We start from the raw sequence: 72,089 nt of genomic DNA on the forward strand, positions 1-72,089 counted from the left end.
TATTGATCTGTCAAGTCCAGAATCCTCCCTCCAGCAGCAGCTAATACTTAATGTTTATGATGTGAAGCTAAGTGATAAGAGTGGATCACGGCTGACACCCACCCTACTCAGTGTTCCAGACAGTCCACTTAATATATTTACCCTTGTAAGTACAAAAACTCACCATCTTACACAGGTTGTCCTGTGCTGGAGAAGTGACTGGATAACCAGGGTCATCACTGAAAATGTCCTCTTTGGTTTAGGGAGTAACTTGATTTGTTTATAAAGCTCCATGCACAGCTGGCGTGGGGTAGAAAACCATCATCACTGACAATACATGAAGAATCTGAATCACAAGCTTATAACCACTTGAGATGCAACTGTTCATTCTTCTCAAGGAAAAAGGAAAAGGAGCTTGTGCCCTAGGAGAAGCCAAAAGAAATTGGGCTTGCGATAGCAGAGAATGGATTTAATTGCTAGTCACAAAATCACTCTGATCTGGTCCACTCACCCCTATCCAGTGGCACAGGAACCCAAAGAGAACCGGAGGCCCTGAGCTTTTATGCATCCACTTAGCTCTATTCACTTCAGGGGAGCTATGTCCATTTATACCAGCTCAGAGTCTGGTCCCTTCTTTCCTCTTATGGCCAATCTTTCATGACATGGATAGGGAATGTGTTGGGCCTGTTATCTGAGGATGCTGTATGTAGACATCAGATAGAGTGGGAAGAGAAATATGGTCTTAGCTCTCCCTGCACCAATTCATTTAAATCAACTAAAAGAAAAAAATGTGAGGTGAGAAATCCCAGAGAACTCCTCCCTCCTCTTGCTGAATTCAACCCCTTCTCTCTCCCTCCAGAATCCACAGCCCAGGGGTACTCCTTCCATGCCACACGAGTAACAGGGAACAGTACAGGCCTGGCCAAACATCAACAAAGACACAGGTCCTGGAGAAGAAAGCCATGCGATGTGTTCCTCTCCAAACAGCATCTATTCTACCTGGGACACTTTCCCCTCTAGTCTGACTGATGGAGGAAGAGAACATGGCAGCTCATAAACTGTCATATCAGTAGAAGACCATGGGAGGACCCAAAAGCTGAAGGCCCAAAAGAGTTGCTCATTCAGCTCGTGCTTCAAGCTGCCCCAGCAACAGCGTGTTATTCTAGATGATAGCAGCCACACTGTCACCCACTAGCTGGAAGAGAAATTAGCTCCTCTATAAAGGTTGAGAAAGTTTTGAGACTGTGATGTCCTTATACTACAAGGGGTCTGTAGGCCAAACTCCCTGGCTCTGGCATAAGTGAGCACAACTCTTGATATCCTAGAGCTGCACCTGTTGACATTCCTGGAAACATCTTCCTCCTAGTTGCTCCCCATGAACAATGTCACAGCATGTTACTGGGCACACCAGGAAAGCAATCTCAAACACAGGAGATGGCATGGGATGCCAGACTAAAAGAAACAAGTGCGCCCAGAGGTATTTTTAATATGACTTGGAATATGTTGAATCAGTTCATTGTTTGCAAAAGAATCTGAGTGGAATTAGTGATTCGTGCTGGTAGGAAGAGATGCAGTTTAGCAAATGCATTGGCCAGACATTCTCGAAGATCTGTAATCTAATTTAGCTCTGAGAGTTAATGATTTTAATGATTTGTTGTGATCTCAAAACAACTGTTAGGAGATAAATCTACATCATTAAACCTATTATGGTGTTTTGCTTCATTTAGCAAATGGTGGGTTGTTTTTTTGTGGTTGTTTTGGTTTTCTGTTCTGAAGACGCTCATATTTTAAACAAGCAGAGCGATCGGCTGCTGATGGGAAGGAACAATTTGTTCCCAACTCCCTTTGAGACTGAAATGAAAGGTTTCCTTGGGAAAAAAAAATAACTCCTCTCAAATGGTATTGACTCTTTTATAAACAGAAAGCTTTGCTTGTGCTATGATATATAATACCATTTATGTGAATACCAGTTATAAAGCAAACAGGACTTGTGGAATCAGGCACTGAGCGTATGGCTCTGGGTTTCTCCCTTTAAGACCCAGTTAATGTTAAAGAAGTCATGTGGGGCAGACTGGATGGCTCAGGGCATTGGGAACAGGACACAGTGCCTTTCACTTCAAGGTCAAAGCCAGTTTAGATCAGTAGCAAGAGAAAGTTGTTAACACCTAGAAAGCTCCCAGCAGCTTTGCGTTTGGTGGTTCCATTCTAATTCCTAGTGGTGAGTGGTCCATATCACCAACCCCGCCAACACAGTGGGCACTGATTGGCCATCTGAACAGATACGTGAATGGTTGAATGGATCATGCATAATGAACTACTCTTGCCCTCGCTGTGTGTTGCTCTAAATAAGAGGAATCTCACACTACCAGAGCAGTGTGTACATGTGGGTGTGAGAGTGTACCGCTGCTCTCTTTTTGCTGTATTATGAAGGACTTTCTCTTCCATTCTTGTGTACCTGGGACCTTCCCTCCCACACCCTGCCCACTAAGATTCATTAAGGAAAATAAATGATGGACATTAGGTTTAGCAAATGAGATATGCATGTAATTCTCTTCAATTTGACTAATTATGCTTTTTGCCTGCCTAAATGTTATCATTCCCTTATTTACATGGTACTTAATCCTTCTGTGAGCACAATCAGCTCCCGATTTAGATGTACTGCCTCCTCAAACAGTGTGGAGTGTCTGAGTCTGCAGGCATGAAGACATTGTCTCGAGTCATCTGTTACGCCGTTTGTGCAATTTAGGAACAGAATTTCCTGGCAACCCAAGGGCAAAGAATGAAACAGCTGAACAATAATTTCAGCTGCATAAATAAGATGGGGGATAATATGGTCAGAAAGTTTGGAGTGGACTTCCAAACATAGGGATGTCCAAACACATAGGGCCTGAGCAGGGCCGGCTCCAGCTTTTTTGCCACCCCAAGTGGTGAAAAAAAGAAAAAAGAAAGAAAAACCCAATGGAGCTGCCACCGAAGAGGAAGACAGGGAGTGAAAGGCCTGCTGCCAAATTGCCGCTGAAGACTGAAGTGGGCCGACTGAGCTGCCGCTGAAGTGCCGCCGCCGCCGCCAACGATGACCCAGACGTGCCGCCCTAATAACGGACAGGCTGCCGCCCCTTTCTATTGGCCGCCCCAGGCACCTGCTTCCTTCGCTGGTGCCTGGAGCCGGCCCTGAGCCTGAGTCTCCATAATATGATCCCACTTTTACCCTCGTGCACTGAAAGCAATGGAGTCCCACTAATGTAAAGTTGCTAAATAAAGTTGGGATTGAGCCCCAAAGTTTACTTACATGTTGTTTACCACATGGCCTTTTGGAGTCATAAAGACACCAATTGAGAGAATCAAGAAGTAATATCTGAGATCTGTGAGATTAAAGGTGGTTTGTTGCTTTATAAAGGCCACATCGCTTTGTATTCTTGCAATTGTTTGCGATAGCAATGGAACAGGGATGGCACAAAGAGGCCTGGAAAAGTATGCACGTAATGCAACCTGATCCTGAGGAATTTACCAGTAGAGTGGTGTATATTTGTATTTTATCTCAACCACTCCATTTTGTCCATTATCAAAATCTTCCTTTGCTCTTTTTATTTTCCCAGAAAGGGTTTATTCTGGGGCTGAAGAGGATACAAGGGGAAGATAGAGCAATCTGTATGTTCTAACGGGGCAGCTGTCAGCCAAAGGTTATGGCTGGCACACAGACGTTTGAAAGAAGAGACAAAAATTGGACAAAGTTTGTCCTATGGTTTCTTTATTGTCTTAGGAGGCTGCTAGATGAGTGGGTTTGTCTGGATGTGCCTGAGCCAAATAGTTTGTCCATTTAGAATAGAGCATATAACAAAAACCAGCCCAGCAATAACTGCAGGAGCCTTGTGAGATTTCTCTTTTTATTCCCTGGGAAGGGAGGGATATATCAGCTCTTCAGATATCATTCAGAAATTGCTACAGTGATTCCACACCGTCAGTCTGTCCTGTATATCTCCTTGCTACGAATGAAAGACAAGAGAGACACAAAGGGAGAGAAACGTGTTTGTTGTGTTGTGCAAGTTAAGCAAATACTGGGTTTGGACTGCCATCCTGCCTGCATTATAATCCTCTGCAATGCACGGATAACACAGACATGTCGCTTTAATAACGCAAAGCAAATAAAAGACAAAGATGACTATTTTCAGTTGTGTTTGTTTTGGGGAAGTTCCTTCTTCAGCCTATGAATATTGGACACAAGTTTTATTACCACGGTGACATCTGGAAACGCAGCGATTGACCTCACTGCAAAATAAAATCATGTTTCTGCCCTTTCCATCATTTTCATCCCTAGAGATTCTGCTCCTTTATCAACCAGACAAAAGATAGAAATGTCTTCAACTACCTAGACTGTGGTACAGCCCAATATTTTCCCAGGTACTCCCTGTATTTTAAATTCACTTTTTAAACAATAACATGCCAGATAGCTACTAACCTGAGGAGAGCATCTTATTTTTGACCTTTATCTTATAGACCCCTTTCTTTACGTTTGGCTTGAACTTCTTTCATTGTTTGTACTTTTTAGTGAGTTGTATGTTGAGGAAAGGGGCTATAGGGATAATGGAGGGAAATGTGGCTACAGGACAGCCAGCAGCTACGCTAGCTTCCCACATGCTCACCTATAGATGTTTGCTAAGCCTCTCCTAGGAAGGTGTCCTCAAAAGGCAAGGGTGTGTTCAGTCTCCACTCAGTACTTGGCCTCTTTATTGCGAATCACACATGGGCTAATCAGTGCCAGTTTTGGTGATGGTTTGGGTGATGTGGATACACTAGAAATGGGACTGGGACCCACCCACTAACTTCAAACAGGCCATTTGAACCTTTCTCTGAAGGGGAAAGTCTTTAAATTAACAATGACAGAGGATGGGTTTGGAGTGGTGCCCTACAGAGAAAATGTTCCATATGCTATTACCAATCCCCCCAAACACTTTAGTCCCCACTCCAAACGCTATGCTAAACAGGTTTTTGTAACAGCAAAATGTCACATTTGCCTTTGCTGGCAAGCACAAACTGACACATAGGTAGAGCTGAGAGAACATCAGAATATCCAACCTGCGTGAAATTCCAATAGTTCAACATTTGCTCTCCTCCTGAATAAGGACAAAATGCTGAAATAGAAAAACTTTTAATGGAATAGAAGTTCCAAAACAAAACAAAAGATAAATCTGGAAATGTCAAAACAGTTTATTTTGACATTTTCAATTGCAGCAAAACATCTTGACATTCCAGAAACAGAAATGTTTCGGTTCAGGATATTGAACTGACCCAAAAGGCTTTGTTTCAAGTCAGTTCAACATCATTCTACATTTTCCGAAGGTGTCGCATTGCCTCATAGATGTTCTAGTTCTGGTTGCCTGATAACCCCATTCTTCCCTATGGGCCAGGTTCCCTGGCAGCACTACATTTCCCAAGATGCACCAGCAGCCATGTGTTTCCCAGGATACACCAGGCCACTTAGCCAGAAGGATGATTGTATTTCATGAGGAGAGATGTAGTCCAGCCAGGGAGCCCAGCCCAGCCCATAGGAGTGAATGGGGGACTGAAATTACAACTTCCATGAGGCAAGGTGGCAATGTTTGTTTCAGTTTTCCTGAAAGAAAATTTAAAAATATTGGCAAAATCATTTATTTTCCATGGAAAATTTTGATTTTACAGAAATTGCATTTTCTGTCATAAAATCATTCCTGCAGAACATTGCCAACCGTTTCTATAAACATACGGTTAATTTGCTCCTTCCCTACCATACTCTGAGTTTGCTTCCTGGATAAATTAATATTTTGTACCCCCCTTAACCACACACGGGAACTTTTCAGTAGCAAAGCAAACACAAGCCTTGTACTGACTGCCCAGCCTTGCCATTGCAAACTAATATTCCTGATACAGACCCTATTCCTTTTGTAATGCTGGGGTGAAAGATATAAGCAATACACAGTAATGGCAGGAGTTTTGGATCACATAAACATTCATAAATTTAGCTGCCTAGCCAAAGAATCTGAATGTCCTGAGTGTTGAAATGGGCTGGAATTCTTCTAAGAACAGGATTTCTTGTTAGATTTCTGATATGCTATTTTTGCACAGCAAGAACAAGAGGATATCTATCTATCTATCTATCCCCACACACCTGGTATGTTGTCACTTCTGTTCTGGCTACAAGAAGGAAGTGCTGAGACACCAACATAAATGTATAATGCCAACAGCACAAAAATTACTACCACTTTTCAAACCTCAAAAAAAGTTTCCTTTCAAGTTTGGTTTGGATGAAGGTTCAAGATCAATGTTTCTTTTATACAAATCAGTTTGTCCTTATCTCAGTACTGAATCATCAGAATTGCACCTATTCTGGAGCTGGTATTCTACAGTTTGTCAACATATTAAATGATACAAATACAGTCAGAAAATAATCTGACGACTACATTGATAATTATAGCTGCACAAAAGGATTGCAGCTAGAAATTCAATGTTTTATTCTACGAGTTGGTCATATGATTTTACCTGGAGCATTGCTTGGAGGCTTCTGGAGTGAAGTATCCAGTTATTAATTTGTTTTGAGAGCTTGACCCACAGTTCTTATGTAAACTGTTGCAGCCATGCCTGCCTGTTCTGTGATATTTGGAAACTACCCTCCAGGTAGAACAAATGTTGTTTTATTTGCTGCATGGAAATTTGTTAAATAAATCATAGATTCATAGCGGCCTAGGAAATTAACAACTAGCTGTGCCTGGAAGGTTAGACATATTGTACTTCAAATAAGCCAGCGACCGCTTTGCAATTCAAAAGAAATACGCCAGGATGTATGAAGGCACATCTGTTAATTTTTTTCCACTATCCAAAAGGTTGTGGGCCTGAACCCAATGGATCCAGGCACTGACACAGTATTGCCTCCTTTAAATTAGCTTCAATGACTCTGATCAAAGCACCAAGAGAAAAGCATGGGGATTTTTGTCAGAAAACTTTCGTTTTCTCAATTGTAAAGCATCCACTCTCTGCAATCTGGTTGAAGGTACAGTGTGGTGTGTTTGCCTACTGCCGAGAGTTCCACACTATTATTCCCTTATGCCTTCTACTTTGGAGCACTGCAGGGGCATTATTAGTCTATGAAGCTTGACATTTAGTGGGGGCAACAGCCCTAGGTGTTCTTTACTTGACAATTACAAATGAGTTTTCTTAAGAAAATATACAGAAAAAGGCCATTTTCAAAAGCTTCTTTTCAAAATGACATTTGATGAATTTAAATAACGGTTTTTAGTGTTGTTAACAGTTTCAAGCATTTTTACGTTTACTATAACCTTTACAAGATCTTTTTTCTTCTTCCTTATCATTTCATACTCCCTAGCAACCTGGAAATATTTCAGAAGGTAAATTAAGTATTTGAAAAGGGACCTTGAAGCTTGGACATCCTTTGGGTATGTCTTGAATCACTGTTAGTATCAAATGTTCCTTCTGTGTGAGAGATTTCAATATTTGCACTGTGTTTCATGAATAGATTGTTATATTAATATGTATCAATGCAGCTGGTCAGGAAATGTTTTTTTTTTTCCCCACACAAAAATTCAGTGAAAACATTTTTTTTTAATTGTGAAAATTTCCATTTTGTTGAAAAAGGGCAAAATTTTCAAAAGCTTCTAGGTGACTTAAAAATCCATTTTTCAAATAGGCACTGATTAGTATAAGTCTCACTGAAAATCAATATGCATTAGGCACCTCACTGTCATTTGTGTCTTTGAAAATCTCCCCCGTAGGGCTCCTAGATCACTTAGGTGCTTCTGAAAATTGTACCCAATGTGATGTGTCCAAGGAGTCTGTGGCAGATGCAGGGCTGGCGCAACCCATTAGGTGACCTAGGTGGTCACCTGGGGCGCTACAATTTGGGGGGCGGCGACCATGGCGGTATTTCGGTGACGGGACCTTCCGCAGCCTCTGTGGGGGGCGGCATTTCGGGGTGGGACCTTCCGCCGCCTAGGGCAGCAGAAAAACTGGCGGCGTTCCTGGGTAGAGGTGAGAACTGACCCCAGAATGTGTCAGCCTCACTGCAGAACTTTAATCACAAGAACATAATTCCTCACTAAATCCAGTGGGTTTGTTCTTGAGTAAAAGGCACTTAAATGAGAGGAGAATCCTGCAGAAGGTTCGTCTGAAGCTCCTGAAAACTCAGACACGTCCCTAAGTTCTAGTGCCAACTCACTAATTGCAGAGGGATTTTTTTCTGCCTAAACCTATATCAAGAGGAAAAAAGATGAAAAGAATGACAACAATAGTTCAGATTATGCAGAAGTGCTGTTCATTACCAGAGGGCAATTTAGACAAAACCACAAAGTATTACAAATAAACAAGGATTAATTGGCATTCTGTTGGTCTGGGAGGCAACTGATAGTGCATATAATTAAATTAATTTGTAGTTGTTATTATTTATTTATTGGGTGTTTAACCAAACAAGGGGGGGTCAGGATGGATTTTTTTCCTGCCTTGCAAAATGGTTTCATGTTAAGAATGTTGTTGCTTTACTGTATTATCTTGTGTAAACTGCTTTAGTGTGTTTCCTTCTTCCCTTATTTGCCCATTGGGTTGTTTACTTATTGGAATTAAAGTCAGAAGTGACTTGTTCTCACAAGCAATACTGAATTTCTAATAAATATGTAAATAATACATCTCTCAGCTGTTGCCTTTGGCATTCCATTCATGCATTACCCTCTGCAATAGTTAGTCTTCTGTGAACACACACTTGTTTTAGTCAGTAGAAATGTACATGGTCCCAGAAGAGAAGTACAATGAATTTATCATACTTAACTGGAGTCATGGATGCCCTTCACCCACTTTTTTTTTTTTAAATGGAGCTTTTCTGCATCAGACTGATGGCAAATAGATACCATGGAAGATGCTTATCAAAAGTTACTCAGAGATGTCTAATATTTCCCTTATGGAATGAAATTCACCTGTGTGCAGCGGGCCAACCAAAGGCCTGGCCCCTTTTAAGTCCTTAGTGAAATGTTATACTCCATCTGGACAGAAAGAGGTTGGTGGTTTTGAGCTGGGGCAGGGGGATGTTGCTATGGGGCAAGAATGATTTAAATGGCTTTGTGCTGGCCTCTGAACTGGAGTAAATTTCATCCGGTAAGAGCATAATATGCCTCCTGTGGTGTCTTTAGCGATGATTTCTATGCATCACACTTTAAAAGCTCTAAGGACTCTATTATCTACCCAAACAGATCACCATTTTGCATTGAATTCAGTGATTGTACTCTTGATGGAGGCTCATAGGTCCCTCTGACCGTGCAAGACACCAAGGGAGGGTACTATAGTTCAGTATCAAATGAGCCACATGGGTTGGGAGACAGGGAAGCCAATGGATGGAGTGAATTAACATTGGATATCTCAACAGAGACTGCTGAGAGGGTGTGACATTGAGATAAATTAAGCAGTCTCAAGATTAAGACCATTCCATGCAGAAATGCTATTGGGGGGCGGAGGAGAGAGGATGAGTGTCACTAATAATGCAAAAAGCATGTGCTCACAAAATGCTACCAGACATAAGGTCCATTACTTCAGACACATTTAATTCAAATTCTGATGTAAAATTTCCAAAATACAAAATAACCCTCCTGAAAGTTTTATTTTCAGTTCCCAGCTCAACGTGTCCAATCTGTTCCTACCCTCTCCTAAGGGGAAAAAAATCCTCTGGCATGTACTTTTGGGACCTAGCCTCTGCTTGGGGAAGCAATATAAAGGCTCTGGGGATTCTCTCTTCTAGAAAGTGCCCTTCTTAGAGACAGCACCTCAAAGGATCCTCTTCACCGAGCTCCCAAAATGAGGCTTTTCTAATGGCATTAAGAGGCTGAAATGACTTGACATCACTTTAAAGACTGGTGCTTTTCTTGAAGGTGATGATCCTACTAGTGCCTCAAAATATTCTTTAAGTCCCTGCTGTGAAAGTCAAGATGAATGTTCCCCTCTTTCTCCGCAAGAATGGAAGGGACATTTTATTACTCTTTAACAATCAAGATAGAAACATTGATGGTATCCAAAAGAAAATTAAAATCCCAGAGCTGCTGGCTCTCCTGAAGTTACATCTGCATCATGGTTTTTGTGCCTTTGTTCCAGTAAAGAGGATTTTGCAAACTTAATCCATTCAAAGTAAAAAAAATCAGGGAACTGAGGGCAATGTTTTGTGATCTTTACCGCTCTGGCATGGTTGGGTGGGCTGGTCTCCTTGATAAAGAGAACAATTAATTGAAATAATAGCTTATGGAATAATTACCATATTCTATAGAAAGCATCAGGCAACCACATTTTTCTGTTTCTTAAAGGTAAAAACAAAAGAGGGTTGAGGGTATGATCTTGATTTGTTGTGCACTCAAAACTAGAGAAATCAATGTGGGGCCAAAATGCTTAAGGTCCATACTGCAAGACTGTGCTTACTTACTGGGCTTAATCAAAACCCCATTGAAGTCAATTGAGAGATTCTCATTGACTTCAAATAGGCTACGGATTAAACTTTTTTTGACTCTACAGACACTCAAGAATAGATGCTTATTTGGGATCTCTAGAAAGTTTCCTGACACTCACTTAATCTGAGTGAATAGTAACTGATCACATTAATTATCATAATATCCATTAATATCTTATCAAATGAACGTTGTAATATTAATTTAAACAGCACAAATTAGTTAAGAAGTGGGAGGAGGAATAATATTCTGGGAAATACCAAACACTGATCCAGCCAGTATTTGGTCATGACTATGACTGAATCCTGCTTGGATGGTTTATTGTTTAACTGTGCCATTTTAAATCAAAATTCCAATGAAAAGTTCTATCGGAAATGAATAATTTGTAAAGCTGGCCAAAAAAATTGTAAAAAACTTGTTTTTGTTGTTGAAATATGGCTTTTTGAACAAACTGCATTTTTATGGAAAAATTTCAGTTTTGTCAAAATTTTCCAGTTTTTCGAGAGAAAACTGAATATTTTTCTTATATTTTCCACTGGATTTTTTTCTCACTGGAAATTCTGAAAGAACGCCCCCCTCCCCAAATCTATTTCCAATAAAATAACAACTTGCAATTTTCCATCACCTCTGATACTTTGACAGCTTCCACAGATTGGAACTGATCTGATATCAAATGAGAAATGGTGACTTTACATATTTTATGAGCTTCCCCCACAAGGTGTCACCATGTTACAGTGGTATGATAGAAAACACTGAAGATCAAGGACCTGATTCTGATCTCATTTACCCCCATCTTAATGCCAGAAAGACTCCATTGCCTGAAGTGGAGGCACTCCAGACTTCCAGGGCTGCAAGTGAGATCAGAAACAGGCTTTAGGCTGAAGATGGAGAGATCTTACAAAGTAAAGTACCTCAGAACCAGAAAACAAAATAAACTAAATCCAGATGAATCTGTTTTCTTTGTAAATTATGAATTCAATATTCGTATGCTCTCGGTGATGTTCACTTACCTAAAGCAGACTTTGAAGAGGATTACATTAGTGCTAACAAGGAATCGTTTAGTTTGTACCTAGAATATCCAATTTGGTGTGCACCGTTATTCACATCCCCATAGTCCACACTGCAGGGCAGTATAGGCAAGCCCAGAGAGTGGAGATAGGACAGGATTGAAACAACTGACCAGGGTTCCTTCAGGCATGAACCTATGATTTTGTACTACAGTAGACCCTAGAATCCCAACCAAGACCCCATTGTGCTAGTCACTTGTATAATTTACATCATAAGCAACAGACCATGCCAAGAAGAGTTTACCATGTAAGGCTCCAACCATCTTTATTCTGAAAATCACCTAAGCATGTGCGTAAGTATTGACGTCAATGAGGAAAAGCTAAGCATGTGCTCAAGTGCTTCCCTGAATAGAGATGGATTTAGGCATGTGCTAAACTGCTTTCCTGAACTGTGACCTAAATACACAAGACAGAGAAAGGATGAGATAAAGGAAGAGATTTATTTTTTAGGAGGGCAGAAGATTATGAAGCTTCCCTTCATTTAGCCAATGGGATTATGAATCTTTTAACTCACACTGTGCAACAGATCTGCAGATACTTAAAACATAATGTCATTCCACCACATAAGCACTTTTATATCGAATAGTAAGAGAATATGTTTTGCACTTCTGGTGCTTTATCAACAAAATGCCCTGCTGTAACTACTTGGCCTTTGGAGATTATTTTCTCAGGGAAGCTGTCATCAAGCAGCTGATTAATTACTCTAATAATCATAATTTTTTTCTAATAAAAAAACCCTCTTCCCATTCATTAACTACATTGCAGGTAGGTGACAGTGGTAATTATTCTGTGGAAGTACTTCTGAATTATCTTTTCTAATCCAGCCCGTGCTGACATTTTTGAGAGAAAAAAACCATTTTGTCTTTCTTTTATGAGTGGGGTGACATTTGAATATGCAAACAGTGTCAAAGCCTGCCCTCTGGATATTTTCCTGCACTATGATTTATGAGGTTTGGCTATTGTATTTGCTATCATAGAACCAGAAAGGTCATTAGACAAAGAGGCTTTTCCTACAGGGGTCTTTTGCAGTCTTTATCATGTGATATTTTAATTTTTTTTTCTTGAATATCAAGCTTGTTGTGTATTATACTTGCATGCCTGTGTGTATATTCATTATTTATTTATTCAATGTATAAAGGTGCCCGTGTGTTGCTTTAGGCACAGAACATCCACTTAAAACCCAACAGGTCAAAATGACCATTGACCTGATTTTCAGAATTTCTGACCATTGACCTGATTTTCAGAGCAGCAGAATCCATTCAAGTCCAGGGGAGTTGTGGTTGCTCTATAGCTCTGACAATCAGGGGTCAACTATTTAAGTGAGCTCTGGGCTAGATTTCCAAGTGCTCAGCAGAGACAGCTGAGGATGGAGTTTCAAAAGTGCTCAGCTCCCATTTAGGAACTTAATAGGGACAAGGTGGTCAGCACCCAGCAACTCCTATTTGATACTTAGAGCCAGATTTTCGAAAGGTCTCACCACCCAACATGCTGAGCTCTTCTGAAAATATAGCCTATGATACTTCCCTAATGTACCAACGGAACCGGACTGAGTTGGCCGGATTTAACAATGAGGCAACACCATTATCTTTTTACATCGCTTCCTTTGGTATTTCCATCTGTACATTCTGCTCTCTGTCCCCTAAATATAATTACTATGACCGTTCACGCTGACACAGCATGCATGAGGAGTTATGGGAAATGACTTATGGGGAGGGATTTTTGTGCATCCTATCTGCAGGGGGGATTGCAGCTAAAACTGCCGCTCCAAACACCAGGCACTGAGAGTTTATAGTTTGCTTTTATGCTGTGGGGATTTCTTTTTGCTTTCCACTTTTATTTTCCTCTATTCTGTGGGAGTTTGCTGGGAACAGATAAAAATGTCACTCCAAATCAAAACAAATGTGGCAAGTGTTTCAAACTGTAGAAGATTATCTATAATGAATGAGGGCAGTATACATGCACAGATAAGGTAGATCAGAACATCTTTTGTACAGCAGTCCTCCTTTACAGGGCTCTTTCTATACCAGCTTTGGTGCCCCTACCATTATATCACCATCACGGCTGGCCTTTAATTGGCACTTGCTGCACGCAAGCCATGGAAGTGGCCAGGGGATTTTGGGACTGATGTTTAGAACTGTGGAGCACCCAAAACTGTCATTGGAAGCAGTGCAGCAAAGGATGTTCAGAGGTTCTGAACATCAGGGCTTGAATTTTCTTGTGCCAAGGATAGTCCCTGGGATCCAACCTATGGGCAAGATGGAGTCCTGGACGACACCACCTCAAGCAGAGGAACAAGACAGAGCTATGCTGATGTACATCAGCCGGCGCTCTGACTCGACTGACAAACTGGTGGAAATTGTGCATAGGTTAAAGGAGACTCTGACCTCCAGAGATAGGGGCCAGCTGACAGGTTTGGGGATGGTTTTCCTTTTTTCCCCCTCCTTTTCTCAAATTCCCTCTGCTGACCTGCACTAACATTTATGGGCCTTGAGAAATGCGTGTGTGTCTCTCTCCCTCAGCGTCTTTGTAGCCAGCAATAAAGTCTATTATGTCTGCACAGCATCTCCAGAGTATATGTATTTGTCTAGTTGAATTAGTTACTACTCTGCGATGACACAGAATCGGTCTGACACTTCCTTTTGCTGACTCAGGGACTTGCTCATTCTTTCACTCTTTGGTTCAGCCGCCTGCCAGAGATGGGAATGTGGCAGGCTAAAAAATCCTGATGCTCAGTAGCTTTGAGGCTGAAACCATCCACGCAACTTGAAGACCTCTTTCACACCACGAAGAGGCAGGTACTGATGGGCCAACTTGGCTGTCTTCCCAGCTACTATGCCATGAAATCTGACATGCTATGTAGTATTAAATTATAGCAACCAGAAAGTACCCTGGGCCTGCTTCTCCTCTCACTTCCACAGGAGTAAATCAGGAGTAACTCTACTCTGTCAAACTTAGGATTCTGCAGCAAAAAATAACAGCACATAAAAATAAATCGCATTGGTTCATGAGAAGAAATTGCAGGAGAAACTCTAACGTGTGGCCATTGCTAGGCTGTCATGACTCCTTATTGTATATTTATTAGAAAGTAGTGGAGGGTATATCCCAGTTCTGCTTACCATTCTGCAGCCAATACGGAGTGTGGAATTCATAGCCCAAGCTTCTACTCATTTCATGTATTGTGGGTTTTTTCTAAGTTTATCATTCAGTGCTTCACTCACACAAATCAATATATACAATCCATTACAGACACCATCTGGGCAGAAAAGTGTCCCTTCCAGTGACCCAGTGAAAACACTAGACTAGCAAGAAGAAAGGGCTTTGGGATGTTTCCCCTCCTTTTTCCTTTAAATCAGTCGCTCTTTTTGCCTCTCCTCCATTTCCTCATTCTCTGTCCTGACATATGCCTGTTCATTATTTTTCCCTTCTGTGGGAAGGAAAGTCAAATGGCTGTAGTTTGGGTTTTTTTTTTTTATTTCCCCAGGAATGTAAATTCTTCCTGGCCAGTCAACTGAGATCAATTTCCTCCTTGGAGAATGAACATGTTACATCCATGAGGCATACAAGAGCTGTCAATAGGAATAAAATTGCTAATCTGTAACTCTGAAAAGGGCAAATGAGTGTTCAGTGGGAGAAGTGGTTGGAAAGCCAGTCTGCACCGGGTTCTTACAGGCCCCTCAGACCCCGGTCTGCAGTTAGATTTACATGCACTACAGCATCCCAGTAAACAGCGGCACGATAGCAATGGATAATGCATCTAATAAACAAAATAATTGGCTTGGTTTACTCCTCATGGAAAAGGATGATAAAATCACTGAGTGAAATGCTCTGGCCTTTGTTATGCAGGAGGTCAAACTAGATGATCATAATGGTCCTGTCTGACTTTTACATCTATGAATGTAACAGAGAATGACCACTTTTCTGTCGAGTTTTTAAACCAACCAGTAGAATTCTATATCAGGGACATGATATTCGATAGACTACTTTAGATACATGCTAATGGAAGGACTGAGTATTGTATAGAATGGTTACATTTCTTTAATGCCATGAGTTTTAGAGCATTTTCTAGAGCCCCCTGTTGAATTCATCCCTGCTAAACTGTAGAGGTCTTTTCTATAAGGACCCTTTCACTTTCAATTGTTTTAGACTAGTATCACTTCATTGATTCCAGTAGAGTTACTCTTGATTGACACTGTTGTAATTCAGAAAAAGATCATGCACAGTAATTAATATTTTTCATTATATATAAGTTCATTTCTAATTTTGGAGATTCTTGAATGAAGGCACTATCTATTTAAACTGCATATAGAATCTTCATTTATAAATCTCCAACTTGCAAAATTAGACAGGACTCCAAACAGGAAGAGGGCTTCTCTCACAATATGTCCTGAGTTTCATGCCTCTGTTTGGGACAAAAATCCCATAAGAACTGTGTTCCTCATGATATTTTGGTATCTCTAGTTCTAGTCAGAACCTTGGCATGTAAAAGTGTAACATTGCTTGTAAAGTGTGTTGTGTCCCCCTCTACTGGCTTGTTCACATAGCCTGTTTCTGTGGCCAGGTTATGGAGTTATTCATTTAGCTCAAATGCTAGAGGTCTGTGCTGCAGTTATGGAGGGGCTGAATTCAAAGTCTGCTGATGACCGCTAGTAGAGGTTGTTATGCAACACCCTTCCAAAATAAAAAAAAAAAAGAATGGTGAAACGAAAAGTTTACTGCATTTTTTCTAACTTCAAGATAGGTTGGGTTTCAGTTTCAGGCAAAGGTTTAGGGTCTGGATGTAGAGTTCTCATTTTATACAAATTGGATTTGCCAATCCCTATTAATTATTCAGTGAGACATCAAAAGATAGTGAAGTTCACTGATCTAAATGCCCAACACTGATTTCCGATGCCCAGTACTGGATGACCAGGCAGGAGGTGGGGGGAGAAATGTTGGAATTCAATGAGTGTATTGATTCCTACTTGTGTTGGAAAATACAAAGTCTAATCCAAGGAGCCATTTGGCTTTAGATTGTGCATAATGAGTCATTGTAGGCACTCTCAGTAAAAAAGTTAGAATAAATAAATAACTTCTTTAGTGATATGAAGAGAGAAATCATCAACCAGGACGGTAGCAACACAACAAAGCCCTAGCAAGCTCCTTGCCCTTGTCACCAAGGCAGAGATGTCCACCTACTTGCTTGCTTGCGAAGGAGGCATTGAAGAATTCTGGACCTATCTGTGGTACTAGTTAATGAGCATGAACATATTATGTGGCACTATTTAAAAAAAATATAAAGATTCTTGATTCAGTCTGCACCCTGCTGTCCCAAACAAATACTCAGCTTACAGACCAGTGGGGAGGCAAGACAAATACTTTACAACCACTATTGCAACCTGCCTCCATAGCAAACACTTTGCAGAAAGCATTGCAAGGGGGTTGGGAGAAATGCAGTGGGACAGATCCTCCGCTGATGAATAAATTGGCACAGCTCCCCTGAAGTCATTGAAACTCCACTGATTTACACCAGGATCCGACCCTATGTTTGCTTAGGTCATTTCCTAGTCTGTTTCTATTTATCTTAGTTTAGGCAAATAATTTAAGACTTTGGTTTAATCACAGAACACTTTACTCTCTCCAATGTTCACACTCTGCTGTTGTCTCTGCTCAGAGCCCACAGATGCCCATGTTCGAATGAAGCACATGAGGAACACAACAGAGTCATCTGTCCTCATCCATCATTGCTCAGTATGATGTGGATTTTGTTCTCATGCTGGATTGACGGAAGGTGAATTGTGCAAATGTTGTTCCTCATGTAAACATCCATGATCTTTCTCAATGTGCTTTGGATAAATCAATTTTTTAGTTCAGGAGCTAGTCAGGAGGCAGATACCCAGTATGTGGATCAGCTGCCATTACTGTGTAAGGATGTGGGAGTTTTGCTGCAGAGATTAAAGGTCATCCTTCATTTTGGAATGCGGGGCTCTCCACTGCAAGGGGCAGATTAGACAATGACAGGCTGCAGCTTCCAGAAGGTTTCCATTGGTAATGTTTAAATAAAGATAACTTAGTTGTTAAATATGCACAACTCCCAATGGGTGGGCTTGCACGGACTTCAGTAGGTTTTGGATGAAGTCCAAGGGGCCAGATTTTGCTACTTATTGACATTCAGTAAACTCTTACCCTTGGTTTCAATGGAGCTACCTGAGAAGCAAGGAACTATTCTAGGTGAGGAAAGGTGTCAGAATCTGGCCCATAAGTAGTACAGCTGGGGGAATATTGCAAAAACCTTTCTGCAAATAATCTGTCTGTGTAAATGAAGTCACTTTGGCCTTAGCTCATACCCTTTTGCACTTGTTTCCTGAAAAACATTTATTGCGATCAGTTTTTATTTGTGCAGATGCTTCCAGAATTTAAGTCTCATACACAAGTATTCTCAGAAACCAAAGTTGAAATTCACATGCACAATTATTTGTATACTCATCCACATGGGGGATCAGAAACTATCATGTGACTTATTTGTCCAATCGCGACTAGTCAATACAGACTGACTATTGGTGATATAATAAATATAAATACTAGTTTGTGCCTTTAGGGCTTTTGGACTTTGTACTGTGATTTTTTAACACAAAGAATAATCCAGTAAATGGAGTGCATGTTGTAGATGCTCTGATGTAGTCTTGATTGTTGCTCCCTCCCCAGTTTTTGCAACCAGGCATTGATATTCACATACACCACAAATTAGTAAGAGGAAACCATTTAAATTAGTCCCCAGAGTTAAAACATCAGAGTGGACAGTGGATGTTGGGCAACACGAGCCATCTACTACCGCTTCCAACATCTCTATTCTTTCTATCCTGTATGGTACAGTATTCAAGTCACACTTGAGTTGTTTGCACAGAGCTGACTGTGAATAAAAAGAACTGCCCAAAGACACAGCAGCATATCTTCAATGTTTATTAAAACAACAGGGCTTGGGTTAGCCCAAGAAAAATGAGAATGAATTCATATCTTTATGTTAAAGCTGGAAGCCAGCCCAGAATCTACATTTATGGGATGTGTTTTGAACAGTATTTCTAACCTTTGAGTTGCAAACTTTACCTAAGGGTTGATTCTGCACTGTGTACTCTCATAATATAGCACTTTCTCAGACAGGTACTCCTAGGGAAGTATGAGACAAAGCAGAATCGGGTCCATGGTAAGAAATGCCACGAAAGCTTCCCAAAGACCAGCAGTGCACTTTTGTGTCTCTAATAGTAGACAACAAATAAATTTGTACAATGGTTTTAATTGTGGGATCACAAGTAGTTTGAGAAAAACAATTAGTGGGTTTCATTATCACTAAATGAGGAGCAGTCCCCAAAATAGTGTTACCCTAGAAAGAAAGGCTTAATTTGAATGCAAATACTGACTGTGCTATAGCAGAAGTATACGCACCATATCTTGGACAAATTCCAGCATGGGTAATTGCATTCTGCTTACTTTAATTCATCCTGTATTTCAATTGGACATGGCTTTCTTTCTTGCTTCCTGCCTTTTAATAAAGTAGAATTGCTGTGCACTCTTCGATAGCTGCTATGTTCTGCCCTGGATATGGCTGCATTTCAGTGGTGGATGAAATGACTCCTGAATATCCCGTCTACCTTATGGGTGCACTGAGATACAAAATTAGCTAATACACCTCTACCCCGATATAACGCTGTCCTCGAGAGCCAAAAATTCTTACCCCGGTATAGGTGAAACTGCATTATATCGAACTTGCTTTGATCCGCGGGGGGGCACCGCCCCCCCCCCCCCCCCCCGCCCGCCTGGAGCACTGCTTTACCATGTTATATCCGAATTCGTGTTATATCGGGTCGCGTTATATCGGGGTAGTGGTGTATTTGTCAAGCACATATAGATCCACAGGTGAAAGGAGTTCTAAAAAGGGAGTATCCGGTTCACTGAAGGGCAAACTGAGGTACAGAGAGGTGACGTGAACGGTCAAGAAAAGAAATCTGGAATTTGAGTATAATGGAGTGTGTAAATTCTATTGCTTTCACTCACAAGTGACCATGCTCAAGAAAGTGCCCGCACAAGCAGACGCCAGGTTCAGTCCCCTTTCACAGTCTCCCCTATGTATCCATGTATGAAGCTCAGGATGAGGTCTTTAATAATGCCCTTTGCACCTCTGTGAATACGCAACTCTTTGCTCAATGACACTGCTTCTGCAGCAGTCCTGAAAATCAATAACTCTGTCTTTTTAAGGGCTTAGTTATGTACAACATGAGGCCCATTGGTGACTGCAAAAAGCAAAAATCCCGAACTTCTGGAGACAACACACTATATGGTATCTGCCTGGCGGGTCTTGTCCACCTGCTCAAGATCTAACTTATTGCCATATTTTCCCCCAAGTCAGATTGGCAGAGACCCCGTGGGTTTTTCGCCTTCCTCTGCAACATGGGTTACTTGAAGGTTTAAACTAATGTAAATGATGAATTTTCTGTAACTTGAAGTCTTTGAACCATGATTTGAGGACTTCAGTAACTCAGCCAGAGGTTAGGGGTCTATTTCAGGAGGGGGTGAGGTGCTGTGGCCTGCAATGTGCAGGTCAGAAGAGATGATCACGATACTCCCTTCTGACCTTAAAGTCTATGAACATTTGGAAATTGTCAGGAAATGGCCTCATTTCCTCATGGAGAAAAGTTTGCTTTGACCACCGTAGATGTTGTTGCAGTGACTGTTTCCTTAGAGGGTCCAACTCTTCCAGGACCTTTTTGTCTGTTCCTCCAGTAAATATTGACTAACAAGGACAGAAAACCTCCCAAGATGTTTTGCAAAAGGAAAAACTTGGCTTACAACTAATTTGACAAACTAATGCTATAAGAAAGCTTTTCTACCTTCACCCCATTTGATATAGACTTTCATTTCTTTCTCCCATGACTTGCTTATTGATATTTTCATTCAGAGACAATAGGTCTACTTGAAAACATAGTAATGTTGAACTATCATTGTGGCCTTGTTGGTATTTCTATGAGATTCTGCAATCCTTTTCTTAATTAAGTCTAATTAGAAGGGAGGGGCCAGATCCTAAACTGGTGAAAACTTTCATAGCTCAAGGAAAGTCTATGGAACTACTCCAATTTATATCCTAGATGAGGACCAGGCCTTATATTTTTAAAGTGTCTTGAGTTCATTCATGGCTCTATAGAAAGGCAAAGTGTCACGTTAATTACCAGGAAGGAAGATGGCAGATAAATACTCACAATGCTGCCTTAAGAGCATGAGACAGGAAGGTGGATGGCCTTAGAGATCAAGTAGTATTTCTGTAAAGCAAAATCCTTTTCCCCAAGCACAATATGCATATTATTTTATTATATTTATTTGTAATACACTAGTGTTCAGAAGCCCCAACCAAGATCAGAGCCCCATTGTGCTAGGAGCTGTACGTAAACATAGCAAGAGGCAGGCCCTGGCCCAAGGAGATTACAGTCTTATAAACTATCCAGATAGACCAACAGACTAGAAGAAGAACAAAGAGTGAGAGAAAGAGAGTAGAATTAGCCCTGTTTTACAGACTGAGAACTGATGCTCAGAGACTTTAAGGGACTCACCCAAGATCACACAGGGAGTCTATGGCAGAGTTGGGATTTAAACCCCAGACCTCATGACTCCCAGTCCAGTGCCTTAGCAGGACCTTCCTTACTCTCTGTACAGGGTAATTTGCCTGAAAAAATTTACTCTAGTTGCACCCCAGTTATTCATGTTACGATATTTCAAATATATATGGTTGGTAAATAATATTTGGGCACTTTATAAGTATGAATAAAAAGTGCCCATCCTTCTAACGTAGCTGTACTCATTAAAATAAAAAAAAAACAGATGAACTATGTCCATTTGGAGCATATTTCATCAATAAGGTCATTATCCTCTGCATAGTTTTTCAGATAGACTAACACACAAATTAACAGATGCTGCAAGCTGACTGCATCCCATGGAATGCTCAATTATTTTGTTATTTATATAAAATTATTTATTTGAAGAATTGCTGATCCTGACCTATTCAGATAAGTAATGTCTTCCGGAGACAGAAATGCTGCTAAAGGGACTTGGCACTTGTGAAGACGACAAAACATTGAAAATCAATTTTAATTCTTTTTTGTCAGGGTTCTGGAGAGCCCGCGCTTTCCCGATTATGGCTTCGCTTTACGGGAGGTCTCCATCAAATCTATAAATTAGATTCTTCTGGCAACTTTCAGAATTGGCTTGGCACAGAACTTTGTGTCTTGTTTATAAGTGAATCTTAATAACGTGACTTGGGTCATCATAACATCAAAAGGTCATATTTTATTGAAAATGTTGCTCTTGTGAAAATGTCACCTTGTGGCACCGTTGTTGAGATAACCATTTGCTGGTACATTTACTCTCGTATTGTCATTTTGGCGGAGCTTAATAGTCAAAAGAATAACAATCGCCGGTACAATCTGCTCCACATAGCTTTAAAAAACAAACCAACCAACCCCAAACTCCTGCATGATTGCACTCAGTCCCCTTGCCAGCAATGTCCTATTTTTATTACTTGCCCATTGCTGTCTGCTAGAGGGAAACTTGTGCAGGCAGAATGCATGTACTCCACCACTGAAAAGTACACGTATGTTCAGGTAGCAGAATTTACGTCACATGCTTCCAAATATTCCAGGTTCATCCAGATGGAGTACAACAGCTGAACAGCTGACTACACCAGGTACATCTTCTCCAGCCCATTCTGAGATCTGGTGGGGTTGAAGGAAGCTTTGTAGAAAGGAGTAAAAGGGGACAGGATAATTTAGAGTAAGCACTGGCTAACGGCCTGCATTTACAGTGATGTTTTGCACCTCTCCGTGCACTTTTATTTTATCTGTTTTAAAGATGGGGAAAATGAGGCATAGAGAATTTAAGTGCATCCTATCCACATGGGTGGACTCTCTATAGCCACTGACATCAACTAGGGCATAATGTCTTTCTCAGGATCCCACTGCAAGAGACATGGGATTAGAATTTAGAATCTTGCTTCCCAGCCCTCTCTCAAACCACTGTCCCCTTTGCAAATTGCACCTCTAAATCTTTTATGGTTTACATTTCATCAGCTGCCAACAAAAATATTCTTCCCAGTGGTATTGTGTATTAACCCCCAAATACAAACCCTACAGTCGATTAAGCCATCACTGCACATCCTGTTCTGTGTATTAACTCACTGCATTACCAGCAAAGAGTCCTGTGGCACCTTGTAGACTAACAGATGTATTGGAGCATGAGCTTTCGTGGGTGAATACCCACTTCGTTGGATGCAGTATTACATAGAGCCCACTTGCTTATTCCTGATATCTCCTTCTGCTCTAATTGTCCTCATCTGATGAAGCACCAACTTACTGCCCAGCAAAAAAAGAAACGATCAGTTCTTGATATAAGGGTTACAGTACCCATGATCCTTCATTCAAGATCAAAACCTGTCACTGTGGTGAGCTCTCATTATTCTGACTGTATAACCTCTGGGTAAACTTTAGCAGTAAAATCACTGAACACCACTTGTTTGCCCGGGGTGCCATCAATCCGGGACATGATCATGGAGTTACGATGGAACCCACCACACAGAGCTATTCATCCCCAAAGTGGCCATGACTGAAAACTGTCCGGTCAAACTTTTCAGTAAGGTGAGCAGAGCTCTGCAGACTTTTGCCCATAGGCAAGCTGGGAACGATGAACTGTGGGCCAGATTCTGAGCTGGTGTAAATCAGCGTTGACTTGACCTGGCCCAATGATTTCTAAGAGAGAAATGCACAACCTTTTCTGGAACCTACAGCAGTGACTATGGGGGTCAGACGACACAACACAGCAGCATATTCATATGAGTAAGGACTACTCATTTAAGTAAGGGGTACAGGGTCAGACTCTTTTGAACCTTAGTGAGGATAATTTGCTTCAAGGTTGTGTTGTAAGTTTATTTTTTAAACTACTCAGTCTTCCATTTCCTGGCTTTAAAAAAAAAAAAAACACATGAGAAATTATCTTTCTTCTATTCAGTTATTGCATTCTAGAGCATAACCTGGAATGCCTAGGGAAAGTGCTTTAAATTGCTCCCCCCCCCCCAATTCTTAATAAATCCTTTTATTTGTTTGCTGTTGCTCTTCTGGATTAATTCTGCCATCGTTCATAATGCACAGCATTGCTGAAGTTTACAAATATTAGATTTGGTTTTGAACTGTTTACGCAGCAGAAAGCCTAAGTGCTTCCAAAGATACTGAAGGGCTCCAGTACTGTATTTTATAATGGAACAAATAATATGTCAGGACTGTAAATTCAAGGAGCGTGCAGCCCTGCTGTGCTATCATAACCACTTCAGTTTTCACTTGCTGGAGGTATATGGGCAAAATCAAAATTTGAGAACTCATCTGAACTTGGAAAATATTTCTACATCTAGAGAATTGAGCTGCCACGCGGGATAAGTGATTATTGCTATCGTACATACTGACCTCCTTTGCAGCTCATTTCACTTTCCTGGGGTAACATCAGAGGGCTGATGTCTTGCTGGCAGTTTGAGCATGAATTTTTATTATTAGTTTTGCAATTAGTACATATTTTGTGGCCATTTGACTGCAGGCTTAATACGAAAAGACACAGCAATGAAATCTCATTTTGCCAATTCCACCTGGCTCCCCTGTTTTAGTGAGATCATTGCTACTTGCTGTCCTTATTGAAGTTGGTGGACAACCTCTGGCTTTCATTGCCGAGTATAATCAAATATCATTTCTGGCTTCTCTGCCACGGGAGTGCTAAGGAAGAGCAATGCTGCCAGACTGTGAGGGTACGGTAGCTAGGAAAGGTAAAATGCCTTCACACAGTGGGTTATTAAGCACGTATGTGAAGGCATAGGTATCACAAGCCCAGGCTTCCCTACAGTGCAGTATTATCTAGTGAAGAAATCCTCACAGGATTTCAGTATTAAGGAATTTTCATTATATACAGTTGGTGTGTCTCTATGTGTATGTACAGGGGGCATAATGAATCTTTTTACTAGTAGCTTAGATATTACCAGTTTGAACAATGCTTAAAATATTTACGTTGGTGGTATCTACCTCTAGAATCAGCCATATCTTTCTGGGGAAAAGTAAAAGAAAACAGCTTTATTATATACACTGATCTTATATATGTACGTGCCTCATGTATGTACATGGGTGTGTTCAAGTCTGGGTGACTACATGTTTTTATATCAATTACCATCCTCAGAAAATAATGTGGACTACGCCACTCATTCACACATTGTGGGAACTTAGGACAGTCACATAGACGCACACAATTTGCTGAGACTCAGAGAATGTGTGCACGTGTCTGTCTGTCTGTCCGAAGCTCTCACAATGTGTCAGTGATTGGTGTAGCCCACGTTACTTTCCAAGGACAATGATATGTTTATTATTTATTCATTTGAAAAGTCAAAGATGCAGTTCTGATCAATGAAAGTCAATCAGAACAGTTTAAATATTACACTGAATAAAGGCCTATTGGTTTATGTATGGAGTGGACAGAAGCGTGTATATACCCAACTCCCCCAGCCATCTTTTTCCAACTAATCGCCTTTCTTTTCCAGTAGATCAGTAACCTCTAACAAAAGAGCTATCCTTTTAAATCATGTTCTCCCCTCTCATTCCATTCTCTCTACATGAACAATCACGTTCCATTTGTTGATCCCATCAGAGAAGCCTCAGGGCCCCCAAAAGTCTTTTTCAGTATGATTATATACATCTCTTCACCTTTTCTTGCCCCTTTCCTTTTTACTGCCATTCAACGTTACAGAGTTCCATTGCACTGCAAATTGAATGTGACAACAACATTCTATAGATGTGCGTGTCATATACATACAAAAAATAATGCATCTATAGATACACGTACCATAGACTGTAAGTGATAATGAGGAATCCCACAGTGTGCATCCTCCTTCCAGTAATTGATTGCATTGTTTTCTTTTGTTCTGGATGCTCAGAACAGATGAATAATGGAGTTGACAGGAGTCAACAGATATTCCAGTCTGGTGTATGACTGTCTTCAGAAGCTGGGAATCAGGTAGTATGGAATGTTATTTGCCTGCGAACTGTTTGATGCAAAATTCTGTGTTTCTTGATTGCTTAATTTAGATGTCTACGCAAATGTAGGTAAATCCTGCACAATACTCTCTTATCCAGCTGCCACAACTCTTTATGTTTCTTTTCTTCCCTTTGTCGATCTAGAAAATGAGATTGTAGGCGGCTGCCAATCTGAAATATGCATAGGTACTGTGCATGAAAAGTCATGGTTAAACCATGAATTGCTACTCAGGTTACTGGATCCCCTTCTTTCTAAGTTGTTTTCAGTTCTGCAAGTTATGATGACAATTACTGTAGTAAAAGTAATGCTTAGGTAGTGAAGACCAACATCTTACCTTTCATGTTACCCTTCTCCCTTTTTTAGCTCTGCACTTTGAATGCGGAACCTATTTTATACACCTGGGGTGAAACCAGTTGCAAAACTCCCATTGACTAGTGTATAATGGTTTTGTGGGACATTGAGGTACATCTACCATTGGAGATGGAAGCAACTAGATCTCACTCCTGGCATATGGACATACACAAACCTCGCCAGTGTGCAGTTCCTGTAAATGACAAGCCTCGCTTTAAGAATCACCTTTTAACAGAGGATGCAGAGGTATTTACAGACGGCACAGGGCAGCAAGAAAAAACCTTCTAATCCATTTATCAAAACAATTGCAGCTCCCATTTGAAAGAAGGTGAAACAATGACAAAGAAAAAGCAAAGAGTTAATTTGCATTTGGAGCAGAGAAAGTTAATCTGAAATCTGAGCATTTTAGGAAATATGAAGCTGTAGATAACAAATAAATAACTGTGACCAGATCAGGAGGAGAACTGGATGGGGAGCCAGGACAGAGCAGTTGGATCGAAAGGGGTGGGAGGCCCCGGTGAATGGTGAAAGGCTACAGAGATTAAGTAGGTCATCTCCCATTCACGCTTGCTCCCTGACACACTAGGAAGATGGAGAGTAGAGGCCTGATTCACCACTGCCTTGGACCTATACATTTGCACTCACTTAACACAGGTATAAATGACTACAAGAGGTGCAAGGCTGTGGAGAAGCAGACCCTAGGCCTCTAGATGGATCCTGAGTCAATTACACAGCAGTGGAGTGCATCATCAGCCCCACCGAGACTCACATTCCGAGGAGCAGCATATTACGTGGACGGGGTCATGCCAATAAGGGTCTTTTGCCGTTAAAGCCCAGTGAAGTCAATGGGGGTCTTTCCCTTGAATTCTGGCCCAGGGTGATGAGGTAGACAAGACACGTTCGTTACCTTGAGTAGTGCTAGCAAAGTATCATCTATCCAGTTTGCAATGAGACATTGGGCCAGAGTCTCAGCTGGGGTAAATTTGTATAGCTCCATTGACTTCAGCAGCGCTAACGTTCACTACCCCTGCTCAAGATCGAGCCCTCAATTCTTATGTGTCACATAACCTAGTGCAAACCCACAGAACTCCTCCAGTCCCTTGCCACTTCCGCCGGCATCAATACTAGGTCATGTTCTCAGCTGCTGTAAACTGGCATAGCTCCCTTGACTTCAAAGTCACCAGATGAGAATCTGTCCCACTGGCCTCACAATTAGAGAAGCACCTGGACTAACTACCCTGTAAACTCACCCTATGGCATCATCAGAAGCCTAGAGTCCTGACCTTTTGCAGTTTATCTTGTGCTGAAGGGAGAGAGTGTTTTGATTTATTTAGACAGGGATTTTGAGAGGATCCTAAGGGAATTAGGCTCCAAAAATCCCATTAAATTTAGGTCCTAAGGAAGTCAAACACTGAAATACCACTGAATTTGGATGCCCAACTTCTTCAGGATCCTTTCAGAATCCCAGTCTTATTTTATTTATTTATTTTTTACAGGAACGCCCTGTCATTCACCTGGCAGCTCATAAAATCCTCTGCCGGACTGAAGGAACTTCATAGGACCAGAATAGTATCCAAGAACATAAGCTCTCTGCAAAGATCCTGGAGCTACCATTGTTGTTTCTGTCTTGGCAAGGACACATGGGTCTTGTCCTTTCAGGCTGGCAGGTATTGCGGTGATATTTTAAAATGCTGCTCATGATCTTTAAGACAGAGTTTCTCCATCACTAATCATTCCAGTGAACTTAAAACAAAAATAGTTATGAGATGGATCACATTATTGCCATAGACTGCTGGCGTATTTAATGTGTAGTGACCTTATCAAAGCGCAGTGGGGATTAACTTTGGAGAAAGTAAAATCTAACATTCCACGGAGTATATTAACTGAGTTAGGAAAGCTACTTAAAGTCATTTTGAACCAGGCCAGGGAAATTACTTGATTGAAAGAAGAAAATAAAACTGAAAATGGGAAAATAATGAAATAGCTGGAGAGTTTACGGGAAAGTGCATTATATAAAAATGGTATAGACAGAAAGAAAGAGCATTAGCTATGCCGCTCAAAGAGGTATTAGAGCTAATTAGTCCACTGGACTCTGGGCTGGGATCCAGGTGTGTGAACTAGAGTGGCACAAAGTTTTGAATTCGATTAGTACAAAGTTTGAAAGGCCTATGAGGTTAGACAAGGCTGGGTGATTGTATTCCTTGGGCAGATACTCTCTTGCTTAAACAGGGCAAAATCTGAGAGGGATGTTTACACACAGTAGATCCTGATTTTAGCAAACCAAGTGAAAGAGGAAAAGTGCACAAAAGCTGTTCTAAGTCTCAGCCAATGTAACAACTGTTTTCCTCTTCTCAAGGGGGACATTTAAAAAACAAAAATTCCTGTAATATGAACTCATGCATACGTGCCACAGGCAACGCAATTTAATGTAATATTGCAAATTCATGCTCTGAGACTTGAAAGGTTATTACAAGAGAAAATGTACAGTATATAATAGCTTGCAGCAATCAAATATAGCATGTGAGTACCTCTATGGGAATATAAGATATACAGCAAATATGTTGCAGCCTTGAAATCTTACTTTACTGTAAGGGTAGAAGAGACTACTCTACAACAAGTGAACATACGTGGATTTAGGGTACATGCCCACATGCGCTTTACCAGTTTATTTCACATATGACATTTTACAAATGCAGTTCTCATGATTTATAGGTGGGACATATGTGTTTTACCTATAAGCCAATGTTAACCAGTCAAAACACAAATTTCACATAAGGTACCCTACACGGATAGGTTAATACAAGTTACATAAAGATCAGCTGTATAATGTGGCCCACATGTGGAACATGATCGAAATCCAGATGTTATTGCAGAAAAATGCCTCCTTTATTTTCAGAACCAAGATGTGGGAGGTAATATCTTTTATTGGACCAACTTCTGTTGGTGAGAGAGGCAAACTTTTGAGCTACACAGAGCTGTTCTTCAGGTCTGGGAAATGTACTCAGTATCACAGCTAAATACAAGGTGGGACGGATTGTTTAGCATAAATAGTTAACACATTTTAAGGGACCGTTCAAGGTGCAGTGACCCATTTAAAACCTCTCCAGTCATGAGAGGCATGGGAGAAGGTTAGTAGGTTATAGGTTGTTGTAATAAGCCATAAATCCAGTGTTTCTGTTCAGTTCATGATTTTTAGTGTTTAGCAAAGTTATTAATTTAGGCTTCCAGGTTCATCTTTTAAGTGTTATGCAGGTTTCCTTTGAGGATGAGGACTGAGGGGTTAGCTATAGAGTAATCGCTTTGTGAAAAGTGTTCACCCACAGGTGATATGGTATTTTTGTCTTTTATCATTTTTCTATGTGAGCTCCTTCAAGAGGGTAATTATTTTCTGGTTTCACTCATTGTTATTGGGTTATAGTGCACTGGATGAGGTGAGGTACAGGTTGTGATGGGTATGTATAGGACCCAAGGATCTTGACAGATGTGTTGTGGATGGTGTTAATCATCGTAGCAGGGGAGCTAGGTCTACTGTTTTTGCATCTATTGTTCTGGCAGGGTCTGGTGCCATTTTGAATTGGTGTCTCCTGGTCTGTGGGGGGCTTGCTACTGATGAGCTTGCAGAGGTTGCGCAGTTGATTGAAGCCCAGATGAGGGGATTCAGGAAAGATTTCTTTCAGGGTGTGGTCCCCATCAAGTATGGGTTGGAATTGGTTGATGATGCCCTGACTGAGTTCCAACATGGGTGGTAGGTGACAGCTACAGGTGTGCAGTCAGATAGGATGTTTGTATTGAAGCAGACTCTCTCAGAATATGTGGGTGGCCTGTTCCATGATGTAACCTACTTCTCTGGTGGAATGTCCTTCACTGGTGAAGGTGATTGTGAATGTGTTAAGGTGTATATCCTGGACTTTCTCCTCAGAGGATATTCTGTGATATCGGAGTGTCTGGCTGTAGATAACAGATTTCTTGGTGCGTTTGGGATGGTCACTCGATCTGTAAAGGCAGGTGTGGTCATTTGGGGGTTTCTTGTATAGAATTGTCAGTAGGGTTGCATTGTTGAAGCTGATCATAGTGTCCAGGAAGTTGATACTAGTGTGGGAGTGTTCCAGAGAGAATTTAATGGATGGGTGACGGTTGTTGAAGTTGTGGTGGAAATCTATAAAGGAGTTTAAGTCACCCTCACACTCATCCTCACCTCACCAGAGGATGAAAACATCATCAGCGTATCTCAGTATACGCTACAGTAGACTTGTCCAATTAGCAGAAACTTCACAGCCACCAGCATGCCAGGAGAGGAAAAAAGATGAAGGGCACTACTGGGAAGCCCTTGTCATGTGATGGGAGTTCGGTGATCTGTGTGATATGAGTTTGGCAGGTCTCCATCCAAATGCCAGTGAAAAAGTGTCCACATAATAAAAGCCACCCACAGCATTGACATTTTGACCTTCTCTGCTGGCAATGTCCGAGGAGACCTGAAGGTTGAATTATCTGATCATTCCTAAAGGCAGACATTGCAAATCTGGAATGAGGCAACCTGATAAGAATTTATGTTGTACCTTTTGCCCTATTTTGATATTTTCGCTGCAAATTCCCCTGCTGGTGTAAATTGATGCTGCTTCCTTGATTTCAATGAGCTTTGCCCATTGACACCAGTGAAGAATTTGGTCTCATGACCGTTATTCGTTTTACTTTCACGACCACACTGAAGAAATCATAAAGTAAAATAAAACACCAAAACACTCAACCTGTATTAGGAATGTGACCCACCCAGGGAATGAAAAGTATACAGCTAGCAAATTTATGTAGTGTTAAGTTATTGTTCACAAAAATGTTACCAAGGAAATATTTTGGTGGGGTGGGGAGAAGGGAAACAGAATTGTTCTCTTTATCAGATTTCCCAATTTATCTTGGTTTAGCACTCCAAAAATGCCTTCCACTTCTACCCACAGCAAAAGAGCCTTTCTACCCTGCAGGCCCATCTCTATTTGTGAGCAAGCACCACGCCATTCTGACAGATGGAGAGGAGAATTGGCAGAAAAGACACCATGTATGTGCATTAATTGTGTCAAAGGCAGCATTCCCAGATGAGAATGGTAAAACAGCTATCTGTGCTGAGTTTACCAGCCCATGGATAAGGGGATTTGCCATCCATAATCCTGTTCTGGTCTAGATTATTATTTTTTAAAAAATTAGTTCTGTAGCCATGTAAGGTGAGTTTTTGGACTGATTGAATCAACCACAACAGACTGTGAATATTAGCAGAGTATCTTTCCGATCTCCTTTGGGTTCATGTTGCCCCCTGACCTCCCCCCCACAAAAAAAAAAAACCTTTAACTTTTCACTTCTGGCTCCCCACTGCATCTGCTGTCTCACCCTCCTTTGTTAACATTCCTGGGAAATCATCAGAATGAGGCTATGTACTCAGCAACACAGCAGCATGATCCACCTGAAAGTTTGGTTGCACCACAGGAGCATTTCTCCAGGGTTGTAGCTGAATTTTTCAACAGCACAGCAGGCACATTCTGCCTGGATTTACCTTGCACATTCAGCAGCAATAAAGCTGTCACGAGTGTAAAACCAAGGTGCCCAACACAGTTGTGCAAAACAAAAAGTCTGGATAGTTCAGAAAGCCTTGGCTAAGCACCTAGACTTTAGGGAGCGCAAGTGAACTGACTGGCTCTGTTGAAAACATTGACTTTCATCCATTGCAACTATTATTATTTATTTGTATTCCATTGACATCTATAGACTTCAACCGGAAGGGAGCCCCTGGTTCTAGCTGCTATTCAGACATACAATAAAAGAGAGCCCCTGTCCCCAGTGAGTTTACAATCCCAAAGGCAACTGGAAAGTGTAAAAAACAAATGAAAGGGGGAGATGAAGAGAGGATATTGTAAGACTAATATGAGCATTTTTCTGCGTAAATTCTCTGTGTGCCCTATTCAAAGTTGTAATAAGCTAATCATTAGCAATACACTCAGCTCACAATCACTTGCCTAGCCATTCACTTTTAAATATAAAGTAGCTAATGCTCACAGATGCTATACGGTGTTGCATACTTCTAAATGAGGCGCTAGGACATAAGGGAAAATAGGAATCTTTTGTGGTTGACTTTGCAAAATTTAGTTCAATTTAGCATGCACAAAAAAGTGCACAACAGTTCAGTTCAGTGCTGTTGAATCAGAATGCTGTAGATTGCTGTTATTTTGGGAAGTTCTGGCTGCAGAAAATTCCATCCACTTTCAGGATTAGGGGTGGGAAAGTCTGTTTTAGAGAACCAGTAAGAAGCCCATTTTTGCTGCCTTAGTGAACTTTATCCCAGTGTATTGGCACACATGTGGCATTATATCTCACTTAAGTCCCAGTTGACATGTGCTGAAGTAATTCTCAGGTCTTATGTGGGCACTCTGCCATGAGCTGAATTTTGCCCTTTGAATGGGATTTTCAAAAGCTCTCTGCGTCAGCTTAAGTGCCTGACCATCAGGGCCCCTTTTGGCCTTGGAATCTATGAACCTATGAATATGAGCTCTGCTTTTGCTGAAATCGTTGTTAACTCCTGTTGGCTTCAGTGGGAGTTGAGCTAGGGCTAATGCTGAGCATTTTGAAAGCCCCAAATTTAAAGGACACTTAAAGCTTGTAAATAAAATGTCTTGAACATGGAAGGATAACGCCATGGGAAGAGCCCTGAACCTGTGCAGTGCATAGCGGTCTTCAGAAAGTTCCGGATTTGCTCACATATGGGCCAGGCACTACAGTGAGGAGGGGCATATAATACCTGGATAGATAGACAGGGCAGCATGATGCTTGGTATGAGACACCACAATGTAATTTCAGGGAGTGTGAGGTTGATGGGATGGATTTGTGGTAATAAAGGAGTCCTCAGACTGTCATGGCATCCCTGATAAATATAGGTCTCTTTTTCTAATAAAAGGTTATTGTAAAAAAAAAAAAATCAAATAAAAATGTATTTGGGTTTAATATTTAAATGCAATTGGCAAGTGCTAATGACTCTGAGATCGCAAAACGGGAAAATGGCAAAAAGAGAGAAGCTAGTTCGAAGGATTTTATCTAATTTCATTTTAATTAGATCCTTTTTCTAACTGAGTTTCTAATTTTTCAATTAGCAATTAGCAGCTGCAACTCATTCTGAGCATCACGAGGTGCCAGAGACACTAATTACACCACAGGAGTAGGAGGCTGCAAATGAGAAATAAAATTATCCATGAATGTTATTAGAAGAAAGGAATGATTACATTCTGTAATAATATACTGATGTGAGTCTAATTAGATTGAAGGTTTCAGGAGGAAGGGGAAGACTTAAAAATGGATTACATTTGGATGCCTACAGGTCAAGATTTTGCCATAAATATTGCTTTAGTTTGTATTGCTTGAAAATACGAAACCGTTTGTGAGTGCTATCATGTTACGTTGTTCCACAGAAAAGCTTAACATCAAGGAAGTGTCTAGTTGTGAAAGGAAGGGGCTGGATTCTATTCCCAATCACTGACTTGCTCTGTGACCATACTCAAATGACTTAATCTGTGCCTCAGTTTCCCAATCTGTAAACCTGGTATAGTAATCATAGAATCATAGAAGATTAGGGTTGGAAGAGATCTCAGGAGTTAATCTAGTCCAATCCCCTGCTCAAAGCAGGACCAACCCCAACTAAATCATCCCAGCCAGGGCTTTGTCAAACCGGGCCTTAAAAACCTCTAAGGAAGGAGATTCCACCACCTCCCAAGGTAACCCATTCCAGTGATTCACCATCCTCCTAGTGAAATAGTTTTTCCTAATATCCAACCTAGATCTCCCCCACTGCAACTTGAGACCATTGTTTCTTGTTCTGTCATCTACCACCACTGAAAATAGCCAAGCTCCATCCTCTTTGATCTCCCCTTCAAGTAGTTGAAAGCTGCTATCAAATCCTCCCTCACTCTGCTCTTCTGCACACTAAATAAGCCCAGTTCCCTCAGCCTCTCCTCATAAGTCATGTGCCCCAGCCCCCTAATCATTTTCATTGCCCTCTGCTGGACTCTCTCCAATTTGTCCACATCCTTTCTTAGTGGAGGGGCCCAAAACTGGACGCAATACTCCAGATGTGGCCTCACCAGTGCTGAATAGAGGGGAATAATCACTTCCCTCGATCTACTGGCAATGCTCCTACTAATGCAGCCCAATATGCCATTAGCCTTCTTGGCAACAAGGGCACACTGCGGACTCATATCCAGCTTCTCGTCCACTGTAATCCCCAGGTCCTTTTCTGCAAAACTGCCGCTTAGACAGTTGGTCTCCAGCCTGTAGCAGTGCATGGGATTCTTCCTTCCTAAGTGCAGGACTCTGCACTTGTCCTTGTTGAACCTCATCAGATTTCTTTTGGCCCAATCCTCCAATTTGTCTAGGTCACTCTGGATCCTATCCCCCACCCTCCAGTGTAACTACCTCTCCCCCCAGCTTAGTGTCATCTGTGAACTTGCTGAGGGTGCAATCCAGCCCATCATCCAGATCATTAAAGAAAATGTTGAACAAAACCAGCCCCAGGACAGACCCCTGGGGCACTCCACTTGATACCCGCTGCCTACTAGACATTGAGTTGTTGATCACTACCCATTGAGCCCGGCAATCTAGCCAGCTTTCTATCCACCTTATAGTCCGTTCGTCCAATCCATACTTCTTTAACTTGCTGGCAAGAATACTGTGGGAGACCGTATCAAGGTATAATCATACAACCCAATCCACCTTCCTTTGTAAAGTGCTCAGTTTATTAAGATCCTCATGTTAAAGGCAGCACACAGGTTCTCTCTCTCTCTCTCTCAGCATCCAGGGGTGAGCAAGGCACTCAACATACAGATAAAAACCCACAAGACCTGCCCCAAGAAGCTTATAAACTAAAGCCAGTGCTGACAGCAGGCCGTCATGCTCCCTCGTTCTGTAAACACTCATGCCCATGAGTAATTCAAAGGTACTCCTCACATGCATGATGTTATTAATGTGGGTGAGTATATGCAGGATCAGGATCTAATTTCAGATATGCTGCAAGGGGGTGGGGGGAAGGGGAGTAACCCGCCAGTAGGGAGAAAATGAAGGGAAGACAAAGAACAGGATAGTATATCAATAATCTCTCACAGTTTCACAAACTTTCACTGAGGGAAGGCTAATGCCTGGTATTCTGGAAAGGGGAACTTTTTTTTGTTGGCTTGCTTTGGGGGATAAATATGGTCTTAGAGAAAGGCAGGCTAATATAATGACGTTTATGGGGTTCCATCTGGGGCTAGGCTTTCCCTGCAGGAATACAATAGCAGGCTAAGGGCCCAAGTGAGAACACCTGAGAAGCCCTTTGGTAGCAAAGAGGGAACATGTTCAGCCCATTTGTTTTCATTCTTTAAATGCATTGATTTCTTTGTGAATCAATAGCCTATTCCACTTCATTTAGGGACGGCAGCAGCCTCTCCCCTACTCCAACACACGCAACCTGCATTTCAGAATCACTTCAAAGGGCCCCCGGTAATAAATGGCAATGTCCAAATATGGCTCTCAATAAAATTTATGAGCTCCTATTCATTCCACTCCCCTATTTGTCTTTATATATCTCACAGCATTTGCCACTAATTATATTCCTCTTTATAATCTGTGCTCCCCAGTTAAGGGAGGTAATTGATAGCTCCTGAAAAATCATTAATTCCAAAAAGGATCAGAAGGGTTTTGTCATGCTGTTCTCCCCCCCACCCCATATTACTAATTTTTTCCTATACTCTGAGTTCTAGAATTATTAAGTTGCTTCACAGTTTAGAGAAAACCCATTAATAGTGTAAAAAGAGAAGGGAAAAAAGAAAAGCGAATTAAAACAAAATCTCTCTCCTCCTTCTTCTTACTAGGTCACCAAAGCTGTGGTGAGCACTAATGAGAACTAGTCAATTATACTAATCCTTTTGTCTTCCATTTGTATCCTCCCTGCTAACTTGTTTTGATGACTCCCTGCCAGGGTGAAAGATTAGCAGGGGGAAGAAAAAACAAAAACATTCTTCATTTAAAATTCAGCTGTTGTGGCATATGGTCCTTTGAGCTGGAAACGGTCTTTGCAAGAAGCTCTGCTTTGTTGTTGTTGCGACACAAGAGTTTTGTGGTCTGGGGCTGTGGGTTACAGGGAATAAGCTTCCTAAATAAAACCTGCTTTTGCAGGAGGGCAGGCAGGTAGCAATAGAGGCATATTGGCAAGTTTAGAGATTCTATACGACTACTACTCAGCGTTTTGAAGTCTATGGACAATTTGGGGGAAGCTTGGGCTGGAAAAGTGAAAGAGAATATTTAGTTATAGGCCTAACTCTCTACATTAATAATACAATCTGCAGAACTTCTCTCTACTTCCTGACCCTGCCACTTGTATAGCATCATGAGCTACACAACCCTTATTGCAGGATCTTAAATTCCAAAGCATTTTGTCACTTCAGAAATCAATCTTGTCTCCATCGCTTTGTCTCTCTTGCAGTTGTTACTGCTGTAAAGCTATAAAGCACAGTAGCTATAAAGCACTAAGGATATCAAGCTCAGATTACTAGCAAGGATGTGAAAATATGACTAATCTACAATCTTTCCCATATTACTAATCACACTGATCTCCAGAATTCTGCTTTGTATTTGAAATTCAATTCTACTCTGAAAAATCAATTCAATAAAAAATAATGTTGTGAGGCTCTATATTATGGTCAATCCCAGCAACTTTCATCACAATGTGCTCAGTTTATAAATAAAAAGATACTATTTGTGGGACACAGCCCATGAAGCTAGCCCTGAGCTCAACCTAGAATCTTCCTCTCACATGCATCCTCACCAGTAAATAAAGGTTCTGGAGGACCAATTATGCTCTCAGGGACACCTGTGGTGCCCGAGGACTGTGTGGAGGTGTGCACAGGTGTAGTTAATTGGCCCTGCATGTGGACCGTGGTTCACAATTTTGTTTGATGTTGGGACTAGATTCTATCTCCCACTCCCAGAGTTGGTGCTGCATCTGCAGGGCTAGGGAGAGTAAAAAGTAATAAAAACACAAGGTCTGATATCCTGAAGTGTCCACTGTTCCCACTGACTTCATTTATAGCTGAGGAAGACAAATTTTCAAAAGCTCCTATTGTGATTTAAGTCCTAATTGAAAGCCAATTAGTCATTTGGGTGCTTTTGAAAATGCTACTCATGCTAAGGACTTCTCAAAATCAGACCATAAGAGACTGATCCTAAAAGATAACAAACACCTGCAACTCCTATTGAAGCTGAGTAGCTCTCAGGATTAGGCCCTTATTTTTGTTAGCAAATTAAGATGATGGGACTCCGAGCACACACAAGAAGCAAATCTGCTGAGTAAGAAGGTGCTATTTTCCATAGCTGTTTTTCAGAGCAGAACTCTGCTTTAATCTCCTACAGCATTGATTAATACAGCCTATGAAAGTTGTCTAATTTAAGTGCACTTTGTGATCCTTCAGGATGAGAGAAAAATAAAATTTCATTATTAATAAATGCACACAATGCTGCAATACATTATATGGTGTGAGCAATACAAATGGGAGAATCATATGTACAGAATGCATGCAGTTCCCAGATAATATTCAGCACTATTAAACCAGAATGGAGTAATCAACATTCTTGAACAACGTTCAATAAAACAGGTACTTTCTTTCCTTCCTTAGCTTTTATTCCTTCTCTGGGGTTACAATGATCATCTGCTTCAGGCTCTCCTTACTCATGGGCAACAGACTCTTTCGCCCATCTGTCTTTTCATTTTACAGTTTGTTTGGTATTGTGGGTATTGGAGAAACATCTGGGTTCCTGGTAATTAGTTACTAGCTTGCAAGTACTATATGATCCCAGAGAGGGGTGCACCTTGAGTCATCAGTTTCCCAGAACCCCACTCTCAAACCAGAGTTATTGGTGAGGGTCTGAAATCATCCCTGAGTCCCTAGACTTTTAAATGCCTTCTACAACCAGGCTCCTTTAGCTTCTTGTCAAACTTTGGATTTCATTCCCTAACTCACAAACCCTCAGGTGGCAGCTTTTCCTTTCCAGCAGGGATTGTGCTATCACCTATATTATTAAACAATTTTGGAGCATTTTATTGAGGCCAGTGAAGAAGAAAAGCTGTGAAGTTAGTTCTAATTAAGGTATTTTATGGCCCCCATCCCATCTAAGGCCTTGTCTACACTACGAGAGTAGTTCGATTTTACTTAAATCGAATATTTTGAATCGATATTGCAAAGTCGAACGTGTGTGTCCACACTAAGCACAGTAATTCGACTTTGTGAGTCCACACTAACGGGGAAAGCGTCGACATTGGAAGCGGTGCACTGAGGGCAGCTATCCCACAGTTCCCGGAGTCCCCGCCGCCCATTGGAATTCTGGGTGGAGCCGCAAATGCCTTCTGGGTAAAAAAAAAAGGGGCCAGGGTGCTTTTGGGTAACTGTCGTCATCCGTCCATCACTCCCGCCCTCCCTCCCTCCCTGAAAGCGCCGGCGGGAAATCATTTCGCGCACTTTTCAAGTCATTGACAGCGCGGACGCCACAGCACTGTGAGCATGGAGCCCGCTGCAACCATCGCTGCAGTTGTGGCCGCTCTCAACGCCTCGCAGCTTATCATACAGGTTGCCCTGAGGCAGATGCAGAAAAGTCAGGCGAGGAGGCTACGTCAACGCGGTGATGGGCTGAAGTCTGAGAGTAGCACAGACCTCTCAGAAAGCAGGGGACCCAGCGCCGAGGACATCACGGTGGCAATGGGTCATGTTGATGCCGTGGAACGGCGATTCTGGGCACGGGAAACAAGCACTGAGTGGTGGGACCGCATAGTGCTGCAGGTCTGGGATGAATCACAGTGGCTGCGAAACTTCCGCATGCGGAAGGGAACTTTCCTTGAACTTTGTGAGTTGCTGTCCCCTGCCCTGAAGCGCAATGACACCCGGATGCGACCAGCCCTGACTGTCCAGAAGCGAGTGGCCATAGCCCTCTGGAAGCTTGCAACGCCTGACTGCTACCGGTCAGTCGCGAGCCAGTTTGGGGTGGGCAAATCTACCGTGGGGGTTGTTGTGATGCAAGTAGCCAAGGCAATCGTTGATGTACTGCTGCCAAAGGTAGTGACCCTGGGAAACTTGGAGGCGATCATAGATGGCTTCGCAGCGATGGGATTCCCAAACTGCGGTGGGGCCATAGATGGAACTCACATCCCTATCCTGGCACCGGACCACCAGGCCAGCCAGTACATTAACAGAAAGGGCTACTTTTCCATGGTGCTGCAAGCACTGGTGGACCACAGGGGACGTTTTACCAACATCTACGTGGGATGGCCGGGCAAGGTTCATGACGCTCGTGTTTTCAGGAACTCTGGTCTGTTTAGACGGCTGCAGCAAGGTATTTACTTCCCGGACCACAAAATAACTGTTGGGGATGTGGAGATGCCTATAGTCATCCTCGGGGACCCAGCCTACCCGCTAATGCCCTGGCTCATGAAGCCCTATACAGGTGCCCTGGACACTGAAAAAGAACTCTTCAACTACCGGCTGAGCAAGTGCAGAATGGTGGTGGAGTGTGCTTTTGGCCGTCTCAAGGGGAGATGGAGAAGCTTGCTGACTCGCTGTGATCTCAGCGAAACCAATATCCCCATTGTTATATCAGCTTGCTGTGTGCTCCACAATCTCTGTGAGAGCAAGGGGGAGACCTTTATGGTGGGGTGGGAGGTTGAGGAAATTAGCCTGGCTGCTGATTACTCACAGCCAGACAGCCGGGCGATTAGAAGAGACCAGCGGGAAGCGCTGTGCATCCGGGAGGCTTTGAAAGCAAAGTTCCACAGTGAGCAGGGTAACCTGTGACTTTCTAATTTTGTGTACAGAGAAGCCTTCACCCCACTTCCAACACACGTTTCAAAATAAAAATAGTTCTACTTTGATAAAGCACACCGTTTTCTTTAATACTGTTTTCGCGGGAATTTTTAAAAACTGGGACGCAGAGTGTGGTGCGGAGCGGGTGTAGTGTAGTCGCGCGAATGCAGCTTCTAAACTCAAGGACTGACAGGCTCCGCTGCGGTGGGATGGTTCTTTCAACGGAGCCTGTCACCCCTCCTGATAGGGACTGTGTGTATGGGGGGGGCTATGTGACTTTGTGGCAGGGGGGGGACGGCTACAGATCCCCTGCTGTGTGGCTCTGTGATCCTGCCTAAGGACCGCCGCTTAAGATCTCTAACTGCCCTCCCCTTCCACAAAGTCACAGAGCAACCCACCCCCCACCACATAACATGAAAAGAACCTCCCAGACTAACCAGGGTAAGTAGTCACTGCATCACTGCACTATGTATGTGCCCTGCTGCTGTGCCTGCCCCCGCCTATGTACCCTGCCAAAGGTGACTGTCCTGTCCAATTACCAACCCCCTTTCCCCCCCTCCTCCAAAAGAACATGATGGAAACAGTAGTTAACAGAAACATATTTTTTATTATCAACTACACATGGGACTGGGAAGTGAAACTTGGACGGGGGCTTGTGTCAGGCGGGAAGGAAAGAACTTGTCAAACTTTGGGGACTGAGAGCCTTCTGCTGCTCGAGCTCTCTGCAGGGGTGGAGTGAGAGTTAGCAGGGACTCTGCCGCCTCTCCTTGTGTGCACTTTGGGTGAAGGGAGTATGGGACTTGGTGGCGGGGGAGGGCGGTTAGAGATGGACTGCAGCGGGGCTCTGTCCTCCTGCCTCCGTTCCTGCAGAACATCCACAAGGCGCCGGAGCGTGTCTGTTTGCTCCCTCAGTAGTCCAAGCAGGGTTTGAGTCGCCTGCTGGTCTTCCTGACGCCACCTCTCCTCCCGATCCATGTTGGCTTGGTGCATTTGGGACAAGTTCTCCCGCCACTGGGTCTGCTGTGCTGCCTGGGCTCGGGAGCAGGCTATAAGCTCTGAGAACATGTCCTCCCGTGTCCTCTTCTTCTTATGCCTAATCCTCCCTAGCCTCTGGGAGTGTGATGACAGGCTAGGTTGTGAGACAGTCGCAGATGGGGCTGTGGGAATGGGAAAAAGGGAGTGAATTCCTCAGAAAGATAAAGGTACTTGTGAACAAAGAACATAGTCTTTCTCTGTGAACAGGACCATGCACAGCACCTATCACATGCGCACTCAGCACAAGGTCGAATTCTCGGCCTTCGCATTCAGTGTCTGGGGTTTTGCAGAGCACTTTTGAGAACCCTGTCAGGACAACGGAATTGCTCTTGCACGCAGACATGGTAAGCCGTAGATTCGTGGCAGCTTAAAACTTTAATATTAGCAATGGCCTCATTTCACATTGAAATCAATGTCGGTCCCTGCTGCCAGCAATCCGGCAAGCAGGAAGTCTGCTCCTGTCCCACACCCTCGCGGCTGTCCCCGGGAACGATCCCTTTCGGCTGACCCTCTCCCGCCTCCACCGCGTGGCTGCAAACCAGCGGTTACAGTTCTGTAAAGGAACGGTAAAGCAGTCCCAACACTAACATTCCCCTACCTCATTCAAAGCAGGTCATCATGAGCGACATCACCCTCATGAGGATCTCTGAGAGCGACAGACAGAGAATGCTCCGGGAAAGCCTTCAAAGACCAGGGCCGTATGCCGCCATGCTGTGCCAAGCAATGATTCCGGAGTACTTGCTAGTCTCGTGGCGCGGCAACGTGTCCTACTACGGAGGACCCAGTAAGGCCGCTCTCCCCAAGAACCTAATGCAGCGGATTTCAAATTACCTGCAGGAGAGCTTCCTTGAGATGTCCCAGGAGGATTTCTACTCCATCCCCGGACATATAGACCGCATCTTACTGTAGCTGCAGTAGCAGGGACTAAACAGTAGAGCGGCTTGGGCAGGACAATCATGCCAAACCGGACATTGCTAGATTTTTTTCAAATACTTGCACTGCCCATGACTGAACCGTTAAGTTAATCAAAGTAATCATGAGAAACCCATTTTTTAAATTGTTAATAATCATGTTCTGTTACAAATAAATGTTTAGATGTTTACAACACTTACTGGATGATCCTTCACCAGATTCTGTGTCCGGGGTAACGGCTGGGGAGGGTTGGTAGGGGATCTCTGTAAGGGTGATGAAGAGATCCTGGCTGTCGGGGAAATCAGCGTTGTGAGCGCTGTCGACTGCCTCGTCCTCCTCATCTCCTTCCTCATCTTCCCCGTCCGGTAACATGTGTGAGGATCCGGCCGTGGACACTATCCCATCCTCAGAGTCCACAGTCAGTGGTGGGGTAGTGGTGGCGGCCGCACCGAGGATGGAATGCAGTGCCTCGTAGAAACGGGATGTCTGGGGATGGGATCCGGAGCGTCCGTTTGCCTCTTTGGTCTTCTGGTAGCCTTGCCTCAGCTCCTTGATTTTCACGCGGCACTGCGTTACATCCCGGCTGTATCCTCTCTCTGCCATGTCTTTAGAGATCTTCTCATAGATCTTTGCATTCCGTCTTTTGGATCGCAGCTCGGAAAGCACGGACTCATCACCCCACACAGCGATGAGATCCAAGACTTCCCGATCAGTCCATGCTGGGGCCCTCTTTCTATTCTGAGATTGCACTGCCATCAGTGCTGGAGAGCTCTGCATCGTTGCCAGTGCTGCTGAGCTCGCCACGATGTCCAGACAGGAAATGAGATTCAAACTGGCCAGACAGGAAAAGGAATTCAAATTCAAATTTTCCCGGGGCTTTTCCTGTGTGGCAGTTCAGAACATCCGAGCTCTTACTGCTGTCCAGAGCGTCAACAGAGTGGTGCACTGTGGGATAGCTCCTGGAGCTATTAGCGTCGATTTCCATCCACACCTAGCCTAATTCGACATGGCCATGTCGAATTTAGCGCTACTCCCCTCGTCGGGGAGGAGTACAGAAGTCGAATTAAAGAGACCTGTATGTCGAACTAAATACCTTCGCGGTGTGGACGGGTGCAGGGTTAATTCGATGTAACGGCGCTAACTTCGACATAAACGCCTAGTGTAGACCAGGCCTAAGGCTTTTCATAGATAGTAAATAAAACTTGGATGGATATTTATCTATCTATCAAATCATCTCTTTTGTATTGGTACCTAATATCATAGTATCTGAGCACCTGACATGCTTAATTTTCCAAGGGCTCTCAATCTAGCACTTTCCCCCAGCATAAAAAGCTAAAATTTCTTTCCTTTTTAAAATAAAAATAATTCCTTGGTTACCCTTTTAGACCATGTTCATGCAGTCACTTTCCTGCATCAGCTTTCTGTTTCTGCCAAAGTATTAAAGGGAGAGAGGAAATTAAAAATCCTGAGCACAAACACAGAGATATCACAAGCCATGAAATCAGACCAAGCGTTTGTCCACTTGCTTTGCTCTTGCTTCTGGAAGGATTAGTTTGATTTTTTTTCCCCTTGCTGAACTGACATTATTCCTCATAAGGATATATCTGAAACATTATCACAGGCCTTTCAATCTTTTTGATGAAGTTGCTTTGAGAGAAAAAGACTAAGTTAATGTACAATTCCCCCCCCCCCATATAGATAAAACTTGGAGCTGCCATAATAAATCCATGTGCCAGCTCTCTCTCCATAATCTCCCTGTCCAGAAATAAACTGAATCCAAGCCAGCAAGCTATTGCTGCTATCTGATCAGCTGTTTGAAAACTTGGATGACTCGATCCCTTTAAAATTTTGTATCTTGTATTTCTTGGTGATGAAAAGGCCAGGTTTTCCAACAATAATGGTCACTCCTTTAGTGTCTCTGACACATACTCTTAGAATATTCTCACTCACAGAAGTAGCTAAGTAGAGTCTAGATGTGTAGAGATGTGATTTGCCGTAATGGTTCACACTTTGGCCACTTACAGATAGTATCTTGCTCTAAGTGTTCAACATCTGATGCTTTTGAGCCCCTTCCCTCAACTCATGCCTTGCATCTGGCCTGTTGTGCCGTGCTGCACACAAAAAAGAAAGACTACTTCCTGACCCCTGCAGATGACCAGTTCTGCAGCACAGATGAATTCCTGTCATTTTAGCATGTATATCGTCAAATGGTATTAATGGCTATCGCTGAGATTTTCAAAGGAGCCTAAAGGACTTAGGCACACAACTCACACTGGGTTTCATTGGGAACCAGAAACTTTTAAAAAATTATTCAGCGAACTGAAAACATTGAAAAAATATTAGTTTGGGGTTGAACAAAATGTTTTGTTTGACCTGAAACAAAACATTTTTGTTTAGTTTGGGAGTTTTTTAATCATTATATGCCTATAAGATTACAGTAAAATCTGAAACAAAAAGGCACTTCGAATCGAAAAATCGAGACATTTCATTCAAAAAATATCAAAACAAAATAGTTCATTAAAAAAAATTAACTGAAACATTTTCATGATTTTGACCTGAATTTGTGAATTGCTTTGGTCAACCCAAATCGGCACTGTTTGGTGAAAAAGTTTTGAATTAAAAATTTTGCTCAGCACTACGTGATGCCCGTTTACACTAAAGCCCCTTTATACCATCCTGGCAGCATAAGGAGACTTTAAAATGTAATTCACACTTGCCTTATGCCCCCTTTGCACTGTGAAAGTGGTATAAAGGTGTCAGAGAGAATCTGGCCCATTTTCTCACAGGGAGTTACAAGGTTTAACTTCATGCAACATTAGGGCAAAACAATTTAAAAAAAAAAAAATCACCACTTCAAATGAGATTCAAACAACCTCCCAGTCTCCTGGAGGCTGTAGCTGTCGTACATAAAATATGTGCAAATTAACAGATCCTTTCTCTGTGTAACATTATGCAAAAACATATTTTCCCCCTCAAAACTATGAATTCAAGTAGAGTCTAATGAGTCAAAGATTTTGATGTGCAGACATCAAGTCAATATTCTAGAAGAGCCGATTTCCCCCCTTTTCCTCTACTTTTATGAAAATGGCAGAAACCTGGCAGTTTTCCAATTATCTCCCAAGCTAATCTCCATCCACAAACCCTAGATGGATATCTGTTTTCTCTGCTGAAAAGCTTGCAAAGACACGTGCGTTTCAGACAAATATTTCTCCCATCTCATTTGACACCGAACAAGCAGGAAAAATATGGCCCATCACGAGAAATATCAGTATAATATTCCAATTTTCCACCATTTGACAGCAATCAAGTAGAGACTAATGGCTTTCCTCTGTGACTAAATCATTTAGAGACCAAGGTATTCTGTCTCATTCTCATTAGAAAAAAAAATTCCAATAATCTCATTATCCTAGTGTGAATAACAGTAAAAATAACACCAAGACTAATGGTTCCTTCAGCACTCCTGTTCACTGAGATCAGTCGGGCAGTGTTTTATGGATTCTGCTTAAGTAATGGGGTCTGCCTTGTGCCACAATATACCAGCTCGGTTCCCCTTCCCGCTGCAGTACAATCTAAATGCAACTGCCTTTTTTCAAGCCAGGTTTACACTTGCTTTGAACGCTGAGGACTTTTATGTACTGTTTTTTAACTAACTTCACTAGAAAAAGAATGTGTCATGGAATGTTAAGCTTTATGGAAATTCTTCTAGAGAATAACATAATTTCACGGTGCATTACTCTAGAATGACCTGGTACTTGAACAATTAATTTTTAAGGTGTAGCCATGCCTAATCTTTGCTGTGTTTAGCTTTTTCTTAAAGCATCAACAATATCAGGACTCCTTCCCTTCACACACACCTTCCCCCCCTCCTATTTTTGCCCCCAGGGGATAGTTTAAAATAGGCTCACGGTGTGTGTTGCATTTTTACCATTTCTTGTGCAGGATATTCTGTTTGAAAATACAGTGTGGAAGGGAAACCAAAACCCTCTAGGGCTACCTTCATTATTTCCAGCTCCTGAGTCTATTTCCATTTCTCGGCCTACCTTATTTCCAGCTGAAAGTTTTCCAGAATCTCCCAGAAGGCTTAGGGACAATGGATTCTAATGCCAGACTCTGTTAATACCAGACCAAGGGCCTGTGTCTATGAACATTTACAGCTAGGCACAGTACGTTCTACCCTGAGTAATCCCACCAAATGGGACTACTACGGGGGAATAAATGCTATGCCAGCAAAGAAGTTTTAGGGCTAGTGTTCAGTTAGTGTAACTCAGTGTAGCTCCGTTAAAATCAACCGAGTTATGCCCATTTATACCCTCTGAGGCTCTGGCTCTTCGATGTCAGGCTTCCAAAGACAAAGTCTGTGGCCTTGATTCTTTCTTTTCTCAGCTTTTCAGTGTATATTGAGAGTAACTCAGCTGAAATAAATGGAGTTATGCTGGTGTCAAACTACTGTGTGATCCGACTAAGGCCCTGTGTTTTTGTTCCTCTCCATAAATGAACACTTATACGCAGAAGTGAAATGATAATACTGTTGATATGAACATTTCTATATCCCCTGGGACCAAATATTAGTTGCACTGAAAGCAGAATTTGGCCCAGACGCCCTCCAGGAGATGAACTTCTTTGCAATGTGTTCCCATTCATCTGTTGTAACACCGTATAGTTAATCATGCAGTGGTGCCCTAATGTAATGTGCTTCATGTTTTAGGCTTGTTTGAATTCTGTTCTCTTGCTAACTATCCACCCACTAATTTTAGTGGAAAACTGCCATCTAGCCAGGGTGTTTGCAGGGATGCCATCTGTAGTGCGATGCATGCAAACCCAAGTTCCATCTGAGTCATTTGCCACTTCTGGCTGGTTTTTTGTAACCCAGACATGTGTTGACTGTACAAAATGGGCATGTCTGAAATGTCTATGGGACCATACAAAACAAGGATCAGCAGGTCATTAGAGTTTGTCTCTTCTAACCCATATGTGCTCATGGTAATATTAATCAGACAGGCTAAGAAATAAGTACCTTAATGCTAGATATTATTTTACTCTGCTACACTAATCTAATGGATTAACTTTACCATCTGTATATTAAACTTGGGTATCTTGGTGGCTGGGTTGGGTTTTTTTTTGGGGGGGGGGGGGAGGCGGTATCTGGCATTCCTTGCAGTTCCCCTATTCAGTAAGTGAACTTTGGTATTCATTTCAAATATCTGCAATCACTAATAAAAACATAAAGATTAATAGATACAAGATTTACAAGACTAGATCCTCAGCTGGTAATTGGTGTTATTCCATTGACTACAGTAGAGTTACATTGATTTACAACATTTTAAGATTGGATCCATTCAAGTCTGTAAGAGCTATGTTGATTTACACCAGTTTGAAGACAGGCTCCACTGAATTAAATAGAGCTACACCAATTTACATCCGCCAAGGATTTGGCCCATTGTTGGTACCATCACTTGGAAACCTGCATCAACTAACAGGCTTTAGGGAGTCTTATGTTATATTACAACGTTTTCATTTGTTATTTCTGATTTTTCTTTCTTTTTCACAGACAGAATGGTGCAGAACTGATCATGGGAAGCATTAACCTTGATTTATTTATGGTCTGGAAATCCTGCCTCAAATCACTCTCAGAGAAGAAGCATATATGCACAATGAGGGGATCAGTGCAAACCGCTGGGCCCCAAATTATCTTATGAGATGGGGAGAAAATGTCTCAGTGATTGATAATGGGATACAGGATGTTTCTTCTTCAGATGACCTGAATCCAGCCCAAAAGAGGCAAAGATTGAGGGTCAGAGACAACAGCGTTAAAGGCCGGGTGAGCTCCTGGATAAAGTACCAGCTCATAGTTATTCTACAACTTATGTGAAATGATTTTGGGGGCTCAGTCAAGTTCTTAGTGGACAATTGTCTACCTAAAAAGCACCATGACAGCTAGACCCCTGAGTGACAGACGCAACAAGAATCAAACAGACAAGGAAACAACTCCCCGTTTCATCATCTGGTAAAAAAGTTCGGCAATAGCACTGGAGAAGGGGAAGAAGGCAGGATCTTGCATTGTCACTTCCTGTGCTCTACCTGCTCTGGCAAGCCCACTGTCATTTTAAAGACAGGTTTCAGAGTAGCAGCTGTGTTAGTCTGTATCCGCAAAAAGAAGAACAGGAGTACTTGTGGCACCTTAGAGACTAACAAATTTATTAGAGCATAAGCTTTCGTGGACTATGCATATGCATCCGAAGAAGTGGGCTGTAGTCCACGAAAGCTTATGCTCTAATAAATTTGTTAGTCTCTAAGGTGCCACAAGTACTCCTGTCATTTTAAACTAGTTCGCTTTTCATTAGGGATGGGCCCAAACAGTAGAGCTGGGATCTAGATGTGGATCCCAAACATTCCTAAAGCCTGGCCTGGATGTTTGGCTCCACGGTTTCGGTTCAGTCCATTGTAGAGAGATGGGCCAGGTGGGGATTTTTGACTTGGGTTCAGATCTGAACTTCTCCAAAGGTGGGGCTGTCACTGCTTTCAAAAAGGAAACTAGAACTATACAATGAGGAGTCTTGTGGCACCTTCAAGATTAAGTGTATGTTTCAAATATGGCGTGAGATTGGTGTCAACTCAAAAAGAAAGCAGGAGATGGGGTGGGAGAAGAAGTGGGTCATAGCCCACAAAAACTTATGCTCTAGTAAGTTTGTTAATGTTTTCAACCCCTACTCACCCCCTCAGCCTTCCCCTGAGGCAGCCCTTGCCATCTCTGCATTGCCTACTTCTGGGTTGCGCCAGAAAAACAAGCACCAAGATGCCACAAGAAACAAATTTTCCAGCCCAATATCGCAGCCCCAAGGGATCTGGATAAGCGTGATGGAGGCTTAATTCTTTTCTCACGCTGGTTTTACACCGATTCAAGTGAAGTCGTTCCAGATTTACACCTGTGACAATTAACCCAGAAGCAGGACTGAACACTTGTAAATGTTTATCTGCAAAGAACTACTCTGGGTCATCTAACTTAGATCTAAGCATCACTGGGACATGAGGATTTACAAAGGCCAGGATTCATTGTGAAGAAGGTGGTGTTCTTTGGCCGCATAGAAGCTGCGGGAGTTCTGTGTCTGGGAGCATTTGAGAATATCACTGTCACTGTAAACACACTTTTAGTGACAGTGACCATCAGGCAGAGGAAATTAGAGTGTCTGAGTCACTTGGAGGTCATTCTCTGAGCTGTAAAATGATGTATTTTTTTGTTAGTCGTTTTCAGCAGCCATTCGTTTGTGAAGCTTAAGGAGACTGGTTAAACAAAGGCTTCAGAGCCATGCACGTACAAGGCTGGAGGTGGATTTTCGGAGGGCAATTCCTATTGTTAGTTTTTGTGGGGACTTCTTGTGCTGGAAAAGTTGCTGTTGCTGGATCCAGTCTGAAATGCAATGAGCAACGCAGTGCACACAAAAAAGAAAATGGATGGTAAATTCCCAGCCAGGGAAAGAGAGATTTCAGGAAATCCACAGTCAAGAGAACTCCTCCCTAATAAAATGCAGATGTGCCTAGGCTCTGAAATCCGTGTGATATGTCAATTTATGCCATTGTTCTCAGGCTAGTCCACTACCTGCTGTGCAAAGTATTCTCAGAGTGAGGGCTTGTCTACATAAACATTTAGTGTCAACTGGGGTGTGTACATCTACCCCATGCGCGCACTAGTCTGCTGAGCACTAAATGTGCATGTGGACTCTGTTGCTGCACACTAAAAGTTCCCTAGTGTGCTTTGATCTACTCCCATTTCAATGTAGGGTAGATCAAAGCACACTAGGAAGCTTTTCGTACACAGCAGCAGGGTCCATGCGGACACTTAGTGTATGGCAGGATAGTCGGGGGTAGATGCCACAAACAAAGTAGAGCTGGTGGAGAATTTTCAGTTCAAATGATTTTTCGATGTAAACAATTCTGCAACTTTGACTTACATTTGTGAAAGGTTTCGGCTGACATGAACCTGCATTTTTTAGTGAAAAAAAAAAAATGTTGGCTACAACATTTTGCCCAGCTCCAGCAGTAGGCAATATGGGTATGAGGTTTTGCTAATTTCCAAACTTTGTTGGTGGTGACAGCAGGGAGGTTTAGCTGATCCAGACTTTTGGCCTGAGTTGAACATAGATCCCTCCCGCTTAACTTCTACAGTGCTAAACGCTCACCACTCCCACTGCTGGCCACTTGTTCAGAACAAACCGAGCGAAATGAGTCCTCGCTGCAACTCCATTGATTCCCATGGATACTTCGTTTTGCTTAATTGGACAGGTGTTTAGGATCAATACAGTCCTTCCAATGAAATCATAAATGCCCATGAGGCACTATTACAATCTCAGTGGATATAAAGGTGACAGACACGACAACAACATTATCCAGTGATCACAGACCCAATAGACCTTAATGGCTCCATTTGAGAACTTATGGCCAACTGTATCAATATGTCCTTGGAGACCCCTGTTCTGTAGGTATTTGACATTTTATGCGGTACTATTTCCTTTAGAACCATTATCAGCTTCTGTGCCAATTAATGCTTGACTAGGGACTCCTGGGCTAGAGAGAGGTAGCACTTCAGTGATGTTGGTGCTCATAATATCTTTGGCTAAAGCCTTGCACAGTGAGTCATACAGACACGTCTGATTCCTGTTGCATTGAGGTTTATGTCCTTGTGTCCCGGCTTAATTCTAACTTGGACAATGACATTATTTCTACCCAAATACCTCTACACTTTTAATTTGATACCAACTTCATATCCTTTTCCTGCCCACAACCGTTGAATAGTATTGCTGTGCACTCTTCAATAGATCCTGTGTTCTACCCCGAAGATGACTGTGTTTCACTGGTGGTGAAAATGAATCCTGTATATATTGTTAACTTTGCACTGTTCCTGGGGATCCTTTGAGATGCAAGTGATTGTATATACGATCATAATTGCTGAGTTCAAAAAAATCATTTTCTGTTGTATTCTGGGGTATGAACTTGGGCTTCAGAGGTAAAAAGACTCTATTAGTCCCTTGTCCTAAGCAATTACATGCCTCAGTTCTTGCACACACAAATAATTCTGCCCTCAGCAGGAGTCATGCATGTGTATGTAGAGACCAACATTGCGGCTGGCACTAACTGGAACCATAGGTGGCATTTTCACCAGCAGCCAAGGAATGAATGGACTAATGAAGGCTGAATTCTATCATCACAATGGAACAGCTCTCGGACATATTGATAGAGACAGCATGTGGGGAACTTGCATTTCCACTTTCAATTTTGTACCTGCTGTGTGGATGTATTGATCCTGATTCTGAATTTATTGACCCCAGCGTAAATCCAGAGGAACTTCACTGAATTTGCCAGTGTAACAGATCAGAATATGATCCATTGGACTTCAGTCTCCCCGGCCGTCAAACTGATTTCTTTCACCAGCATGAAATTAACTTTACAAAAGGGTCATTGTACGGGTGCGGACTCACCCCTGCAGCGCCTCCTGCTGGTCTCTTCTGGGAATTAGCTCTGCCAGCCTTGGAGTGCCTCTGCAGGCCGATGATCCGCATCGCCACTTGCCCCCTCGAGTCCCTCCCAGACCCGGTGCCCCTTTATCTGGGGGCTGCCCCCCTGGCAGTATCCCCACACTCTGGGTCTCCCCACCTAGGAGAACCCCCACCTACTACCCCCACCTCACCTCAGTGTAAGGCTACTGCCAGTCATTGTCTAGCCCCACGCCCTGGGGCAGACTGTAGTATTACACTACTCATCGCTAGTAAGGTTGGGTTTGGACCTGCTGCCTTGGCCTACCCCTGGGCTGCCCTCTGCAACCCCCAGCACCCCTTGGCCTTCTGCTAGGCCGCAGCCTGGGGCTTTCCAGGCTGGAGCTCCCCAGCTCCTCTGCCTTTCCCCAGCCCTGCTCCACTCAGGTACCCTGTCTCTAGCTCCCTGCAGCCAGGTCCTTCTCTCTCTGAATGCAGAGAGAGACTGTGTCTGGGCCTCTGGGTCACAGCCTTTTATAGGGACCAGCTGGGCCTGATTGGGGCATGGCCTGCCACAGCTCTCTTCCTGGCTGTTTTAAGCCCTTCAGGGCAGGAGCAGGTGTCCACCACCCTACAGTCATAAAAAGAAGTTATCAGGTTCAGTTTTCGTTTTTTCCTCCCACAACATTTTGAAAATGCAAATGCAGAGGATAAGACCAACGTCTTTTCCATACATTTATTTTATCTGCAATAATGACTCTTTTGCCCCAGATATTTTTGTACAATAGGATGATTGATATCTTATAACTGAGTGAAGTTCTGGGACCTGTGTTATGCGGGATGGCAGACTAGTCTTCAAAGTCTAAGAATCTATGACATTGTCGGGAGTAGAACTGAAGAGGCTTTCATCCTGCAAATGGGGTGAGAATGTCTGAGCCAAAGAGAGATGGATGGATGTCTTTTTCTGGTTCTGCATATATATTATTCAGACTTTAGACTTACTATAGGTTGCCTCTTTACTATCACCAAACCCACTAGTAGTTCTCCCATTTCCATCTTCTTTGGCCTCTCTATTTTCCTTTGTATTGGAATATTTGGCTCTAACAATAGTATATTTTTTCCTAGAAAAATGAACAAAAAAATGTACTCTGATTATTGAGCAGTTCCGAGCCATTTATGCTGTGTTTTTCTTACAGCAGCTAGATAGCCTTTTTTTTTTCATTCTTACAATAACTGAAACATTCGAACAATCATTGTCCTACAATGGAGTTGATCTTAGAGCAATTGTGCTTTGTACCACTCCATCCCTTCTGGGAAAAGTATCTTTTAAAAAAATAATAATGACTTCTCCAGCCGTTTATTACCAGCCTGAAGCCATTTTCACACCTCAGAAGTGAGGGCTTAATGAGCAGAGAAATTAGAGTAAAATTTGCCAGCATTTCCTTAAATGGCTGAGTATTTTGGCAGATAGGCCTAGGATATTCCTTCCACAGGGGAGCTTGAATGCATTCAGCTTATTCTCCAAATAATCTTTCTGCAATGAATCTGTTCAGCTTCTGTCCACGATGAAGATTTATAAAAAGCAATGTAATATACGTGGGAGTGAGTGAAGGCGACTATTTATATGAGTATGTGCATGTCAAAGGACATAAGTGTATGTACGAGTGAGTGAACAAAGAGCTCTGTGGATATACCTACACTGCAATCAGAGGTGTGACTGCAGCCTGTGTAGACATAACTAAACTAGTTTTAATGTAGCTAGCTCGAATGACAACAGCAGGGAAGCTGCAACAGCACGGCCTAGCTGCTCGAGTCCTGGGCAGGGTTGTACAGTCCGTGCTTCCACAGCTTCCCAGCTGTTGGTATTGAAGCTAGCTAGATCACAGCTAGCTCAGATATGTCTACATGCGCTGTAGTCACACCTCCGATGGCAGTGTAGACAGAGCCTGGGTGTGGTGTGTGATTGTAACCCGCTGCTCAGTGTATATGTTTCCCTTTCTGTGCCCAATTCACAGAGCAGAGCAGAGGAGGCTGTTACAGATCATAACTGCCAAGCCTAGCTCATTAACTCAACCGGTATCATAGAATCATAGAATAGTAGGGTTGGAAGGGACCTCAGGAGGTCATCTAGTCCAACCCCCTGCTCAAAACAGGACCAATCCCCAACTAAATCATCCCAGCCAGGGCTTTGTCAAGCCTGACCTTAAAAACCTCTAAGGAAGGAGAGGCAGTAGTGGGCAATCTTTTAGCTTCGGACATTCCTAGCCCAGTTGTGTTGTCAGCCAAAAAGGCAGCTATCACACGATCAAAGGATTGTGTGTGTGCAATAGAGTGTGAATGAATAAGTGGACACTGTGGGACAGATCCTCAACTGGTGCAAATCAGCATAGTTCTAGTCATTCAGTGGTACTCTGCCGATTGACATCAACTATGGACCTGGCCCATTGTCCTGTGGATTAGAGTCTCTTTTTCCTTTAAAGCACCCAGACTCTCCTGGGAGCTAAGGGCACTGGGGGACAACATATGCAATATATATTTCTGCCATTACTAAGCTATTAATGTGTGTATGTGCGTAGATATAAAAGTTTAATAATGGCAGAAATAGTTGCTCTAGGAAGGGATAAAATCTATTTGTTATTTTCAGACCATTTTAACCATGGAATCCCATTGGTCGCTAGGGCATTTTCACTATTTACCACCTTCTGCTCTTGCTATTTATAGAAATCCCATAGTGTTGTGCCTGAAGTTGGTGTTATGCATAATGATTAGCCAGCAGCCAGGTTTCTTTTGAAGTGAGCTTGAGGTCACACCATTACTTTATGTCTGAGAAATGAGTTTTCGTTGCCTTTGAAAAACAGAGGAGAATTAAACTGCAGTTTATTGTCTCATATAGAAATAGTGGACAAATTATCCAGCTACATCGTATTGGTTAGAATGGTTAGTTAAAAGTGACAACCAAGGCTATAATTTACATGGAGACTAGAACTTCACTAGAGATCCCCAGCATTAAATTTTATATTGTAAACCTTTTGTATTTCTAACTCATTTTGTGCTCGGAATCATTTAACCATAGACTTAACTGCTAATACAGTTCCATCAAACGCAAAGTATAAATCAGAATTACTGGATCATTCAAACTCTGTCTGAGTAGTTGTTTATACGCTATTTTTCTTCTGCTTCTGTATGCTTGCAAGAGATGCCATTAAATTATGATATATTGTACACATCTTGCTACCATCTTGGCAGGCTCTGTTGCAAATAAAACATAGTGCTTAATCAATTATGGCCTTAGCTATACAAAGGATAAACAATGGTAATAATACAAGAAGCAAGGAAAGGACAGGTACAGTCAGAAAGAAGTTGCATATAAATAGCTCTTCTTTTATTCATCAGATCCTGGTGTACACTGGGAACAAAATGTTCCATTATAAAAAAAAAGAAAAGAAAAACTGAGTTGAGAAATTCCTTCGTTTCCATCTCAGACATCCTCAGCCTACCGTCAGTGCAAGCTGAGGCTGGCATTGTGCTGAAGAAGGAGTTTATCTAGTGATTAGGGAAGGGGCTAGGAATAAGGATGCTTGAGTCCTGGCTCTTCCAAAAAAAAAAGAACAGGAGCACTTGTGTCACCTTAGAGACTAACAAATTTATTAGAGCATAAGCTTTTGTGGGCTACAGCCCACTTCTTCGGATGCTCTCCCAAAGACTCACTTGATGATGTTGTGTTGGACACTTACCCTCAGTGTGCACAAGTTTCTGCAAGTCTGTTCTGAGAATTAATGATGTTTGAGAAGCATTTTGAGTTCCTCAGGTGAAGCACTCAAAGTCATTATTATTTAGTATTATTGTGACTTTAGCTAAGAACTTGAAGGCTCCAACTGTGTGGGTTGCTTCAGGTGAAGGACAGTGTGAACAAATATTTTCTCTCTGCCTTTACCAATATGATTGAAACTGCAAGGGAGGCTAGTAGACAGTATATTGGACCCTACTTGAGGGGGCAAGAATTCCACCCCCACATTGAAAATTTAAACAATAACAACAGAAATTGTGTTTCCATTGAAATTTTCAGCAGAAACTTTTGACTTTTTCTCAAAATCCCTAAAACCAGAAAATTAATTTCTACTTTATTTTTCTCTCTCTCTTTCTAAACCAAATCTGAACATTTGAAAATTTTTGGGCCAACCCCCCAAAACATTAGCCAAAAACTTCTGAAAACTAAAAAACTCCAAGCGAAACAGATGCTTTCCAGCGAAAAACAAATCATTTACTCAAAACCCTGTTTTCCATTGAGAAAAAGTTTCCAACCAGCCATAACCCTATACAAACTGAACTCCCAGTGACTTCAGCCCTACTTAATTGGGGCTCTTCCCAATTGCACTAGGAAAATAAAACTTCCACAGAATGCCAAACTCACTTCCCCACAGATCTGATCTCCCTGAAAAGTTCACCTCCAAAGCAGCCTGCCTAACCTAAAGACATACATCTTGCATTATGCTCTGGGTTGTTGTGGAGCAGCGGGGAGCCTGTCTCAGAGAAGACCACTATACTACCAGTCTCCTCTCTCTTAAATGGGGGGACCCAGCTTCTGCTGTTTCAAGTGTGTCAACATGATATGAGGAGAAAAGTGGCTTCTCCGGTAGCAAGCTCCAACCTATTTAAAACCTTCAGTTCAATCTGTAAGCCAATAGATATCCAGTGCATATCCGGGAGCACCGGGGACATGTGCTGCTACCTAGTAGCACTACTTAATGTGTCAACTGCTGCATCCTGCACTAAATTGAGTGTGTGGATTGATCCAAAGGATAGCCCCATGCAGAGTGTATTGCAATAATCCAGTCTAGAAGTGACAAAGGCAACGATCACTGTAGCCAAGTACCCAAAGTCACTTTTGAAAAACTTGGCCATAACCTTTTAGAATTTATTTATTTATTTTTAATTTATTTATTTAATTAAAAGAGAAGCTTATACCAATGCTCTACTAGATTAGAGTGAAAGCACAGAGGTACTTTTCTATAACTTAGCAATTACTTTAATATAGTTCATTATGAGGACTGGAGTCATGCTGAAATTCCAGGTTGAAGGGAAGGGAAGGCACAATAAAAACTACAAATCAAAAAGCTCTTTCTGCATCAAGCCATCATTAATCCCAAATTAGCTCATTAAAATAAAACAGCAACTGATTAATGTTCATCCCTAAGTAATACTTCCAGCTGAGTGAGAACTTGATGCAAATATATAGTTGATATTAGAGTGCAGAGTTAAGGTACCGTTTTCTCTATTTAACAGGAACAAGCTCGTGTAATCCTGCTTCCATTGACGTCAAGAAGAAAAGTTTGTGTTTGTATTAGGGAGGAAAGCATGGGGGTCAAGATGGAGAGTTTCATTGCTGTTATCTGTGTTGTAGCTAAACTGTGCATAATTGGAGGACTTTAGAAGTTAGGGCTTTGTGGTTAATTGTTACGACTAGCACTCAGGAGGTTTGGGTTGAATTCCTGGCTCTGACAAATGTTTCCTTTATGATCCGGAGTAAGTCACTTAAGGTATGTCTACACTGGCACTTTGTCGGCAAAACTTTTGTCGGCAGGAGCAGCTACACTTCGCAGCTTTTAGTGGCATGGCTGTAGCGGCAAAACCCTGTCGCTAAAAACTGTGTAGTGTAGCCTTAGCCTTAGTCTCTCTGTGCCTTAGTTCCTTATCTGTAAAAGGGGGATAAATAGCACATCCCTACCTCACAGTGACTTTGTGAGTCATTAACATTTGTAAGGGTCTCAAAATACTGTGGTGGCGTGGGACAGGCATATAGATAGAATTGCCAATTCACCATTTTCACTAGTCACTAAAATTCACACCACAAATAAATAAAAACAGAGCATTGTAATAATATATACAGTGTGAAATTATGATGTGAAAATAATTTAATACAATGAAATCATTTTAACTGAGCACAAACTGTGAGTATTAAAGATAATGGGTCTGATTCTCATTCACAATAAGGCCACATTACATCACTCTGGTAAAGTAAAGGGGCTTAAAATGGGATTAAATTGCATTTATGGCCAGTTTATACTCCAGTATGGTATAAAGAAGCCTTATTATAAATGAAAATGTATGCCCAAATGTCATCATTAGCTTGGAATTCCCAGCTATTTATTTATTTGATTTGATTTTATGGTGCCAGCATTCTGCCCTAGGCATGTTAGACAAATTAAAGTGACAAAACTCAATGTGGAAATTAAGATCATTACCTAATCAACTGCCCGTATTCAAAAAATTAACACAAGCCTTCCAAATAATCATTTCACTAATGACCCAAACTAGACCTTTTCTCAGTTCTGGCAAATCTTTAGCATTATCTCCTCCTGAAGCATCAAATATTGCCCACTGTCAAATTTTATGTATGAAGATCCTGATCTGCTCTGGCAAATCCTATGTTATTATTTACATGGTGGGTATTTTGGCATTTAATTGTCTTATTTTCTTATAAAATCTTTCTTCCTCAGTTGCATTGACAGGAGGAATGACGTGTGTGCAACAGATAGTTTCTCAAGTTCAATTTTCTACACCATTTCCAGGAAATATTTTAAAATGCCATTTATAAGAAATGTCAGATCTGATTATGATTAAATTGATCCATGGCCTAATCATCTGATACATTTCCTATTTAGTCATTTTGAACGGCATCCCTGGAGAAGTTTATAAATAGAGCTGTTCACAATTTTTTTTGTAGGAAAAGGTTGGTAACTTGAAAAATGTCTTTTTCCCTAAAACAATACTGTTATGAAAAACTATCAACATAATCAATATTTTCCATTTTTATCAATATTGTAATCAGCAATTTTATCAATTTTACTAGAATAGTTAAAATAATTATTGACCCTTTTTCATTTACCTAAAAGCCTGTTTCTAGTGAGAACATAAAGTTATCTGTAAAAGAAAAATATTGATCATGATTCTAATAAAAAATTCAGGACAAATTACAAGTAAAAATGTAGTGAATATTTTCATAAAAAGGGGAAATTATGTTTCATCCCACACAAAACAAAAACAACTTCAACATTTCAAAAAAATTGCAGAATCATTTTCCTGTTTTTCAATCAGCTCATTCTTCAAATAATTTCATTTTATGGGCCTAATTTACAAATGAGGGAACTAATTATTCATAATTATTTAGCAAACCTATACTGAGAGCTTGGCTGCCAGGTGTCAGGCTTAGGGACCTTTTTTCTCTTTTCTTTTATGGCTGAGTTTAAAAAAACCATTGAAAACAGGGGTTTGTAATGGAAACTGACAAACCGCTGTAGTCAGGAAGGCATGGTTTTAATAAATACATGTTCTTTACTCTCTTCTATCTGTGATATTTCTTCCAGTGACACAAGGTCATGGAACTAATGAATGGCAAAGCAGAGCATGAAAAATTGATATTAATGAAGTGTAACTTTGAGTAATAAAGCTATAAGGCAACCTCTGATAACAAACACGTTTTCCTCATAACATCTTCAATTATTTTCATTAATGTCTCTCCATGGTAAGATGTGCAAGCTAGACTTTCAGGACCATAGACAGCAGCACACTTGGCACGCACACTCAAAATGTCTCCCCTAATGCACTTGGCAAAGTGTTTATCGATGGAAGGCTTAAACGATGATAATGTGCATTTATCTTAATTTTTCGGTGGCATATGCCTTGTCCATGTCATAAGGAATTTGAAATTTGAATAGGATTACTTGCATTACCAAGAGGCTTACGGGCTTCCAGGAGATATACAGCACTGGTGCCTGACTAATGTTTACAGTCCTGCTTCTATAATAACGACATCACTAGTTTTGCTGACAATGGCTTTGGTCCATCACTACTATCATTGTCCCTGTCATGTGTTGAGGTTGGGGTTCAGTTGAGGTCTGGTTGTTTTGGTGCCTAAATATACAGGTTCTTTTTCTTCAATTTCATTTACAGCTGCTAAAACATGTCAGAATGATGGTTCGGAAGAAGAGTTCTGTGTAAACATGAAAGCTTGTTTCTCTCATCAACGGAAGCTGGGCCAATAAAAAATATTACCTCACCCACCTTGTGCCTGGAAAATTAAGTCCTTTATCCACACATGTAACTCAACATGTAGTGTGGCACTGATATCTTCCTCAAACCAACTTATCAGTATTCCTGTGCCTTGTTATGAAGGGACACACTTCTGGGAATAAGAGAGGATCTCAGTCTGTTAACACTCTGCTGAGACCTCCTTCAAAGAGAGATGATTAGTGCTCATTTTGAAAGCAGCTTTTACAATGTGGCATATAGAGGACTGTGTTGAAATTGCAAGTCATCACATAAAGAGTGGTTATGGACGGAATGTTTTTGGTCCTCCTCGCAGGCTGGGGGCTCTGTAGGACAGCATGCAACCAGAGTCAGTTTTGCAGAGAACCAGCTAGAGTAATGTGGGGTGTTTCAGGGAGTGGCCTGCTTTCTGTCTTTTTGATTTGGGTTCTTGTGTTATCATTCTGGATTCTAAGAAATAAAGTCATTTTACATTGCAACCCTCCAGCAAAAATATTTATGTTTTTTATCTAACCTCTCTGTGGGTTTATCATGAAACATAACAATGATGTGGATACCCATCCACTGGGAGTTGAACTGAGATCCACCACTGTATTTCTGATAATCTTTTGTACAGTCATAAGGCGTTAAGCAAAGAGGTTTGGTCATTACTAGCCTAATTTAGCACCTTTGCATTCTAAAAATGTATAAATTAAACAAAGGAAAGAGAAGAAACTGGAAGCTTCAATTAAAACCCTAAATGTCTGTCTGTCTACACTACACAGTTTGGGGAGGGACACAGAAAAGAGTTCTGAATGTGCTGCAGGGGCGAGCGGGCATCTGCTCAGTCTGCAGCTTTATTAAGGACTTCGGCATCTGCGTTTGCTCCTCCATGACTTTAATCATCCACTCAGTAGCGTCCTTAACAAACTCCTGATTTTCTTTTCTGTCCCGTCTTTCGGCTTCCCTTCACTCTTTGCATTCCCTTTTCTCTGCATTGGAGAAGTGCAGTACCACCCGGAACATGTCTTCTTTGCTCCGTCTTGGGCGCTTTCTTATCTGGCAGAGATGCTCAGCCAGTGTGTGTGGGGTGTCCCTCAAGGCTCCATCTGCTGAAGCACAAGGAACAATGCACAGAAGCATGATTGTTAAGTTCACACACAGCACTGAAACATTTTAGTAAAATACACTCTGGTAACTTAACAATCACTTTCTAACTGCCCCTTGGCAAGCACACATCTCGGCAAACACCCAAAGCATGGTGAGTGTTGGCTGGCAGGTGAGGGATGTGCTCTACATGGGGAAAAGAGCACTCTCTAAGGGTTGTGGTGCAGCCAACTAAGGAAAAAATTCTACAATTCTCCCACACTTTTCCACAGACAGGGCTCATTGTAGCAGATCTCTCACTGCTGAGGGAAAGCAGGGAAGCGAGGGTACATCTACTACACACTTGTGGCTTCCACCCTGCTTCCTATGCTGCTCGCCTATGTGCCCCTTTGGACCCTGAACAAGTGATTGCCGAATGGCGCAGGAAAAGTTTCCTACAATGGAGGGAGGAACAAAATAGCTCTGTCAAGGAACCTTCAGCAGAGGATTACTGAGTACCTCCAGGAAACGTTCCTAGAGATCTCTCTGGAGGATTCCTGTGAGACCTTGGCGTGCATCAACGCTCTGTTCTGCCATACTGATTAGCTGCACAGGGAAATGTCCAGCACACAGAAACACAGCCAGCTTTGTACATTTCTATGCCCTGAATCCACCACACTTGGGACGATGTGATGAGACCCCGCCACACTGAGCCAACAGGAAATGGAATTTCAAAAATTCCTGGGGCTTCTAAGGGGGAGGGGTAGATGGTTGTTTACCTGGCTGCAGGGCAGTGGAGTTCAAACTGCTGACCAGAGCGGTCAGGATGGGCATTGTGGGACACCTCTTGGAGGCCAATTAAAGTGATACGATCAAGTGTGGTGTCTACACTGGCACTTTGTCGACAAAAAAATTGTGCAAAAAGCCTTATGTCTCTCGTCAGGGTGGTTTTATTTTATCACCAAAACAGGGCATTTTTGTGGCCCAAAGTCACATCGCAGTGTGTACGCATTCACTGTTTTGTCGACAAAAGCTGCCTTTTGTTGACAAAACTCTGTAGTGTAGACAAGGCCTAATTCTAAAGGGCTCCCAACAGAGAAAGGATAAGTGGCAAGTGTGGACTGAGCCTAGGAGAGTGCTATTGCATGTAGATAGGATTCCACAAAAACTACCCAGAGGCAATCAGATAGCCTGGTCTGTCTAATACACTCCAGATATGGTGTCTCAGAATGGCTTAGTCCCTATCTACATATAAAATGCCTCTGATTGCAATGTGGAAGAAGCAAAGGAACGAAAGGAAACTGATCAAATAGAAGCTGTTATGTAATTATTCTTTTTTTGCTTTTCCTTTTAACTTTTTAGAACATGGTGAGTTGAACTCATGAGAAGTGAAAACTGCCCTTCTGCAAAGACCCAGTGCAAGGCCTATAAATGACACAAACCCAATATTGAAAGTGTCCATTCTTGGTGGGACTTAGGAAATACATAGGCTTTATACTGGCCTCTGCATGGTGGTGAATTTCACCCCTGAAATGAACTTTCCAGGAGGTAAGTGGCTCTCAGAACAGCTCAGCACTCACAACTGGGGCCAGATTTTGCAAAGTGCCATTCAATATGTGGCTAGATTTTGAAAAGTGATCAGCATTCAGCAGCTCCAAATGAGGGCAATGGGAACTGTCGGGCCCTGAGCTATTTGGCCCCAGTTGTTCGTTGTAAGTTGGGGGAGGAGAGAAATCCTTTATTGCACCAAAAAAAAAAAAAGATTTTTTTTTTAATTATTTTTCATTAAAAATTTCTCATGGACTTTTCCACTTTGTCCATGAATTAACAATAGAATATTGTGTGAGCTTTTTGTTTTTTGTTTTTCCCTCTCCTTCGTCTCCTATTTTTCCTTTATTTCCACATGGTGGGGGGGAACCCCCCACTATGAAGAACAAAAAATAATTGTAGCTCGATTCAATTTGAATCTGAACGGTCATTTTGTTGCCAAACATTTCATCAAAGACATTGAAAAATTGTAAATGGTAAAAAACATTTCCAGTAAAAATTGCATATTGCGACGTTTTCTAGTGCTAAGCGATTTTGAAAGTCTGTCCCCAGACCTCTTCAGACACCATTTCAATGCTTCTCCCCCGGCCTCTTAGAATTCTGATGCCATATGAAAAAAAATAAAGTCTTTTGATTCTAAACTCATTTTTACATTGCCATTGAGGCCTAGTCTCAATTTTTTTTTATGCAATGTTTTATATAATGTGATGGCACCATCATCTGTAACTTCACTCTCCTCTCCTTTGAATTATAAAATGTTCAGTCTCAGCCCCAAAGCAGCACTCTGATGGTATGGAAATGCTAATGAGGTTGTGTCTCAATCTAAACCTCCCTGGTGTGAAGAGAGTAAATGAGTCTCTTAGACTCAGGAACCTAATTTATCTTGTGCAAACTATTCTCTTTTTATTATTATTATTTGCCAAAGTGGTGACAGCTTGGGGGAAGAGCCTGCATGGCAAGTTGGTTAATGTTTGTTTTTCTTTAAAGTTCATCCAGCTAGTGAACCTGTGGCAGGAATAATTAAAGTCAATAAAGATACTGAGGGTGGAAAATAAAAATGAGGGCGTCAAAGGAATTAAAGGGGTTGTGGGGTAGAAATGGGTGGAGAAGATCGACATTGAAATCAGATCAGGGCAAGCTGTACGAGCTTCATGCCAGTTATCCTAGATTTGAGGGATGGGGAGATTTAAGAAACCAAATGTCATATGGGAGCTGTAACGAGACAGTCTAAGCACCCTGTAACAGCAGAGAATAATTCAGATAGATGGCTGGCATGCCTTGTCATTTGCTCCTCCTTTGGAAGTGAGACTAGATGACCCTAATGGTCCCTTCTGGCCTTATAATCTATGAAATGCTAGCCACAGGATTAGGGGTCCTACATCTCACTCAGCCCACTTTAATATGAAGTCTGCCTTCTTCATTATTACCTTACACAATTCCCTTCCCTCACAAATACAGGAATGGCCCAATCTGCTCTTCTTCCTGCATGTGGAAATCAAAAAAAATGTCTGTGAAGTCACTGGGATGATGTCTATGTAAAACTGCTGTGAGATAAGGATCAGGCCCTCCAGCATAATATCCCTACCACCAAAATAAAATAAAATAAAAAGGGGGGAAACAAGAACCCTTCCCAAGCTAGAAATTCTTAACACCAGTTTGGAAATGAACAGCCTCTCCAGTCTGCCATTCTCCAGGTCAGCTAGTCAGGGATATGAAACATGAGATTCCTATATAGGGAATTAAAGAAATTCTTAGTAAGGAATAAGGGACGGGTGAACTGATGCAATACAAATAAGAACCTCCCTTGAAACTTTTGTTCCTTTCTGGAGCCAAACTCAAACCAAACCATATTGTCAAATATCCATATGCACTTGTTTTATGTTGCATCACTCTGAACTTCTGGAGTCCAACTAGGACATAAAACTAAAATACAGCAAGAAAAACATTCTTGTGGTATTTCCAACCAAGCCTAGATGCGTAAGAGCTAGAACACTAAGAATCCTTACCCAATTTTTGAAGACTCAAGAGATTCTGATAAGTTTTTGAGAAACTTTCCTATTGTGGGTGCTTACCTGAGCCAAACTGAATCCTGAAAGAGGAAATTCATCTGCCACTAGTCCTCTAATAATACTTAGCACCCGAATCGCACCATTCATTAGCAAACCTAAAAACACTTTACGAAGTGTGTGGGTAACAGTATCACCATTTTACAGAGGGGAAAATGAAGCACAGGGTTATGAAGGGCCATATTTTTAGAGGTATTTAGGCTCATAGAGATGCAGATGGGTGTCAAGTGGGATTTTCACCTGTTGAAATCAATGGGAGTTAGGGGCCTAGGCACCTTTCTGCATTTTTCATGAACTTAAATATCTTTAAAAATCTGGCTGTGCATATCTCTGTGCAGGTCAATGGCAGAGCCAGGAACAGGAACCAGGTCACTTGAATCCTAGACCTGCATTTTACCCACTGAGTAATGCTGTCTTCTAAGCACTATCATCAATACATTAATCATAGATGAGAGTTTTACAAATCTCTTAAATACAGAATTGGGGCATGTGCATATTCATACCCAGTTAATTTTAGAAAACAGATTCCATTCTATAAGGGAGTGAACTACCAATAATAAGGAACTTTATAAAACTTCTGCATCTCTGCCTCTCTATGAGACAAATAAAGCAACTTTTCTTCTTTCAAAGCTAAGCTTTCACCTAACTACTTCAAAAGGATTTTTACACCATACATTTGGAGACTCTCATGCATTTGTTACCTCTGCCTTTGAGTCCCCTTGCATCTTAAAATATGGGCACTTTTTCTTTTGCTTGCCTTAGGATTTCAATTCTGTCTTCTAGATACTGTCCAGACAGTCTGAATCATTGACTCCATTCTCAATAAAATACAGAAGATGGATAGTTTTAGCACTTTTCTCTAGCTCTTATAACTCTAATAAATGGAGTCATCCATACAGCCTTTCTGGGAATCCTTCACATTGCTTCCGTTGGTTTTCACTGCGGATAAGAGCAGGGAATGTTTTCAAACCATGATATTGATGAGCCTGAAACATCTGCGCTAGTAATTCCACATCTAAACAACTTCATTCTCCTTTCTGTTCAAGAAGCTATGAGTGACAGTCACTAAGTGAACAACAATGTATACAGAGCAATGAAGAATCAGATATTGTTGGGCCATTTGGCAGGTAAGTCACACAGGAGTTGGAAAGAATTTCTTTGAGGAAGTCTGTGCTTTAAGTGATATGGGAACTTTTGAGTCACTGAATACTCACCTTCAGAACCTTATAGCTCCATATCCTATTGGAATGTAGGCTACCCCCAAACAGACAGGACTCAAACTCCTGAAAATAAGATTTGAGGGCAGAGTCCCAATTTATTAAGTTTCATTGTTTTAAGACACTTGCTCTGCTTAAAAGGACTGTAATTAAAGGTGGGGTTTTGAAATGTGCTCCTCATTGGCAAAATTTCCCCCTCTTAATTTTAGTCAGAGGTGATTCCGTACTCTTTGGGGATCTAGGCCAAAGCACATTGAAATCAACAGTAGAGCTAGTCAAAAAATGTCCATCTGAATGTGTTTTTGATGGAGAATGGCTCTTTTGACAAAACAGGTAATTTCTCAAAAACAATTCCATTTTCAATTAAATTTTTTAGGTTTTTGTTGAAAAAACAAACAAACAAACAAATAAACCCAGAGCATAGAATGGGTTCCCATAGCTATGTTTTATAAATTTTAATCAAGTAAGAAATTAAAATAGACAAAGAACGTAGAATATTACCCAGAAATGCTAGGATTATTCTAACTTCCTTTTCTACATTTTCCATGTTTTATGTTAACTTTTTTTTTGTGATATTGTACTTAGGTTGGCTGTAAAAACACAGGGAAAGCGGCATTATCATTTTTACACAGAGGAGCTCAGTTCAGTCTCATATATAAAGGTCCATTTTGAAAGTGAAATCCCATTATTACAGTCCTTATTTATTCAGTGAAATCAATGTGCATTGTGCATAGCAGAAATAAAAGACCTGGTCCTTGCTGGAGAGACCTTGCCATTTAAGCTTAGACATAATGTGATGAGAGATAACAACTGACAAAAGATAGGTTTCTGGGAGAAAAGGCAAGGGCAATACAAATACGATTGTGTGGTTGTTTAGGTGTGTTCGATAAACATTCGATGGCTTGATAAAAGGATGTTTTTAAACAAGTCAACTTCCAATTCTTTTGAAATGTCTGCATACAAAGAGATTGAATTGTTTTACATATATACAAGGTAGGATTGTTTTATTGTTCAGGTCGTTTGTGAAATGATCAAGTTCATTTTTCAAGGCTGCATTGTGACTCTTTAACCCTTCACACTCTCTTCCCCACCACACGAGCAGACATTTATTACTGGTTGTATAACAGCACCTAGTGGCTGCAGCACAGTCAGAGCCCCATTGCACTAGGTGCTGTACATACACACAATGAGAAATGTCCCTGCCTTGAAGATCTGACAAGCTAGATTCTAAATAGACAAGACTGACAAAGTATGCGGGGGGCGGCGGGTGTCAGAGAGGTGAAATACTTGCCCATGGTCACATAGCAGATGCAGCAATAAAACCCAGTTTCCCGAGCCCCATTTCAGTGCCCTATCCACTGGGATACACTTCCTGTGTTTTCTCAAAAAGAAGAACAGGAGTACTTGTGGCACCTTAGAGACTAACAAATTTATTAGAGCATAAGCTTTCGTGGACTACAGCCCACTTCTTCGGATGCATATAGAATGGAACATATAATGAGGAGGTATATATACACACATACAGAGAGCATAAACAGGTGGGAGTTGTCTTACCAACTCTGAGAGGCCAATTAATTAAGAGAAAAAAAAAAAACTTTTGAAGTGATAATCAAGCTAGCCGAGTACAGACAGTGTGATAAGAAGTGTGAGAGTACTTACAAGGGGAGATAGAGTCAAGGTTTGTAATGGCTCAGCCATTCCCAGTCCTTATTCAAACCGGAGTTGATTGTGTCTAGTTTGCATATCAATTCTAGCTCTGCAGTCTCTCTTTGGAGTCTGTTTTTGAAGTTTTTCTGTTGTAATATAGCCACCCGCAGGTCTGTCACTGAATGACCAGACAGGTTAAAGTGTTCTCCCACTGGTTTTTGAGTATTTTGATTCCTGATGTCAGATTTGTGTCCATTAATTCTTTTGCGTAGAGACTGTCCGGTTTGGCCAATGTACATGGCAGAGGGGCATTGCTGGCACATGAACATTCCTGTGTTTTCTGAAACTTGTTCCAAAGCCATTGCTGAAATATCTTCTAGCACTCTGGCCACCCTGTCATCTGCTCAGTCAGGTGTTTCTACCCATTCAGGAATCACACATCCTTCCAACATAGGAGACTGCCAGGTGAAGAGAACTGTCTACAAGCCCCACAGTATTGCTCTTAGGTTGCTTGTGGAAGCCATGCTCACCAAGAATTCGCAAAACTGGAAGTCACAAAAGTGGGAGAGGGGTGAGTGTTTTTCAAAAACACGCTTCCATAGACTGACTACAAAAAGATTAGAAAAAGGTGTGAATAATAGGCTCCTGCCCCTGTCTGCCCCTGTCTCCTTTAACAGATTGGTGAAATAACTTCATCCACCAGTTTATTAACAGCTTGCCCTCTCTTGGATCTCACCTTTATAATGAGATAGAGCAGATATGGGGGATTACATTTGGCCTTCTCCTTCCATTCAAAACGCATTACCATTACACTCTTAAGTCAGTCCCTGGATCTGGGCTGCCCATAGCCTGGGGGATAAAACGGCAGGGGACGCAGGGAGAAGAGATAGAAGGGGGATAAATCTGCATGGAACAATAGGCAAAGATACCACTGAGAAACCAGCTTTAGTTTCCAGACTAGACAATGTAAACTTAGCAGAGAATATCTGCAGAGAATCACTCCTTCCCATGTATTATCTGCCTATTCAATGATAACAAAGAGAAAAATCCGGTTTCGGGGAAATATTTTGAAAGGTATGGCTTTCAGTAGCTAGAGGCTGTGAGCCCTAGACTATTCAAGGAAGAGCGTGGACATGTTTGGTCACTATGAAGTAGGTTTTGTTTCTTGTCCCTAGCCCTGAGCAAGGTGCATTGTGCTGCACTGCTCCAGCAAGAGCCCCGGGAGGCACTGATATTCCAGCAGCCACAATTCCTGCCCTGCTGTCACCCTTATTTGAATGGAACATAAAATTTAATTGCTGTATCAGAACAGATCATCTGCAGTGTAACGTGTGCAAGAGCCCTCCTTAATTAAGCAAACTCCTATATAACAGGTGACCCCAAGTTTCCCCCTCATACCGAGTGCAATTATGTTCCGCCTTTATTAAAAGATCAGCTGTATCAATTATTTGAGTGTTTGCGCCAAATAGGTTTCACTTCTGTCTGCTCTCCTGCCTTCAACAGAAGCCAGTTCAGGCTGCTTCAGTAGCAATCTTGAAGTCTCACAGTGCAGCTAAATTTGCAGAGCTATTCAATGGAAGGATGTTGCTTCCTGATCCCAATGTATGCCCTGAAGCATGTAGATAGGTAGCACTTGTACATCTTTTCTTGCTATTATAGCTGCAGATTATATTTTATCTAACCTTTTTTTAAAACCATGCCAAGGATGATATTATGTTGCCATTCATCTATTTGGTACCTGAGTAGTCTATTGGTTTTAGTTATCCAATTGTGTGGTGGCTATTGACTTTAAGGGGCTAGGTGCTACTCCCATGAGCAAGGAACAAGAATTCTGCCATCCAGCCTGAAGTGGTTTGCCCCAGTTATATCCTACACCATCAAGTTCAGGGTAATTACAGGTTGAGTAAAGACATAACAGTCACCTTTTCACTTTTAATTCAATTTAGTGCTGTGAAAATTAATGGAGCAAAAATTAATAACTTTCATGCAGCTTCAACAGTGAGCTCTGATTTTTATTTTTATTTTTTTTGCCGAGTCTTGTTGTGGGTTCGGTTGCTTCCCTAAGAACCAAGAACAAGGGTATTGGGGATACCCCGTTAGTTTTGGTAGCAGTGAGAAAATATCAGGGGGTGTCATTATGCTCTACATATTGACAAAGTGGGTGACCCTCCCTATGGCACACAAGAATCTTATGCCTTGGCACAATCTTTCCATGTAAATGCTATTTTTAAAAAATATTTTAACCTATTTTTAAAAGCGAATCCACCCACCATTAACACCAGACTGCAAATTAATACCTGAGGTGTAATGGATTTTTGATAGCAACCATATCTAAATGGGTCATTAGACTCATAAGGCACCTCCAGCTTATTTTAGTTAAACCTGATAAATTGTTCGCTTTAAAGCATAAGGCGAAAAAGAAAAGAAAAGGGCTCAGCTGATTCTTCGTAGTGTACCAGACACCTTTCATTTTCAACTTTAAAATTTTATGTTGTGGTGAACGCATTCGACATATTGATTTGGCTGATAAGCATGATTTACTGTGAGCTCTAAATTTGATTTCAGCTACCATATACTCTATAAGATAAGGATCATTAAAAAGAACATGCATCTCTACCTCTCTGATATGACGGTATTTATTAATTATTACTATTTATATTATAGTAGTGCCTAAAGACCACTGCTGAGATTGGGGCCCGTTATGCTGGCTTCTGTACAGACACACAGTAAGAAACAGTCCCTGCTCTGAAGTGCTCATCGTCTAAATAAACAAGGCAGACAAAGGGTGGGTAAAAAGAAGTATTTTTATCCCCATGTTTCATATTATAAACGAGACACAGAGAGATCCAGGCATGGATTTTCAGAAGAGCTCAGATCCTATTTAGGTACCTACATAAAGACTAGATTTTCATGAGTTAAGCCCCCAGTAGCTCTCATTCACAGACTTATGGCCAAATTTTCAAAACTGGCTGATCATATGATCCTAAATGATTTGACCAAGATCACACAGGAAGTTTGTGGCAGAGCCAGGCATTAAAAGCAAATCTCCCAAGTCCCCCTTCATCGCCTTTACCCGAAAAAATGAATTCCCAGAAATACCATATTTTAGAGGATGCACGTGCAGAATGTCTTGTTCTACCAGGAGACTGGCCAGTGATCTCCTATATGAACACAACTTAACCTTTACCCATGATAACAGTTAAGCCATCCTAACAGCATTAGTGTAATAAACTTTAGGGCATTTGGGAAACTTCATTCTCTGCAAATGATAACTTCTTTAAAAAGAAGAACAGGAGTACTTGTGGCACCTTAGAGACTAACAAATTTATTAGAGCATAAGCTTTCGTGGACTACAGCCCACTTCTTCGGATGTTAGTCTCTAAGGTGCCACAAGTACTCCTGTTCTTCTTTTTAGGAGGATAAATTCTTTGTCCCTGGATATCAACTGATTTTCAATGTCATCTTTAACTTAGCGGTTTGGCTTATGAGGATTAGAATTTAAACACTCAGATCCTACATTCTGTTTCTAATAATCCTATAATAATATCTCTGGTAATACTCCAGGGTAGGAAGAAAATAAAAGAGTTTATAAAGAAAATCTCTCTCTCTCTCTCAATTCTTCAAATACTTGGGGAAGGTAAAAGGGTGGGGTCTAAATTTGCTCTAGCTCATTTCATGAGCAGAGCATGGGATGATAAGGCAAAGCAGAGAAGCTTTTGAAAAGAAGGGGATAGACTTTGACAGATGGATGTGTAAATGTGCCTTTTAGTGGAGTAGAACAGTTGATTCTGGGGCATGAAATCAAATTAGTGCATCTGCAGCTGGTTATGTGTCATCCAGATTCAAATTTTACACACCAATGACATGTTTTTAACCTCATGTTAGCTACGTTTTTTTCCCCCCTAAATTCTACGTTCTCCAGGATTTGTGAACTGAATTTGGCATGTATTAAAATGAAAGCTGCAGCAGTGGTGCAATCTATCTGATTTCCCAACAGATCTTGGAAAAAACCCTCACTGGCTCCATTGACTATCAGGTAGGGTAAGGCAGATGGGAAAATATAAAATGCCAGTCTCAGCCTGAGCCCAAACAGAAACACTTCTCAGACACCTTTCTGCTTGGGCAGCGTTCTACACCTGCTTCTCACTCAGTTTGCACGGCTGTTGCCGAGGGTACAACGTGCAGTGTAATAGAGAATCGTGTCCCTGGAGTTCCTATAAAATCAACATTCTCTTTCTCCAGGGTGTTTTAAAGGGCCAGACTTGTAAGGAGAGGGAGCCTAGAATACCTGTGATGTGTGCCCACAGCATCCTTACTGTCGCTCGTAACACTGGCTGAGATCTAACAGAGGATTCTGCAACAGTCTTTAGACGTTGCCTTCCCTGATCCCTTCTGCCCCCTCTCCTCCCATCTGCCCCGCTTCCTCCCCTCCCCTCCCCTTGCATACAAACTGCCTTTTTGCTTACTGTAAAAAAACACATCTGAGATAAGTGATTATTTTCCCTTTATCTTCCCACAGGCAAAGAGCCAAATTCTCCCCATTTCACTTTTCATGTAAATGCTATTATGTTTGTGAGTATTTCATGGGCCACCCCTCTCCCTACCCCCTTCTAGCCCCCCACTGTGTGGGGTGTGCTGCCTCCTTGTTTTTCTATAAGGGAAGTCATTGCTGACAGGAGACTTTGCAGCTGCTTCTTTTTCACGGGGGCACTAGACAGCTGGCATCTTTCTCTTGAAAACTAGAGCCCCTGTTTTTTCTAGCTTGGTATTAATCTCCCCTTTAATATAATTAATTGAGCTATACAGCTGGCCACTGGAGAGAATTTGCATGGGGTTTGGGGGCCGAGGGCGGAGGTGGAAAGATACTTCTACCTTTTGTGTCTTCATTTACTGCTATGAAAAGGGTTTTTATTTTCCCCACAAGGAAGAAATCTTTAAACCCATTGGATCTACTTGTGTATAAGGCTTCTGCAAAAACATAGGAGTTTAGAAAGATCAGGGTAATTTACTGAGTTCTGAAGAGTATGGGGTACAGCACAGCTCTGTCTATAATGTTATTTATTTCTGCAGGGCCAGATCCTCCGCTGATGCGAATTGGCAGAGCTCCATTGCAGTCAGGTACTTTGCTTTCCACCTGCTGAGGATCTGGGACACTGTATATAACAAACAAAAGCATAAACCAAACTGGTGTCAGCGCCTTGAAGAACCAGTCACTCCTAGCCAAAATGGAGAAAAAATAAAGAAAAAGGCTCCACGAAGGAAAAGGAGGGTGAGGCTGTTCAGAGATGAACTGTCTCTAAACACAGATTCCT

This window comes from Trachemys scripta, chromosome 4 (assembly GCF_013100865.1).
Source record: "Trachemys scripta elegans isolate TJP31775 chromosome 4, CAS_Tse_1.0, whole genome shotgun sequence".
Classification (NCBI taxonomy): domain Eukaryota; kingdom Metazoa; phylum Chordata; order Testudines; family Emydidae; genus Trachemys; species Trachemys scripta.